The sequence below is a fragment of the Oncorhynchus clarkii genome, chromosome 5, assembly GCF_045791955.1.
Source record: "Oncorhynchus clarkii lewisi isolate Uvic-CL-2024 chromosome 5, UVic_Ocla_1.0, whole genome shotgun sequence".
In the NCBI taxonomy this organism is placed as follows: domain Eukaryota; kingdom Metazoa; phylum Chordata; class Actinopteri; order Salmoniformes; family Salmonidae; genus Oncorhynchus; species Oncorhynchus clarkii.
Genome location: NC_092151.1, coordinates 61,308,246 through 61,370,616, shown reverse-complemented (window position 1 = coordinate 61,370,616; position 62,371 = coordinate 61,308,246). Strand labels below are relative to the sequence as shown.

Genomic DNA, 62,371 nt, shown 5'->3' with positions numbered 1-62,371 from the left:
GTCATTGAAAATAAGAATGTGTTCTTAACTGACTTGCCTAGCTAAATAAAGGTGTAAAAAATGAAAACTTGAAATCGGCCCTAATTAATCGGCCATTCCGATTAATCGGTCAACCTCTAGCAGAGAGGGTCAGTTAGCTACACACAGGGCTTGAGTTTGAGGCTGGGGCCGACAGATAAACAAAATGAAGTGCCGTGTTAATGAAGAGTTCAGCAGGCGTCAGCTGTGTAGCCGAGTGATCATAGGGTCCAATGAGAAGACCTTTGGGGAGAGGGCCATTCTTCTTACCAAACCACATGATCTTTGTTTTGAAGGTGTTCAGAGCAAGGTTAAGGGTAGAAAAAGCTTGTTGGAGATTAACAAAGCTTTGTTGTAGAGCATTGAACACAAAATTCGGGGAGGGGTCAGCTGAGTATAAGACTGTATCATCTGTGTATAAATGGATGAGAGAGCTTCCTACTGCCTTAGCTATGTTGTTGGAGCTAGGTTTGGGCCAACTATTTTTTGGTTTGTTCAGGTAACACTTGGACCGAAAAGTTGAGTAAACAAAAAAAAAGGCTGTGGAAGCAGTTACTTCTTAATAATTAGTTGAAACAGCTAGATTTTATTTTACAGTGCAGCAGACAGTGGTGCTTGTTTCTCTTCCTCCCCTCTCTCTCTCACTCCCCCCTCCCCCGATTCCCCCCACCCCTCCTTCTCTCTCTGGGCTGGGAAGAGGCTTACTCAGCATGCTGTGATGTGACTGAGTCGTGATGTTTGGGACTGTGACTCCCTCAGAGTCATCCCACCAGCGTCTACGCCTGTGGGTACAGGTTCATCATTAAAATGCTTTGGCCTCACTTGCCTCAACAAGACTAGTGAGCATAATAACAACACCCTGTCTTTAAGAAAATAAGGGGCATCAGGTATATTGAATCACACAACTGTGTTTTAAACAACATTGGCATTTTTGTACAGTGTGCTCCCATACTTTATTGTTTTAATGTGAAGTGTGTTGCGATATTAAATAGGCCTACACTTTAAATAAAGTTTGATTGGATTGGATTTGATACTGAAACAACACATGAATGAATAACAATACATTTTTAGCCTACCATATACTGACTACACTGCAACTTACTGCATCAAATCTACTGATGGGCTTCATTTAAGGGTTTATTGGCAAGTCTGCACACAAACTGACATCTACACGTACCACATGAACAATGGGGGACTTGTATTAATGTATATTGAATGTGTAATAACTGTGTCAAAATCCAATTCCTGGTATAGGATTGCCATTGTTTGATGATTGCCAGGTATATTATCACCTGCAGAACTGGTCATTTGCTTGAAATAACTTTTGTTTATTTGTATTCAGGTGAGTTTGTAACCATGCACTGTGTTTTCCTACACTGGTTGCCAAGAGATTTTTTCTTCTTTGAATGTTTTCTTTCTTGTCGTCAGCGGAAGGTTACACCCCTGAAATCTCTATACTTAATTTACTTTTTGTTAAGGTCGTAAGTCAGTTGAATATGATTTATAAGGACCTTGTCCTGAGAGGGATTAGAGTTCTTACCCTTGTTTAGACTACCGTAGAGGCACTCCCACAGAGACCCCACCAATCCCGTGAAGCGATTTAAACCTTTGTGCAAGCACATTCTTTCCGATAGTGGAGAACGAATCAGGCAGCAGGTCTTGGAAAGGAACTCGCATGTGAGGCGGAATTCCGTGGCTACCTTAAATCACATGCTGACATATCAAGAACCATTACTCTCCACCCATATCCTAGACCTAGAGGGCTAGGACAAGAGGTGCCTCATCTTCCGAATTGTGCTTGTAGTACAAAAGACACCGATGCGCAAACATCACACGGGAATTTTAAGACACTCAAGTGGTAAGCAAGAGGAATAGGCTACAGATTGGTCCTTACTACAGTGAAGACTCACAGATTTGTCTGAGAACTTACTGTCACAGTGGATGCTAACTGGACATACCTGTGTTTCTCAGTTTGGGAAGATTTACATGCCAAATCTGGGGAAACGTGTTTGAAAAACAAAAGCTTTAAAGTTCTCGCCACAATAATTGGTAAGTTCCATTCCGACTTTGGAATCATGTCAAACCTATAGTCATAATTCATAATTTGTATAATGTGGTAAATGATGATTCTATAGTTTTAATAGCTTTGACTCAAAGGGGCAATCTGCAGTTGCTACATTCATTTTTGGACTTGTAAATGAATATGTACACATTGATTCTTGAGGAATACAACTTAGAAATAAATGCCTCATAAGCTCAGTTCAACTGTCCTACCCTATCAGAACCCCAAATAAACACAGTAACTGTAAACAAACACAATATAGCTTCAAAACATGGTTCAAACTATAATTGTGACATGGATGGTCAGTCCTTGCATCCAGAGCTCTGTTTATGAATTTGAGATTGTTTATATTTCTCCAGCCCCGTCAGATTTGTACTGAAACAGGTGCGGGGAACGGCTTTGTTCATGTTTTTTACATCACATTTCACTGTTGTTTTTGCCAACTTTTAAGAGTTTCAAAATTCTACAACTACATGTAGGCTATGCAAGATTCAATTGATGTGTCAACTGATGCTACCTGCCATCTGCAGACAATAACAGGGGTGGTTATCCCTGACCTATAGGATAGCTGATGACAGCACCCATAATGTCAATATAAGCAACACAACCTACCTCTCTTTATAGACATCAAGCGCAGTCTGTGGTATGATATCATTAGGCTACACCGACTCTGTCAGCTGTACCTATACTCAGAGGGTCATTACTGGTAGGCTAGCTTACTTCTATTGTCAAGGGACGGCAGGTAGCCTAGTGGTTAGAGCATTGGCCTAATAACCGAAAGGCTGCAAGATCAAATCCTTGAGCTGACAATGTAAAAAAATATATATATATATTTTTTTTAAATCTGTTGTTCTGCCCCTAAACAAGGCAGTCAACCAACTGTTCCTAGGCTGTCATTGAAAATAAAATATGTTCTTAACTGACTTGCCTAGTTAAATAAATTACAAATTTGTTAAAAACACCTGCAACAATAGGCAATGTGTGCTTCAACATTGACGCCTTCTTGTCTTTCCTAAACACACTTGCCTTTCCTGAAAACAAGATTAAGTTCTTGTGGATTCGATGTTCTAACCAGATTATAGTGCCAAAAACCTGTTACAACAGGTGTGTAGACCGCCTAGGTCCTAGGGGTCAACAGGGTCGGGATTCACCTGTCAAATTCAGCCTCCCAAAGTGCCCACATTGACCACTGGAGGGCGAGCGAGTATCTGGTTTTATTCAGCGCCCTTTGTCGATATTTGCCCTACATAGAATACACATATACATATTTCTCCCTTTACTGTACATAGGTGAATGTACAGTGGTGGCCCAATTAAACACTCTCTCTTGTAGCTCTTATGGCCATGTAGCCCAAGCCAGTGAGATTTTCCAGGAGGAAAAATTGAGAAAGCACTTCTCTGAAGTAACCTGATGTCTGTGATATTTAGCAGTTGACACGCATATCTGTCGCCCAAGTATGGTATGTGAGTTTGTGTTGCAGAAAGAAGGGTATGGGCTTTCAGAGAAGTCCAGTGGATAAACATATGGATAATTTCTAACCAGTTGGCAATGCGCAATTACCTGTAGGCCTACGCACGGAATATCAGGTGGATCTGAGTAACAAACATGGGCTCTTTTTCTTGTAAAACTGATTGTAGGGAATGCATGACGTAGGAGCCGAGCCCTGTTTGTCACAAGTGTCCATATTCTTTCCCGAGGATATCTCAAAGATCTGATGCCGAACCGCACTTCCTGAAGAGAATACCCGGTTTATTGTGTTATTTGCATTCCGCGCGCGATTACCTTCTAATGGATTTGGATTTGGTTAGAAGGAAGGAAATGACGTCAGCACTGTACTATAAATGATGACGATGACAGCCAACATGTGAAACTTGAGATTGCGCAACATTGAATATACATAACATAGTTATAGGATATGGACAATGTGGCAACCTACATGCATTGCTGCCATTGTAGTCTGCATAACCGATAATAAAACATCATCCTACATTTAAAGTCCTACCCACATAAAGCATCTATGTAAGAATATGACATAGTTTGTTTTCATTACAGCAGCCTTTAGTTTAGGATTTGAAATTCCACCACTTATAGGGCTATATGTTGTGATTGTAATATATTATGAATGGCCTAAAATTGCCTGAGTGGGCTGGAACTATCGTATTATTGCGTGACGCTCCAAGGCCTAGCCCCCTTCAAACCGATTGGTTTTTGTGATCAAAATGGTGTGGAAGAGAAAATCTGTCCTCCACGTGGGTGTGAATCTACTTTTGCCATTGGTTTAGATCAACAGCGTCCTAAAGGACTTCTCTTGTGATTGGGTAGAATGTCTGCGGACTGTAGGCGTGTTTTTGTCGTGGTGGAAGTGAGCTACTTTGTGACAATGCTCAGTGTCGATTTTTCATTGGAGCTGCGGTGGGCATGGGTGCGCAGCAGAGAGCTTTAATGTATTAATCTTATGAGGCTTTTGCATTCTGTAGGTCTTGTATTTGGCTTCAAGGCAGTTTTCAGTCCCATTCATTTAAAACAATAAGGACAGAGAGGTATAGCCTATATTGCGCATTTTCTCTCAGAAAGGCAATAGTTCTAGTTGATGGTCCTTGGTATATTCCTGTGATACTAGTATAGCTGCCTGGCATTCATCCACCTCTGTAGCATTTAAAAATCTGGAACATTTGGAGTGGAAGTTGGAACATCTCTTGAGCAAGCCGCATGCACAAGAAAAGCGCAACAAAGTATTTCTCTATTAGACTCGTTCGGGGAATATTCTCATTATATAATCAGAAGAGGGAAAACTGGTTTATTCAGACTCGGTATACAGTGACAGAAAGACACCGGGAGAGAGATTATATTTCTTTCTTTTGAATGCAAGCAGTTTCTCTCTCTGAAAACAAGGGACACTGTGTAAAGGGTCTGCTCTTTCTCTCCAACCCCGCTCCACTCGCCTTGTCTCCCCCCTGACCACAAGCTATCGAATGGACCAACATCCTAGCGCCCGGAGCTGCACCAGCCGCGGGGCTCCGTCTTGCGAGGCCGTCCCGAGTGAACCCTCCATGAATTTGTACATCCATTCCACAACCGGCACACGCTTCGAGCTCTCTCTTCCCCTGGAGGAGACTGTGGAAGGACTGAAGAGAAAGCTTTCTCAGAGACTCAAAGTACCAAAAGAAAGACTCACCCTTCTACATAAAGAAACGTGAGTACATCTATAAACATCAGCATATCCTACGGTCAAATGTTATGTGCATACATGATATAGTAGACTACATTGTACATACATTTGCTCTGTACAAATCATGGATTTCTAATGATGTCTATATTTTGCACTTATTTAAACTGTAACACATTGTGTAGCTCAAGAATGGCATAGGTGTCATATCAGCAGCACTGTATTCAAGCTAAGCAGCTATTGACCATTAAAGCCGGCCAGTGCGGCAAGTATCGAATTGCGCATGGGAGACGCACATTTGTCAGTCAAGGTTTGAAGCAGTATTTATGAGGGAGTCGTGGGGCACATTGCATTGCCTCCTTCAGCGGTCATTATACATACCATACCATTAATGATTAAATATATTATACAAATGATTAACAGCTGAACTAAATGCATACAGTGCGTGTTTACTTTATTTATCCAGCTGCCGTTTGTCTGAACATAGGATTTGGTCTTAAATAAATACACAATTATTTAGAGGCTTTGGGTTTAGAATCGAATTGATGCTATACGTAAGTGGGGTGTACAATTGCATTTATTCCATGGTTGGGGTTATGGGAAGATTAGATGAGGGCGAAGCACAAGGAATCTCTTTAATTCCTTCTCTTTCATGATCTATGGTTACACCCAGCTTTCTACAATCTCCTCTCACACCAGGGAACGCATATGCATTGGTTTATGCTCACGTTTTATTACAAGGAACCCCCCTGGAGAAAATTGGGAGAACACGTATTTGCCATTTTGAATTGAGGAGCACTCGAGAACAATGGGGATAGTTTAACAACGCGTCACAATCTACAATCTATCTGCACTGTAATTATTTATTTATTTTTAAAGCAAACGGAAACTGTAATATTAGCTGGTTTTCAATTGAGTCGAATTTTCGTGCGTTAAATTACAATGGAGGGGAGGGGAGTTGGTATGTTAAAGGTGTCTTTGTACTGTCAAATCAACCAGTCGCATTGTTTTTTGTGTGCTTTTAAATAACACCCGTCCCATGTCTCCCGGTGTAATCGCCTCCAAATCACATCAGGCCTTAAAACCGAGAACATTTTTTAAATCCTCTCTCCAAATACCTGACGTTATGCGCTGCTGACTGCCTTTCTCCAACTGGAGGTGTGACTTTTAGTTCACACTGTACTGTGCTTCTCACAACGCTTCCGCTAGCCTCGCGTTTTTTCCACCTCTTTTTTTTGACATGACGAGGTCCTGAAAATGACCATTCAGAATGACAAATGACATGGCTGTTCAGTAAATAGGCGTAGGCCTAAAAGTGTTCCTAAACGCGTTAGTTGTACAAAAATGCATTGTGCAGAAACAAATGCCATGTTATGTCCAAACATTTCAAATGCAAATGATCACCCTATGGTTACATACCATTTCAATGTGTTGGAAAGTCTTTCCAGTAACTGTCATCAGAGAACACACCTAAACCTGTCTCCAACCGATGATGAGTAGGGCATTGCATGCTCATGGTTCTCCAATAGTGAACATGAATGGACCAAACTATGGAGAGGTCATAACCCTCAACTCTCAGATTTTGTTGTCCTCCAAGAAGTTGTCATAACCTCCTGTCCAGCATCATGAGAGAAAATAGTCCTCTCCTTCAGGCAATGGCAGTGGTGTCAAATATCCACTGTTAACAGTTGTCAAGCCCCACTACTTGAAATTGAAATAGTGTATGACAGCGGATCAATATGCCGGCTCTCCGTCAAGCAGACTTTCATACAGGTTGTTTTTCTAAATACATTTTGAAGACTCACCTAACTGCACAAAGGTTGGCGCTTCTGAAATGTGAATAGAGTCATGTCAGTTAATCAGTTAAAATGCCAGTTTGACTGTAAACTAATATGGTTATTTATTTCTCCCCCTTAGGCGTTTGAGTTCAGGAAAACTCCAGGACCTAGGGATCTCTGATGGGAGCAAGTTAACCCTTGTACCTACAGTTGAAGCAGGCTTAATGGTAAGGATAATTATACACCTCATCTGTGTGTGTTTTGCTAAACGCCCTGGGGGGTTGTTTGGGTTCAAGATAATACATGTTAATAGCATCAGACAGATTAATGTAGGTAATTAAGTCTGTGTTGATCTCCTCTCAGTCATCTTTGAATGCACAAGGCTCAGCCTTTCTCCTTTGTCTACTAAGACTTACCAGTAAATAATGTCGTTCTTCTTCTTCTTTCTTTGAAGTCTCAAGCATCAAGACCAGAACAGTCAGTGATGCAAGCTTTGGAGAGTTTAACAGAAACTCAGGTAAGAACTCTCTCAAATAATGGTATTTAAGCGACCTTCATGAGAAGACCGTTCAGTAGCCCTGCGTTGGAGATCATCTAATGATTTCAGAAGTGCTTTGACATACCGCTGGTTTAACCTAAACGGATAGCCCCTGAAAAGAAGCAGTGTGTTTTAAAGTGCATGAGACCTGTTTGCATGTGAAGCTGGAGCAGTATAGAGAAGACCTCATATATGAGACAGGCTGCTGCTACACCAGACTCTTCCCATGTGTAATCTTAGCCTCTTAAACAAGCAAGCCCAAGCAAACCCCACCCAACATGGGCCTGATTGAGAGTGAAGTCACCCCCCCCCCCCCCCCCCCCCCCCCTCTTTGTGCAAAGCCCTGACTGGCTCTCCCTTCTGGCTCTCCTCTCACCACAGAGACTCAGAGAGATGTTTCCAGGAAGCCAACACAGCTATACACTAAACTCATAAACAGAGATTCAATTGACAGATAGGCATTTCAATCAATATTAGCCTATCGTTCCTGGAAGCATAGAATGCATGCACGAGAACAAAGTGGCCAAGAACTCGATGTACCTCTCTGGAACTGTTGAAATACAGCATGAATATGAGTCACTGGTTTGGTCTGAGTCACTGATATGATCAATACTGAATGTAAAGTGATAAGATCTGATCTCACCTCACCTCCTCAACCTCAGAGAGAGAGAGAGAGACAGCGATGACGTATTGTCTCAGCAGCTGACTGACTCAAGGTGTGCTGTGTCTCTGTGATGCACGTAATAGTTGCAGTAAAAAATATGTCACCAATGTTAGATACGACCTCAATAAAATGGACTAGTTGCACACCTATATTTTGAGGTTTTGTGTGACATTGAAGTAGCAAGTTTTCTCAAGTAACATCAAGATGATAAAGATTGAGAACATAAAGCCTTCCAGCAGGGCTGCTGGTAAAGTCAAAAACTTTAAACACATGTCAAAACCTCAGTGTGGCTTCTCTCCCGCTGATATTTTTACACTGGAAATCCTGGCTTTATTGTGTGTGTGATCTCAGCGCCTAGCCTGCCTGCGCACAGCACAACGGTGACGACAGATGAGTGAGTGCGTTTGTGTGTGTGCGTGGGGGTTGGTTGGGCTGGAAGCCTTTATCATCATGCGTTACGACTTTGCCGGGTGGCCAACACTGACTGTTTCCACTAGGCAAGGCTTTCCCATACTTCAACAGTGCCAACATCAAACAGTCTGTGCCCTGACTTTCCACAGCTCTGTAGTCAAGACCTGTTGCCCTCGCCTCGGCTCTCCTCCTCTCACGGGGCAGGCAGACAGCAGGAAAGGGCATGTACAGTAGTTAGGCCCTACAGTCATTATGAGTCACATTGGTAGGACTTCCTTCTTCATCAAGCCTGCCCCTTGTTTCTCAAGACTTTACTGTAAGAACGTGAGATGGTGGCACTATTCATGTCTCCTGGTGAGTCATTCAATGTGCTCATATGCACAGCCAACAATGAAAGTTTAGTAAAGGAAGAAACCCGTATGAAACAGATTGAATGTGGGTTTTTTTTATCTAGGAGAATTGATTCCCACTTCATAATTCATGAGGCGGAATGGGATGATATAGATTGGGGAGAGATTACAGATACCGGGTAAGATTAGAAAATAGGAACACAAGAGCTTTCCCATTCATTTCCTCCTCCAACTTGGAGGCTATCAAAAATCAATCAATGCACTGAGCTCTTAAATGTGTCTGATAGGTTAACAGATACCCCTACGATTCCAAAAATAGCCATAGGGAGAAGATGTTGTGGCTAGTTGCTGGCTGGTAACATTAGGAAAAGTGGTAGGTTAAACGTCCCCCTATGTCGCACTCTTCCCTCCCCCCAACTATGTGTAGTCTGGTCGGTATTGGAGATCAGGTTTTGTACCAGGAAGTTCAGTGTGTTCATAGAAGCCCAGCTGATAACGGCTTCCAGTATTCTCCTGCTTCATACTGGGATTCAGAGGAGTACTCCACAACCTGCCCAGCCAGGTGGCTTCCAGGGAGAGATCTATTTCGGACTTCCGTAGAGCGAGAGGGAAAGTGTTTCATGGAAAGGGAGGACCTTTTCTCTCTCTCTCTCTCTCTCTCTCTCTCTCTCTCTCTCTCTCTCTCTCTCTCTCTCTCTCTCTCTCTCTCTCTCTCTCTCTCTCTCTCTCTCTCTCTCTCTCTCTCTCTCTCTCTCTCTCTCTCTCTCTCTCTCTCTCTCTCTCTCTCTCTCTCTCTCTCTCTCTCTCTCTCTCTCTCTCTCTCTCTCTAACAACTCGTCTACAGCCCTATCATTTGAATGTGCTGTGGTTTGCAAGTTTTGTTCTCTACCTAATGCCTGCCCACTGGTTCCAGTAGGCTCCTGCTATATTCAGACAGTGACAGAAAAGGCTGGCCTCTATCAAGGGCACTGGCTCTCTTAATTCGTCTTCTTGGCTTTCCCAGGCAAATTTTCTCCTGACATCTAATCTGCATTAAGCCACCACCTCCTGACAGTCCATCAAGACTGGGCTGGTTTTCTCCCTCTGTCTGCCAGAGATAGGTTTAGGTTGAGCCCGAGAGAGTGTCTGTCTGTGCAGCAGGCTGTATTTAAGAGGCTTGCTTCTGTTGATGGAAGAATGAAAGCCCCCTTCGAGCTTGGACTCAGAGCGATGTAGCTACTGGTCTGTTTGTGAGAAATATGGTAGCTATCTAGGGAGAGGAAGAGGGATGCTTACCGTGGTTGAGTATAATCAGCATCGTCAACTGTTACTGCCACTTAACCTAACCATCCCCCATGCACTGCCCTCCCCTTCCCCCACATCTCCCTTTGTTCCACATTTTAACCCAGTCCAGTCCACAAAACCTGCCAAGCTGACCAACCCTCCAATACAAAAACAATGACTGAGAGTCAAGGTTAAGGTCAGGTTAAGTTAGGTTAAGGTCTCCCTGATGACTCTGTTTTCCATGTAGGCTGGAGCCAATTAAGTAAAACAGTGCTATGATGCCGTTTCAAAATCAATGTATAGCCCAGCTGGAAGGATAGAGGGAGGACGGCAGGGAGGAGAAGATTGACATATTTTCGTGGAGTAAGAACACAGCTTGTCTTTGGGGAGGCTGTATGTTGGCCAGGTCCCTGAGGAGTACATTGTTACATTTCTGCTGTACCTTTTCTCTCTTTCGTCCCTCTGTCTCCCAACACCCTCCTCCACCAGCCTCTGCTGGGCTCTGAAAAAGATTCAGCATTGTCATTGTGTCTGAAAACAGATAGATGCTAATAGTGGGATCTAACATTATGTGGAGGATCACCTCTGGGTCACCCCTCTCATCATTTCCACCAGCTCCCCTCCTCCAGGGAGCTTGGTGGGCCAGGCCAGGCAGGGGGGATGTGGGACGGAAAGGCGGGAGCCATAGGTGGCCTTGGTGAGTCACGGCGATTTGTTTTAGGGCGTTGTGGCGTGTTGTGTACAGGTTGTTCTGAGCCACGGAGGGAGGATGTTTGGAAGGACAGGCGTGACTCAAAGATGAGGAGATGAGCAGAGGGAGGGAGGGAGGGGGAGAGGAGAAAAGGTCACCTCTGAGGTAGAGTAGTAGAGAAGTGTTCTGAGTGCTGGTGATGGAGCTCCGATAAGGCCTTGTCTTGTCATAGGGCTATTACTAAATGGTCCGTTCATGCACCTCCACCTTATAGTCAGATTGTCCAAGTTCTTTTCTAGATAAGGTATTCTGTTCATGTGTTAGAAGTACATCATAAACTGTGTGTGTGGTGCGTGTGTGTGTGTACCTGTCTGTGCCTGTGTGCCTAGCACACTGCTCAAAGCAATTGGTCAATATGTGTCTTTTTCCAGACCCCTGCTCTATACCCACCTCATCAAGATGGTAGTTAATCAGCCAGTCAGACACTACTGGAAATCATTGTTCTTTAATTGTATTGAGGATTTGGGAGTGGAAAGAATTGAAAAATTACTGACTTGCCATGTCAATATAAGAGCATCTCCCCATCTATAAAACCGGCCTGCTGTCTCACTGTGTCAAATCAAAGCTTTTGTCTTGCCTTCTCGTAATTGGCTACATAAATAAATAATTTTGGAGCAGAATGTGTAAATCGAATGGTATATTATAAGACTGAAAGACAATAGTGAATAGAGGAACTATTTGTTTCCGTGACCTATAAACCCTAGCTGGTGGAGTGTCATCTCTTTCTGATACAGACGGGCACATACAGGAGGGGTGCCAAGGTGTGTTTGAGAAACGGGGGAGATGGATTTGCAGATATTGTCTTTGTCCTATTGTTTCTGTGTATTTGTGTTTGTGTTTGTATTTGAGAGAGCGTGACAAAGATTGTGTGAGTGCGTGTGTGTCCAGCGAAAATAAAGTCTGTGTGTATTGTGTCGTGACCGTCATTGTTCTTCATCCGCTGGCCTCCTTTGTGCTTCAAGTGCCCCTGCAGCATGATGATCGTGACTGACTGGGCTAGCGTGTGGGAGGCGGTGGAAGCCAGGAATATCACAACAGATAGAAAAATAGCCCAATGTCACATGTAGGTAATTAGCACAACACAACTGTACAGGAGGTGTTGGGTGGGTTTCGTTTTCTCACCACCATTCAAAGGCATCAGGCCTGCGGACTATGTTTTGATCGGCTCATGATGTACATCGGCTGATGTACTCATTCTAAATTCGATGGGTTGAGACCCGTTGGACCTAGTGTAATTGTCATGTTCATTTGCTATGATGGCATCGCATATAGCTCTTGTTTTGTACTCCCTCTGTGTAAATAGTACACACAAACTCTACCGGCTGCCGCATCTCAGCGCTGCCGAATAATAATGAATGGGGATCTACTCCAAATGTTGTTTTATTCATCTACGTTCCTTTCAATGTTGTGTCCTGTTGTAGAGCCAGCATGTGGTTAAGCCTGGCCCTCGTTCTCTCTCCCCCGCCACCCTTATTGCAGAGACTAGTCAGAACGTGTTCATTCAGTTGGAATCAAAGACCTTGTGCATTGGTGTTGCACCATCTTTGATCTCCTAGAGAATGGAGTGTGTATGAGAGAGGGATGCACCCGCGATAGCAGCAGGAGATGTAATACGTCAAGGAGAGCGAATAGACTGGATTGCTTTGCCTTTGTTGCCTTAGAACCTTCAAAGCCATTGTGCTTGGCTGCAAGCAGAGGTAATGTAGAGGGCCAGAGGGTTGGAGGGATGGGGGGGGGGGGTGGAACCAAGAACCTTATCATTATGAACTTTACCATTCTGTCTCTTTTTTTTCACCCAGCTGGGCAAATTCGCTGATAGCCAGCTGGTTCACTGTAACTCATTCACCCTCTTCGCTTTATGTTTTGATGGGTTAGCCATTGATGGGTCCTTTGAAGACGGGGCCTGCTTTTTAGGATTTGTGGCATGATTGATTTTTTTCTCCTCTTTTGAGAATCTTGTTATTGCATCTTTACCCAGCGTCTGTCTGCACAAGGAGCGTATCAATAGTTTCCCAGTGCGATCAAAACATTTGGGTCGATAGGCAGGTTAATAAGCTGGTTTGTGACCTCCTCTTCCCCCCTTCACCTATCTGTTTGATAGGTTGACCAGGAGCTACTCAGCCGTAATGCAGCTGAAGGAGAAGGGCGATTCCTTCGCTTGAACCCTTCCACAGATCCCTGTCCTCTCTGGGCTCTGACGCAAATGCTGCTCAGTTGTTCATGAATGTCAGCTCAGTCCTGTTCCCAGCTCCCTCTCTCTCTCCCTCCCTCCTTTCATCCGTCTCTCCTTCTCTCTCTCAGTATGCTTAGTGTGCAAAGGAAGAACGCCTGCAAATGAGTTCCTTGAACCACAGGGACCCCAATAAATAAAACTGTCAACTGCAGAGTTGGAGAAAAAAAGAGAAAAGGAGGCAGAGTCACACTCTCACTGAATATTTCATCACCATCCACCACCATCTCCTCTCTGACACCCTACCCCCATCCCCCTTCTCTACATCCTCTCTTTCTCCCTCACCCCCCCCCCCCCCCCCATCCATCCTCTCTCCCTCCTCCCCGGTCTCTGCTTATCATATCCTCCTGTCACTGCATAGCAACCGAAGCCTGCTGCTACAGCTACACAAAATGACACCCCAACAACAAAAACAAAATGGCAGACGGAGGTCATGTTGATCTGAACAGAACCAGGTGTCTCTGTATCTTCTTAAACACCCAGTTAACAGATAGGCTGTCATTGACTTATCACGGCACTGTTTACGAAATATACCGTTCAAGACAACGCTTTTGTCAGACGCCTTGTTCTTATGGTTTGTCCTTGCTCTTCGCTTCCACAAGCCACTGTCGCTGAGTCAGGATGATAGGAACAATGAAACGGCCATTCCTGTCTGTCTAAACGTAACTCAGGCTCACTGCCATCCCCCACTACTGGAGTGGCTGTCTTCCTAGGGCTTTGGAATTTGTAAAGACACCAAGGACGAAGGAAGGTGGAGGTTGAAGACTTAAGACTCTGATGGAGGCTCTTTGTCTGCTTAGTTATTTTTTTAGTCCCTGACATCAACCTCACACAGACTTGTCTCGAGAGAGCAGAAAGGCGTGTATGGACAGGGATGTGCCGTAACCACTGAGGTTTTCTAGTTAGTGAAACTCTATCTGAGCTGTTTTTACATTATGGTTTCAACATCCTCTCCTGTAGTATGTACCCCCCCGACTGTAGCTGTTAGTGTTACCTCCTATCTCTTAGGAGACTGACCTATTTCAGGTGTTCCAGTTCACAGCCCGTGGCTCCACCCCCGGCTCCACCCCTGGCTCCACCCCCGGCTCCTATATGCAGCCTGCCCCATTTCTCACCCTGTCCTCCCCTTTCGATCTGACACGGAGGGCAGAATGACTAATCAGACCCAGGCTGAAATTCTGAGCCCAGGGGCTTATTTGGGTTCCTTACTTATTTCTGGAGGGGAAAATAAGGCAGGGACCACAAAGACCTGAGAGTGAGAGGTTTAAAGGGCAGGCTGAGAGTTCTGTAGCTCCTGCCATTTCTTAGGTCGCTTAATGCATTTCTTTATGTGGGCTCGTGGCCTTTTTCATTTTGATCTAATGGGAACATTGTGGTGGGCGGTTGGCGGTGTGTAAGCAGATGGTTAAAGAGGGGAGGTCTCCACACACACGGTGTTACGTGTGTGAAACACAGGCTGGGTCATGGGGTTTAGGTGAGAACTTCAGAATTGGCTTTGAGTCAACCAGTGAGACAATAGGGCCAGGAGTGACACATGTACAGAGGGAGTGACGGAGTGAGGGAGTGAGGGAGTGAGGGATGGAGAAAAACAGAGAGACAGAACAGGAGAGGGGAGTTTTGCGTATCTGACTAATTTGAGGTTTGCCATGCAGAGTTGGGAGCTCGGTATGAACGCATCATCTATCTCATTTTGGTGTGTTTTTTAATAATCCACACTTGTCTTTAAACGGAGATGGAATGCCTCTCTATTCCTCTCTCTCTCTCTCTCTCTCTCTCTCTCTCTCTCTCTCTCTCTCTCTCTCTCTCTCAACACAGCCACACTGATGTGTCATCCCCCCGTACACACTGCCATCTCTTCGCTCTACCCCCCCCCCCCTCCCCCTAATCAAACACAGCTCTGTGACTCCCTCAAGGCCTTTGGCTTTGTGTGTGTGTATGTGTGTTGTTCTCTTTTGTGTGTGTGACAGGGTTTTGCAAACTGCCTAGTCATTCTCCTGACAGCTGTCAGTGAGGGACACAATCAACTACCCCTCCTGCCGTTCGATTCCGCTCTCCTTTCTTCCCTCTCTCTTTTCGCCTGTCCCCCTTGGTTGACTAACAGGTGACCTTTGTGTGAGGAGTTTCCTAGAACCGTCTCACCTCTGTTCCTGTGCTTGCCCTTACTAAGAACAGCACCACAATGGTTCAGTGCTTGTATTTATTTTAGTCGTCATCACCATCATAGTCAGTCACTGTGTTAACATGGCATGTGATTAGGACTTGTGAATAATCTTGGGTTCATATTCCTATGCCAGTTCAATAGTCGTTTTGCTTAATTGTGAGATGCTGAGAGAAAGAGGTGTTGTGTTGGGTGACGTCCCCCCATCCCCTTCGTCCTGCCTCCGCCCCCCTCCCTCGCCCCTCTCTTCCAATGTGTGTCAATACCAACGTGCAAAGGTCACCGTGGCTGCAGAGAGCCGGCGGTCGATAGAAAAATAAATAAGCAAAAGAAAGAGGGGAAAATGATGGAGGGCAGAGCCTGGTGATTCAGAGGGTTAAAAACAGGTCAGCACACACAAGCACACCCCAAAGGCTTATGGGTCTGGAGGGAGCGCTCCCTCTGTTCTCTGTCCTCTGTCTCTCTCTCTCTCTCTCTCTCCCTCCCTCTTTCTCTTAGGAATGCACACAGGGCATTGAAGTTTTTCAGAACCTAAGTGTCACATTGTCCTGATAGCCTCTTGTACTCTTGTTTCTATTTGGGAGAACCTGAGACGTCATTTCCTCAGTGTACTGCGTGGTGAGTGGAGCTCTCTGACCCGTCAATGCTCTCCCTTCACCACCACCATAACCCCCCATGAGTGGCCAGAGCAGTAACAAGGCCCTGGGGTGTGGGAGGGTGAGACACCATGGAGATTGTTGGAGCAGTGTGGGACGAATGTGTCCTCCAGGCCAAGTGGTGACACGTCTCTCTGTGGTGTGTGTCCTGGAGTGAGTGGGTCAGTGCCTCCATGCTTGGCTCCGGGGCCCGTTCTCGGCGCTCCTTAGATGGGCAGCCCTTCCAGATCCGCCGTGGACCCCCGAACAATCGGGTATTATGAGCTGCGGGGCGGGTGGGTCTGACTTCCTCTATCGAAGGTCTGAATTTTCAGGCCCGGGGCCAGACGGAAGGGTGGCCTTTGTATGTCTGGTGAATGGTAACGATGTTCAGACTCTGGATTATAGTGATAGTTGGAACAGGAGTGTGTGGGAGGGTCAGAGTGTGTGTGTTAGGGGGGGGGCATGCGTGTGTGTGTGTGTCTGCGTCCGTCCGTCCGTGTGTGTTTTCCAAAGGCTCCCTTCATCCACCCAGCAAATGTAAATAGCCCAGTGTTTCAGTGTTCAGGGCAGTGATTAATTACAGGATGGGATAGTGTGTTGTATCTGCTTCACCAGCCTCTCTGAGGGGGAATTCAATGCAGCTCAATGTACTGTTATGTCTCTCTGTTCACATATCCATACATGTGCTTTTGTTAAACTCATTAACAAAGCCCCAAGCCTCGAAAAAAATGATAAAGAGCTAACAGACCTTCTCTTTTGTCAGTTGGTGTGCACATGTACCTACCTATATGTGGTATACTGGTATATATTTAGTTAGTATGCATTAATGTACTGTACGTTGCATTAGCATTCGATGTATAATGTTTTTGGTAGGTGACTCAACTCTCTTCTCTTCTTCCTGTCTCCAGGTCAGTGACTTCCTGTCTGGCCGCTCTCCTCTGACCCTGGCGCTGCGAGTGGGTGATCACATGATGTTCGTTCAGCTGCAGTTGGCAGCCCAGCAGTCTGGAGGGCAGCAGTTACAGCACAGGCATCTCATTGCCCGTGGGGGCGCAGAGGGCACCATGGGACAGTCCACAGGAGCATCTGGAGGGTCCACCAGCGGGCATCACCCCCGCGTCCCCACCCCGCACCACCACCACCCTCACCCCCATCCACATCCCCACCCCCAATCCCACTCCCATCCTCACCCCCACCTGTCCCGGCCCCATCCAGTGCCACCGCCCTCCACCAGCTCAGCAGCCTTCCCCCCTGCCCCCTCACACCAGCCCTCTCCTCCCATGTACCCCTCCTCCTCTTCCCTCTCTTCAAGTCACTGCAACACCCCTCCTGCTCCTCGTCCCTCCCAGCTGCCCGGCAGTATGTTTAGTCACTCCCACCAGCCCTTCCCAGGCCGACCCAGCCCCAGCTCTGGCTCCGTCCCTCAAAGCACCCCCACTGCAGTCCCCTGCCCTGAGGTAAGACCCTTACCTACCAATCAACCTACCACTGCTTTCTTAATGCTGTATTACTCACAGCGTACCACGGTTACACAAAGGAGGGCCAGAACACAGCAGGAAAGATGAAAGGATGAAAGATAGAGACTGAAGGAAGAGAGAGGAGTTAATGAGTTAGTCTGCGTAGGTTGTTGTCTTGTTGATCATCAGCCCCCTCGCTGGTAAGCAGGCCTCTCTCACTGCAGCCTGGAGCTAGGCTATCTATCTGTCTTTTAATGGCAGCCTGGATCTAGGTTATCTATCTGTCTGTTAACGGCAGCCTTGAGCTATGCTATCTATCTGTCTTTTAATGGCAGCCTGGAGCTAGGCTATCTATCTGTCTTTTAATGGCAGCCTGGATCTAGGCTATCTATCTGTCTGTTAATGGCAGCCTGGATCTAGGCTATCTATCTGTCTTTTAATAGCAGCCTGGAGCTAGGCTATCTATCTGTCTGTTAATGGCAGCCTGGAGCTAGGCTATCTATCTGTCTTTTAATGGCAGCCTGGAGCTAGGCTATCTATCTGTCTGTTAATGGCAGCCTGGAGCTAGGCTATCTGTCTGTTAATGGCAGCCTGGAGCTAGGCTATCCATCTGTCTGTTAATGGCAGCCTGGAGCTAGGCTATCCATCTGTCTGTTAATGGCAGCCTGGAGCTAGGCTATCTATCTGTCTGTTAATGGCAGCCTGGAGCTAGGCTATCTATCTGTCTGTTAACGGCAGCCTTGAGCTAGGCTATCTATCTGTCTGTTAATGGCAGCCTGGAGCTAGGCTATCCATCTGTCTGTTAATGGCAGCCTGGAGCTAGGCTATCCATCTGTCTGTTAATGGCAGCCTGGAGCTAGGCTATCTATCTGTCTGTTAATGGCAGCCTGGAGCGAGGCTATCTATCTGTCTGTTAACGGCAGCCTTGAGCGAGGCTATCTATCTGTCTGTTAATGGCAGCCTGGAGCGAGGCTATCTATCTGTCTGTTAATAGCAGCCTGGAGCTAGGCTATCTATCTGTCTGTTAATAGCAGCCTGGAGCTAGGCTAACTATCTGTCTGTTAATAGCAGCCTGGGGCTAGGCTATCTATCTGTCTTTTAATGGCAGCCTGGAGCTAGGCTATCTATCTGTCTGTTAATAGCAGCCTGGGGCTAGGCTATCTATCTGTCTGTTAATGGCAGCCTGGGGCTAGGCTATCCATCTGTCTGTTAATGGCAGCCTGGAGCTAGGCTATCCATCTGTCTGTTAATGGCAGCCTGGGGCTAGGCTATCTATCTGTCTGTTAATGGCAGTTGATTTCCACCAACTTGTTTTTTTTTTCTTTTTTCGCCCAAATTCAACTCTGTGAGTTTTCAGAAACAAAACCAGATGTGGGTTAGTGTAGTTTAGTTTGAGAGGCCACATAGAACAGTGAATAAAGGAAACAATCATTTTTCTTCTTCACTCTGAAACGTCTCCCTTCCTCTCCCTCTTAGCTCTTCCTCCTCCTCCTCCTCCTGTGGGTTAGACTTTCACTTTCACAGTTTTACTTTCACAGTTCACAGAGCAGAGAAAGGGCAAATACAAGATCAGGGATGGGGTCTGATGTCAGGGACAGTAACAGGAGCTCTCAGGACACAGCTCAGGTTTATTCAGCGCATAATGTGTCCCTATACGTGGACCAACATGGTTAATATTAGGGTCCATGTCACGACATGGCTGTCACGACATGGCTGTTACGACATGGCTGTCACGACATGGCTGTCACGACATGGCTGTCACGACATGGCTGTCACGACATGGCTGTTACGAGTTTCACGTCACTGCCTCATCATCTCAATAAGATAAACTGTGATAAACTTTTCTATTTCAGTAGCATGTTTTATATGACCCGTATTACATACATACATCTTATGGTCATAATTGAACTAATCACAATTGTTGTCGAGTGGATTTATATTTATTACCACTTACTGAAGGCAAAGTGTTGGTGTGTTGAAGGTTTGTCTCTAGTGTTTGACTGTCTCCTCTCCTCCACAGGCGAACTGCAGTGCTAAGAGCCCCAGTAACGGCACCAGCGCTTCAGCACGCTCCTCCTCCTCTTCCTCCCGCAAACCAGGTGCCATTATCGAAAGCTTCGTCAACCACGCTCCTGGGGTCTTCTCAGGGACTTTTTCAGGTGAGTGAGGCCTAATAGCATTACACTAAGACTAAGGCACTAACTCTCAGACTATGGCTTAGCACTCTCAGTGGCGCAGATTACTACTGTGTCTTACTGGGCTTGGTCTGGGGATGTGACATGTGGTTAGACTGGAGCTAAGTGGCGTTGTAACACTCTCTCTCTCTCTGTCTCTCTCTCTTTCTCTCTCTCTCTCTCTCTCTCTCTCTCTCTCTCCCCTCCCTCCTTCCCTCCCTTAGGCACTTTGCATCCTAACTGTCAGGATGGCACCGGGCGGCCCAGGCGAGACATCGGCACCATCCTGCAGATCCTCAACGACCTCCTGAGTGCCACGCGCCACTACCAGGGCGTGCCCCCCTCCCTCACCCAGCTCCGCTACCAGACGCAGTGTGGCTCGCCCTCGCCTGCCTCCCCATCGCCTTCACCCCCTCCCTCACCCCCAGCCACCACCCCTGGCATTGCCGGCATCTCTGCCAAAGCTACCTCGGTGCCTGCCAGCAGCCCCATCTCACCCCCCCTCCACCCGCTGGTGCAGTGTCAGAGCCAGATCCGCATGTGCAAGCCCCCTGGTGAGTAGTGATATCCACTCACTCACTCACTCACTCACGCACACACACACACACACACACACACACACACACACACACACACACACACACACACACACACACACACACACACACACACACACACACACACACACACACAGTGAAGGCCCTTCACTGTATTTGAGCCCCCGTGCAGCAGAGCAACAGATGTTGCTGCAGTTGTTGTGGATGAGAGTGATTGAAACGACTGTCGTCAAGAGCTTGAATTTAGATGAGCCGCTGGTCTATTGTAAAGAAGAGGATTCATCAGCAACTTTGTTTCTGCCGTTGTGTTTCTATAAAATACTGTTTAACAAATACTGTTTGGGGCGGCAGGTAGCCTAGTGGTTAGAGCGTTGGGCCAGTAACCGAAAGGTTCTTAGATTGAATCCCCGAGCTGACAAGGTATAAATCTGTCGTTCTGCCCCTGAACAAGGCAGTTAACCCACAGTTCCCTGGTAGGCCGCCATTGTAAATAAGAATTTGTTCGTAACTGACTTGCCCAGCTAAATAAAGGTAAAAAATAAAAAAAATACTTATTATCCCCACATTTGTTGCCGCACTCGAAAAGACAATATCCTTGCTCAAAAGGAAAGAGAAAGAAAGGGAATACAGAGGTTGGCAGAGAGGTTCTTGTGGGGGTTGGAAGGGTGGAGGAGAGGAGTATGAGGGGGAGGAGAGGGAGAATTTGGGCCCTCCATGCAGCTCTGCTCTAGCCTTATTCCATAAGGCTCAGATTGTCAGGCAGCAGCAGCAGCAGCAGCAGAAGTAGACCTGTCTTTGTCTTTGTCTCTGTGCTGAGGGGATAGGTTTACCCCTCGGAGGGCTGGACTAGGGATTACTGCCCATCCACACAGAGGCTAGGACAGATCCTCACCACAGATAACATTCACAGGCGTGTGTCAGGTAGTCGTTGTGCGGAAACACATTGTCCCCACTCTGCTTTTTTAAACCTTGCCAGAGGAAATTGAACTTTTCTTCCATGAGCTGCTCTTGTTGCATCTCTGAATGGCCCTGATTAAAGTTTTATGTGGCCTCTTTGTTTGAAATAAAAACATGAATTCCATTGTCCATGGTAGACGAAGGCTGATATCAGCACATGTATTGAAACTTGGCATTGCGATAGAATGGAGCACTTCATCGAAGCATGGACCAAAAGTTCACCCAACGTCCAGGGGACTGCAGTATCCAGTGAGCCCTTTTAAAATAAGTTCTGCACAGTTGAAATAATAAGAGCTTATTTTCTTAACCCAGGAAGCCCCTTTCCCTCGTTCCTCCCATTCCTCCACTCAGCCGTCATCCCCTGCTTTAATTCTCTCTTTCTTTGTCCCATTCTCCCCCCGTCTCTCCCGTCAATGGACCGTCCCACTGCTTCCTCCGTCGCTGTCCAAAACTAGCCTCATCTGTAAAAGCCATCTCTCTCTGGTCTCTTCCAAGCCTGCTCACCATCAATGGTCGCCTGTGTCCACTCAGACTTTAAATAGATAGATTTATACAGAAATGTGAGCTCTGAAAGAATGTGCATTGTGTTTGGAACGCAGCGGGAGGATGAAAAAACAACATACACACTAAGCCTCCATTCATAACATTGTTTTTATATCCGGCCGTCTGCTAACTGCCCACAGATTCATTTGTGCCGTCACAGGAAAAACAGACAGGCAAAATAAATGCCTTTCGAGTCAGACCGGCAACCGGCCGAACTTCCTTACCAATTAATGAGTTGGGGCTTTTCTGTATGGACGGAAGCTGTCTGTCTGGTTGGCTGGCTGTGTGACTGTGGAATGCTTGGCGAGGAACATTATAGAAGGCAGGTGACTAAGTGTTCCGGTAAAACCCTGAGACGACGTTCTTATCAGCCGACACCTGGTGAAAGACTTGACAGCTTAACTCTTCGCAGAAACCCGCTTCCATTGGCCTACAGGAATAACCTATGCTTACTGCTTAGTGCCTTCCCAGTCTGCTGTCTGTGTTACATTACCTCAGGTTGAGACAGCCTCATAAAAATGTCACATAGCGCTGCTATCTCCGGAGAGCCTTTACCCTTTCCACTGCAAGTTCATGTGGAGAGAGGGGAGGAGAAGGTAGGAGGCGGCGGTGAAGAAAGAGCTTCGAGCCATCGGAGATAGCAGGACAAGTCAGCCTAGTGAGCTAGCTAGATTAGTTTGGTTTTGGTTGTGATGTGGCAGCGTGGCTGGTTGTGGTGGTGGTGGTGACTGCTGAGTGCAGAGCTTTGTTAGGCCCAGGGGCCAATGCTTTTTGTCTGAGGGCAGGGCTTAAGAAGGGGGTGTTAGGCTAATTGTTAGCTGAATTCCTTTGCTCAGTGGGACCCCCCCCCCCCCCCCCTTCCCCAGGGAACCAGGCTGCGCCATTGTAGGGCTGAGCGAGTGAGAAGTAGAGAAGGAAAGAGAAATTGTGAGGAAAAGAGGGAGTGAGAGAGCTCTCCATGCTTTAGGATTAGACCTAGCTTTAAGACCCACTCCCACTGCAGCTGCTTGGTTCAACAGAGAGGACAAAAATGAACAAAATGAGTCCCGAAAGAAGGAAAGGAGGGGTAGATATCCTCTCCTCCCCCTCCTGTCTCTTCCTCCCACCAATCTACTCAGTATCTGTCAGGTCAGGTTAGTCTAGTTCAGGCTCTGGCTGCGGGAGGCAGGGTGGAGCGGTGTATGCACACAGAGAGAGAGAGAGAGAGCGAGAGAGAGAGAGAGAGAGAGAGAGAGAGAGAGAGAGAGAGAGAGAGAGAGAGAGAGAGAGAGAGAGAGAAGCTGGATTGGGTGGGAATGGTTAAATTCCTCTCCCAGCTCGTTTAATCCAGCCCAGAGCGAATTACCTTTGCGGTGGGTGCATTCTACTGGAAGACTAATTTCTGTTAAAATGTTAACGCTCTGCCTCACGTTAGAGTTGTCAACATGGCTAATTCTGAACACCTAACTCTGTTCTAATGTGGCAGCCCTTCATATGGTCCTCCCCTTCTCTTTAACCTCTGTCTCAGTCCTCACTTCGTCTCTGGACTATGTCTCTTCTCCTCATTTCTGACCTGTGTGTGTCAGATTCAGTCTGACAGGTGTCCTGATCCCTCACCCTGCTCTCCCTGTCTGTCGTGCTTCAGCGTGGTTGACCCACCAAGGCTAGGACACCAAGGCTAGGACACCAGGCTAGGACACCAGGCTAGGACACCAGGCTAGGACACCAGGCTAGGACACCAGGCTAGGACACCAGGCTAGGACACTAGGCTAGGACACTAGGCTAGGACACTAGGCTAGGACACTAGGCTAGGACACCAGGCCAGGACAGCAGGCCACTGTACATAATTTATCACCCGCCTGTCAGCAAGCATGTAAGCAGCCACCCGGCGGCCAATGACACACACACTGCTGAGCAGCAGTAACCGAGCCATCTAACCCCCAGCCTATCTGTCTCGACCTATAGCAACGACAGCCAACCAACCGCGTCAGGTGCCCTTTCATTGTCGAATGACAAGAGATAGCGGGGGGGGGGGGGGGGAAGAAATGTAAATTGCGTCTAAAAGTCATTTAAGACCTCATTCCCCTGCAGGGTTGTCGATGCCCTTTCAACGCCTGTCAAAACGGGAATGTTCGTTCGCTCCCTTTGACTGGTCTGACTCCTTCAGTTTGGCCCCTTCTTTTCCATTGGGTTGCCTTTCTACCTCTCCTCTCTCTCTGTCTTCTTCCCTGGGCTCCAGATGGTTAGGATGGATGGCAGGACAAAGGCAGGGCTGTGTGCTGTCTATGTTTCCCAGGCCTGTGTTTACCCTCTGGGCTGTTCTCTGCTCTGCTGCTGGCCCAGGGCCCAGGCCAACCAGGAATGACATGTGGCTGTGTTGGATGATGGGCCTGTAGCTGCAGTGATTTATGGATGCCACAGGGATTAGGAGAGTAGTGGAGCACGGGGAAACTGCAAGGCCTCAGGGGGTTGGCTCTGTGTCATGCTTTACTCAGAGAAGTAGGCCTGTATGAACACAGTGTTTTTTTCAGTGTTACGTAAAATTACGTTTGATTGACTCTGGAATAGGTGGGGCTCCATTCCACTGCATACAAATGGAGGACAAGTATCAAGCCCCCTTCAGCTACTGCCGATTTCGGTGGGATGTACTGGAAGACCTTAAAAAGCACGGTTTTCCTGTAATTAAACCCAGGTTGTTTTCACTGTAGTTTGAGCCCTCACCCACTCCGCCTGATCCCCTGATGCTCAGAAAACACAGCTCTCCTTCTGTGAGATCACAAGAATTATCAAGGCAAACAAACAAACAACAACAAACAACAACACTTGGACAACTGTTAATGAAGCGGAATCTTTAAGGGATCAATAGAGGAGAAGCTCCTTTAATCTCTTCTGCATCCTTCCTACGCAGCCCTCCTCCTTCTCTGCCGCCCTCGTTCCCTCCCTCTTTGGCCAGGCTCTAGAATGTAATTGATTATTCATAGATCAGCCTCTTTATCTCTCCCCCTCTCGTCTCTCTGCCTTGCAACATGGTGGTCAGTAGCTACTATGTCCAGCTGAAATACTATCCCACCCCCAACCTGCATGCAGTACTGTATGTAAAATAGCTTGTGTGATAGTGGGGTGTTTACAGTCATTTTCTGGCACAGTGGAGGGTGAGGGGTAGGGGGAGCCTCTCCGGTTGTTTTTCTGCTGGGTGGAGTTCAGGGATTCCACATGGGTTTTTGGAATAATCTCCATATGCTCACCCTATACACACACGCTAACAACCTCACACCCCTCCCTCTGGTTTCTTGGGGTTGGTCCACACAGGGTGAGATGAGAAGACAGGAGAAGGTGCAGAGAGAGAGAGCGAGAGGGGGGTGGGGGAGGTAGAGAGAGAGGGATGGATGGTAAAGGGAGGAGTGTGGGGCCAGGTGTACGTGGTTCTCATTGGTCTGCCCTGAGCAGCTGCACAGCAGGGGGGGAGTTGGAGAGGGTTTTGTCCTCATGGCTCAGTCAGCTACGGCTCTGTGTCTATGGTTTACTCCTGTCAATGCCTTTAGTCTCTGTAGGCTTTAACTGGGCCTGTGAAAGCCCTGAGTGTCTACTGAGGACACATACACACAGCTCCGCTCCAGGGGAGGACGGGTACAGACAATACAGTGCTGATGGAGGAGCAGCACAGGGTGCAGGAGGGTTGCGTGACCAGAGAGGGAGAGAGAGTACATGGAAAGAGGGAGGGTGGAAGAAAGAGAGGGAGGGAGAAAGAGAGGGAGGGAGGGACTGCCCTCTGTTGTGTATTCCTTGTTCTCTCTGCCCCTGACCTGTCCCTTACCTAATATTTGCTTCTGGTGATTCCCAAGAAAATATGTGCTGTTACTTCCTTCTTTCTCTGTGCATAGTGCGTCAGAGAGCAGTGTTAGGTCACAGAGAAACAGGAAGGAAGATGTGATTCTCCCTGCTGGTGTGTTTGTCCTTGTTTCCTTCCTCCCATCCACCTCTATCTTTCTATCAATTCAACTCAATTCAATTTCAATTCAATTCAAGGTCTTTATTGGCATGGGCATATGTTAACATTGCCAAAGCAAGTGAAGTAGATAATAAACAAAAGTGAAATAAACAATAAAATTAACAGTAAACATTACACTCACAAAAGTTCCAAAAGATTAAAGACATTTCAAACGTCATATTATGTCTACATACAGTGTTGTAACGATGTGCAAATAGTTAAAGTACAAAAGGGAAAATAAACATAAACAGGGGTTGTATTTACAATGGTGTTTGTTCTTCACTGGTTGCCCTTTTCTCGTGGCAACAGGTCACAAATCTTGCTGCTGTGATGGCACACTGGAATTTCACCCAGTAGATATGGGAGTTTATCAATATTGGGTTTGTTTTAGATTTTTTTGTGGATCTGTGTAATCTGAGGGAAATATGTGTCTCTAATATGGTCATACATTTGGCAGGAGGTTAGGAAGTGCAGCTCAGTTTCCACCTCATTTTGTGGGCAGTGTGCACATAGCCTGTCTTCTCTTGAGAGCCAGATCTGCCTACGGCAGTCTTTCTCAATAGCAAGGCTATGCTCACTGACTCTGTACATAGTCAAGTTTGGGTCAGTCACAGTGGTCTGGTCTCCTTCCAGTTCTACTGCTCACGTCAGCTCCAGCATCTATACAAGCAGGCCGGTGTGCACGTGTGCGTGTGTGTGTATGCTCTAATAATGGTGGTGTTGTGTGGTTAATGACTAGCCAAACACACACACACACACACACACACACACATAGGTTAGGTCCTGCCTCAAAAACATTCCCAGGGGTCCAGCCAAGCCAAAGGCCGGACGAATGGCTGCACCGGGAATGCATTCAGGACCCCACACCACACTGCCCAGCGCGAGTGTCTGTGTGTTAACGTGTGGGTGAGACTGGGTTAAAGTCAGTGCGTGCGGCAGCCAAACTCACATATTCTTGACATTTAAAAGCAGGGAAAATGGCTGTAGTCTTTACACAGTATTAAAGTGTTGAGACAGAGAGGTTGTGTGTCTGATGACTTGTAAAGAACCTCCGGAGTTTGTGTAACTGCATGGGCACATTGTAGGGCATGCGGGTCTGACTGTGTTTGTGTGTGTGTGTGTGTATTTGTTTGTGTGTGTGTCCTATAATGAGGCCATGCCCCAGGCTCCAGTCCTTCCTCATTCAGTCGGGCTTGAGCTGTGTGACCCCCGCCTGACCAGCTTTTAGGTGCAGGAGACAACCCCACGCTTGTTTGAGACAACCCCACGCTTGTCTGTGGCTTTAGACTAGAGAGAGAGGGAGAGAGATGTAGAGCGAGCGAGAGAGAGGCAGAGAGAGATACATAAAGGGCAGCGGAAGGAGAGAGAAATCCCCTTTCTCTCATAGAAAGAGAGAGAGCGAACATAGAGGGGTTTCTTTCCTGTGTAAGAGACGACAGGAGGGGAGAGGAGGGGGGCGCGCAGGGGGAACAAAGCCCCTGGCAGAATGTATAGCCGTTGCATGCAGGCAGCTGAACAATGCCCCTAATGCACAAGAACCCCCTTGTTACCCTTATGCACTAGGCAGGAGATATAGTCCTATGGTATACGACACTCTTATCTAGTGTGGAAAACATTGAATAACATGTGCTGAATAGCCCAGTCCTTGTTCTGTTTAATGCAGTTAGTTAGTATGCACTGCCAGGACTAGTGAATATTTATAGCCAGAGAATCACTCTGCTCAATCCGATAAGCAAATGAAGGGAAGAGGTAAATTAAGCCCACACAGAGTCTGGAATTCATTCCGATGGGGGAAGAGGAGGAGGAGGAGGAGGAGGAGGGAAGGAACAATCGATTTGAAAAAAACGTCCACCTACCCCATTCCCTTCCCCATCACCCGTAGGGCGAAATTCCACAGCCCGCGCCCCTCCCCTCCACCCCACCTAGCCCTCTCTGGGGACACTGGCCCATGGAGGGGAGGGGGGGGGGGGGGTAGAGGGGTAGGGGGAGGCAGTGGGGGGTCGAGGGGGATGCTGGGTCAATGAGCTGGAAGCAGGAAACTGCAGTCATAAAGAAGGAGTAGAGGGGGGAAAAGAAAAAATCCCAGTCTCTCTTCGCTTACCATTTCCATTCGCTTGCATTTTCTATTGAAAGCCAATAGCAGTGTCCTCGGCTGGAGATGGATGGCTGCACTGGAGCTAAAGTTTAATCAATAGGTCTTTTTCATTTGCCATCGATCCATGTTTAAAGCTACTGCTTCTGCTGCGGCTGCCGTGTGTGTTTGTGTGTCAGTGTGTACGTGCTTGTGTGTTTGGTGTGCGAGGTGTGTAAGTGTGTGTGCCTCAGTGTGGCCGAGGGTGTCCTTGCATGTGTGCACATGCGTTTTGTGTGTTTGTCCGTGTGTGTGTGTGTGTGTGTGTGTGTGTGTGTGTGTGTGTATGTTTTCGAGAAAGAGGGAGAGATGGGCTGTGCTTTGGGTTATTGGCATTCTAGACCATTATTTAATTATTTCATTCTGAGACAGATACTAATGGAGCTAGCTAATTGATTGTGGTTGCCGTCCCTTCCTCTCCAGCTCCTGAATGTATTTCTAAATTAAATGAAGGCTGAGTTGGGTGGTGTGGGCAGGCATTCACAATGGAACCGAAGGCCTTTCCCTAGAGATCAGCCTCTGCTATAGGCACATCAACAGCCAGAAATGCACTTAGTCGCACAGCTCTGACAAAGACACTCATTTGGGATGCCAGCCGTAGTTATGTGACTGCATATGATAGGAAGAAATTAGAGTGTACGTGCAGTAGTGAGTGTGTGTTCTCTCAGTGATTGTGCAATCTCAGGGAGACTGTCCCAGTTCTCCCAAACAGTGATAAGGGTTTGAGAAGAAGGACACATGGCTAATATTTCACAGTGGGGCATTTCATTACACACCCCAGACACGAACAAAAGTGTGCGTGTGCGTGTGCGTGTGTGTGTGCGTGTGCGTGTGTGTGTGCATGTGTGTGTGTGTGTGTGTGTGTGTGTCTGTGTCTGTGTCTGTGTGTGTGTCTCAGAGTCTACAGAATGATCACAGCAGCATGTCTGTTTCTCTCTCTCTGTCTGCACCCCAGCATCATTACCAAACCAGCCTATGTTTTTTTGTCCTCTTCCTGGCCTTAGACAACACTGAACACACACTGAATGCACACTGAACGCACACTGAACACAACACTCTGTTCCCTCAAAAATACACTCTCCTCTAAGAACCTACATATGTTTTATTCATTTTTTATTTGTTGAACTGTGCTCTGTTGAACTGTGCTCTGTTGAACTGTGCTCTGTTGGACTGTGCTCTGTTGGACTGTGCTCTGTTGGACTGTGCTCTGTACGTCTTGCAAAGCAGGGTGTATCAAAAGGTCATGGAAAAATCTGACTGTTTGAAAAATGCTTGACCTTCTGTTTTCCTCTCCTCCCTCCAGGTGACCGTGTGCGTCAGACAGAGAACCGTGCGACACGCTGCAAGGTGGAGCGTCTACAGCTCCTGATGCAGCAGAAGCGCCTGCGCCGGAAGGCGAGGCGGGACTCCAGAGCGCCCTACCACTGGCTGCCCAACCGCAAGGCGGGACGCAGCAACAGCAACAGCAGCACGTCCAGCGAGGGATCCATGGACCTCGACTTCGATGACTCGGTGTGGAAGCCCGACGTCAAGGCCGACATGAAGACTGAGTTCGTCATGGCTTAATGACAAAGACGAGGATGCTGATTGGCTGGATAATGAAGAGGCAGCAGAGGACTCGGGTTAAGGAAGTTGGGGATGGTTTCAGAGGTATGGAAAACAAGCTGGAGCCGAGTGTGGAGCATGAAAAACAGAGAGAGGGAAGAAACCTAGTCATCCTCTTCTCTCGCTGGGACAACGAACTATCACACCAAAAGGCTCCCTGTTGTCTTTCATCTTATCATGTCCTCAACAGCCTCCTACCATTAGAAATAGACAACAAAAACAACAAAAGATTTTTGACGTTTGGACTGGGAACGGATATGTATGGACTTACAAGACTACGTTATGCATACGGACTGCAAAAATATGTACTTCCTATGAGGAACAACTAAAACTGAACTGAGCATAGCAGACTTGGATGGGGGTGGTGGTGTTTTGGTCTTTTTGTTCTGTTTTTCTGTTTTAGTTTTACAAGGAGAACTCTGGAGAGAGATTCACACTGGACTTCTGAGCAGGATTGTCGGTGGCTGGGGCCGTGGTGTAACTACACACAGGACAAACAGACAGACAGACAACCCCTGGCCCCAGAGCCATCCCTGGACTACTCTAATGGGCATTCCAGGTCTCCACTTCACCGACCAGAGTCGACTTTTTACCTATTGGGTTATCTTTTTATTTCCATTTTGAAACATAATATTATTTTATTTTTTCTAAACAAATATGTAGCATTGTTCAAAAAGCATTCAGGTTTTCATAAACAATTTTAAAAGTAGTCGTTGATTTGCACATTTTTCATGATTTTGGAACAGCAGGTCAGAGTGTGCAGGAACTGGGATATGAGGAGCAATGACTCATTGGAAATGGGGTTTTGACTAAAGTTTTGACTATTACATAAACAGCAACCTCAGTAACATACAGTAGGGTATTAATAGGAATGAATTAATGAATAAAATAAATAAATATTAATGGAGTGCTTCAGAAGATTTTAAAATCATGATTAAAAAATGTATATGGAAACAAATCTATTTTTATTTCACTTTGTATCTGCTGTTTTCAAAAAACAGTAGCCAAGTATGGCTTGGGTCAAGCCATTCATTAAATTGATAGCTAACAAACATATTTATTCAATCATTCATCAGCTCATTCACTCATTAGGGTCATATAGCCACAAACAAATAATGGATCAAAATCCCATTGAACCCAACTACAAGCCTATTTCAAATATAGGTGGGGATCTCACATTTGTATGATATTTAGCAGGGGTTTATAAGCGTGTGCGTATGGGTGTTTGTGTGTGACAGTGAAGATGGCTGATTCACCCCTCTCGTCACTCAAACAATGGAGGTTCAGTACAGAGAATACTCTCCGTTTCTCGCCATTCAGACGCTCTAGATATCTTTCCCATGTATTCCTTTTTGAACCAACATCCCACTTTAACCAAGGCGTCTGTTAGAAAATGTTGATTATGTCAAGCTACTTTCTAGTAATGGAAAAGAGAGGTGGAAGAAAGCTAAGAAATCCCAAGCAGGGAACCTGTCTCCAGTTTCATCAACCAGTGCCTCCACCAATGGATTCCCTCACATATCAGATTAGGCCATTTACAGACTTACTAAGAGATTTGCTGCTACATGGGACTTTGATAGACGGGGGAAAAGTGACTTTTCTTTGCATGCAAAAAGTGTGAATTATCCTGACTTTTTTATTGTTGGAAGAAAAAATATATACATGAAACTGGTGCTTTGGAGAATTTGTGGAGAAATAATGCTTAGCCGCTTTTGTTGATTAGGTTATTGTTTCCATAGAACAGCAACACTGTCCTGCTCCAAGTATTCTCAAAGCAAACCAACGCAGATGAAGTAAGAATGGACTCATATCTTGCTCATTTTGAACTGAACATTCCCTGGACAGTGATGATCATGAGCAAAGAGCAATTGACTTTTCTCCCTAAACGCTGGTTCAACCAACACCGTTCTCCTCAACATGGAGACAAGGACCCAGGCAGCAACCAGCCCTTAGTCCTCTCAGCCTAACTCAATAACATAGTGTTCAACAAGGTGCATGTTTGGGACTAACTAACAGGGGAAACCATTGGACCAGAGTACGCATCGTCACAGAACCCCAACTTCTATGTAAAACACAATGTCTGACCCTACCCTACCTTGATTGCACTCACAGAGTTTTCAGTGGGAGATTACCTGTTTGGTAAACCTTGTCTTTTTGTCAGTGGCCTTACCTTTCACTAAACGAGACACGAGGGGACTGGGGGACACGGTGGGGACGTGTGTTTGTTTCTTTATCTGTGTTTTGTGAAGACGCCATTGTCACTGAGGATTCGGGCATCTCTTGTTTGTGCTTTTAGCAGGTGGAGTCTCTATTATGTCAAGGCTTCTGTGCCTTAAAACGTTGCCCTTGCAGTGTGGGTCAGATATAAGATGAACAAATTATTTCCATTGATGAATTCATGAATTAATATAAAAGGCTGTAACCACATGGGAGCTGTAGTTTTTAGGGGTAAGCACGTTGAGTGAATTAATATCGATGTGTTTGTAATCTGTGTTTGTTCCTCAATCGGTCTTCCCATTTTCTCTCCATTGTGTTGCTATGTTTGTCTGTCTTCTTTGTCTGAACACCCCGCTCTGTCCTGCCCACCAACATTGACAAAACAAAGTACCTGAGGTGGAAGATTTGACTGCAGTGTGCTACTATGGCAACAAAGTGCCCTGACTCTGACTGGACAGGTGTCTTCTGAGGACGTGAGACCACATGACATGCACTTCCTGTCTCCTTGGACAAGACATTTCAAAGGACAATTCACCCCCCCCCCCTAAATTGAATTAGATTTTTGATATATGTATGAACTATACTCTGTGTGTGCCTCACTTATGTGTGAAAAAAAAACAAAAAAAAAACATAAAATGATGACATGGGATGAGATGATTGGACAAAAGAGGGGGTGGGGAGGGCATTTACAAAACAGTTTGTAGGTGGAGTTCTGATCACATCATTTAAGTTGCCTGTTCTTTCTTGTAGCCAACCATTGAAAAATAATAACAGGAGTCAAGAATACCATTTACAATGTTCTAGCTATAGACCGGTGTAGCACATGTGTGACTGTATTAATTTATGAAACCAAAATGGTAACTGTGAATTCTGTATTTCTTTGTGCATTTTTTTAAGTGGGAGAAGGTGGTTGGGACGTAGAAACGACTAATGCCTATGTCCTATTTTGTTTTTGGTGAAATATAACGGAAATCATGTTTCCCCTAAAAAACTAAAAAATGTCTACATATATTTTTTTCTTAAGCAATACATTTCAGTGTGACTTGTGATAGAACATTTTTCTTTTTTAGGTAATAAATAAAAAACAAAACGAGTACGCCCAATGGTCTGTGTCAGTGTTGTTCAAATCCCTATTGAAGAATATTGACTTTTGAGTATTGAGTGAAATGTACCGAATAAGAGTTGGGTTTCATATGAAAGTCTGTTTCATAAGGTAATCAGATAGGAGTGACATTAGGAAAAAGAAGAAGAGCTAGGAAGTACATTGATAAAGTATTACTTTACCCATCATATACAATGGCAAAGATTTGAGCTAGTATACCAGCTGGCTCACTCTGCCACCGGGGAGAATGATAGAAGAGAGCAAGAAAAGGCAGATGAGATCTCCCACTTATCCCCAGCCGGGCGGAGGATGAGAGGAAGTCGAGAAAAGAGAACGAAGTGACAGATTGGAGAGAGAGATGGTAGTGCAGAGCAGTTGGTAAGCAAGTAGTTCATGTGAAATGAGCTAGCTCTCTAATTCCTGCAGTTAGAGTGTCAGGTTCTGAAGCACACACTCAGATTGGAGAAGGAATGCTGCTCAGAACAGAACAGAACAGAACAGCATGTCTTGGATATGAGGAAATGCCTGAAAGACTTGCACTTGAAAGGACCAAGCTACTGTATGTCAAGGCATTGCTGCTCAGAATGTGTCAAGCTAATGCTGCATCACGTTCCCTGGATGGATGTTATTTACAGGGGAAAGCAGCAAAGCTGTGGGTGGAAAAGCTGTTTTGAAAGTGGTGTGTTGCTATAGTGATCTTGTAACGAGGTCTGCTAAATAAAGGAAGAGAATAATTTAGAGCTACTAAAGTTTGTGGATTACAGATGTAGGATCTTAATTTGATCCAGTTTGCTACGGCAGGGAAATAATTCTGCAGCAACAGTAAATGTGAATTATTGTGTGGATTATAATTCATGGACATTTTTCTCGGGGTGATAATTTTTTTCTAAGGGAAATGTAATTTTGAAATGTCAAATTTATTTGCAAAGGGTGATCAAATTAAGATCCTACATCTGTACATAAAAGAAGATAAGGGTGATATTTAGGAGGAAGAAGCAATTTGTTTCATTTTAGCATTAAGTGGTAAAGTGCTGTATTTTCCTAGGAAGTTCTGAGTCTTTTAACAATCACTAATGATCCACTTCGACCAAATATGTGGTCTTTCCTTTCGTAGTATTTAGGCCTTGGATGATCCACACACTTTTATCTCTGACGTGGTATCAGAACGTGGTGCTTTTGTTATCCGATTAGAATGCAATAAATACCATCTGTGCCAACCTCCAACCAGCAGATGTATAGCCTTGTTTAGACCTTGGCTATGGAAGATAGCTATGGAGTAGGACTGTAGAGGTGAAACTCCTCACCCCTTTCTTTCCCTGTGATGATAGATGCAGCTAATCAAACACTCCCACTCGCTGCCCTTCTCTACACAAGCATATACACAGCCTACAGCAGGAAATAAATGCTTGACATGCCACTTTAATAAGGAATCCCACACAAAGGCAGAATATCGATGAAACTAAAGATTAGCCATTGATCAAACTCTGCCATTCGATTTAGGAATCAGTTCCCAGAACTAAACTCTCGATGGACCCTTTTAGCTGAGAGCAGGGATAGAGTTTAGAAGATATTGTGAGGGAAACCTCTATCATATTCATGGAAGTAACTATTCCGATGATAGATATGCGAGTCCATTTGGGGAAGAAATATAAGGAGACACATTATTGAACCCTGGGTTACCCTGGAGTTATTGATTTGGTTACTCCTCAGAAAACAATAGAATGTACGGACGACATTGTAATCCAGCAGAGTAGAATTGGAAAGATCAAACCCCTAGCAGACAGACAGACATCCCTTGGTGCAGGTGTGTAAGAAATGAGGTTTGCCTGTTACAATAACTGTCATAACTGTCTGTTCTGGCTTTTGATCTGATAGAAGAAACCTATACAAAAACACAGCTGAGAAAAAAAAGATGTTGACATACATTTGCTGAAAATATTGCAAACCCAATTGCACCCCCTGCACCTTTTGTGTCTTTGTTGTTTGTGTATTCACCTTGCCACTGTAGCTGTCTATTACCCTGCTGTGTGAACCGAGAGCAGAGCGAGAGCAGAGAGAGAGAGCAGAGAGAGAGAGAGAACTATTATGGTCACACACTGGGTGCACAGTAATATTACAACCATGGGTTGACGAATTTCCCAGAAGAGGCCCTCTTTTTCTACTCTGACTTGATAAACTTCTCTGCCTCCACACTGTGAGTGATGACGGCAGGCCTGGTGTCACTATCTGTGAGCGCGTGATTGTGAGTGTGTTTGCGTGTGAGTGTGTGAGTTTCTACTCTAGAGTGAAACTGAGCAGGAGGGAAGAGATAGAAAGACCGTCTGTGTTCACTGAGACCACAACTGCCACCACAAACTGAAAATCCTGTGGTTCTGGGATACAAGAGGCTCTGTTCTTGGGTTTTCACATGTTGTCTCATTTCAGTCGCCTCAGCTGTATCCCCGACATGTGACAGAGAAGTGCGCACCAACGGAAAAACCTTGACATCTCACTAAACAACTATGCCCTTTTGTTGTTCAAGTGTGAAATGATAGGACATTAGGTTACATCCTCTACATAATGTTGAGGACTTTCTGGTTGCGAAACCAGGCTTTCTTTGAGATGGTTGGATACATTTGAATAATAACTCAAATCATTTGATTCAACTCAACTGTTTACGAAGTCTTCCTTTGTGTCCGATGGTTACACAACTCTGTGAATATCGCGTTGCATAAGAATCATGTCCACGATCAGAAAACAACCTCTTGTGATCACAAAGTCCTGGCTGAAATCAGAGTCTGGGTAATGGACTGAACACATTGAAAGAGCGCTCTCCTGGACACAAACAAACATTCGAGCGGGAACTAATATCCCCCCAGGCTCTTGCGTGTAGCTGTAGTTCTCATGACTTCTGTCAGATGCTGCTGGGACTCTGTTTCCTTTTGTCCAGTTCTTGTTTGTCCCCTGCCCACTTAAAAGAGAAGAATGTTTGAAATATTACCTGGTGGATATTAATGCAGCCGTGAGCTGAGGGGAGCTTTGATATCTGTTCAGGCTCTCTTCCTGCACTCGTCCGTGATGCGCTGCACAGAACATCACATGGAGAGTGAGTGAAACTGCGGCAGCTGCGGCAGCTGACCATTCACATCAACGAAGATTGACCCCTCAGAGCTGACCTTAACGCATGCCCTCCTGACCAGTGGGAAGAGACACAGGGGTCATGGTTAGAGTAGACCTAGTGTAAACAGGATGTTGACTAACACAACCACGTACTGGCCGCTAGTCAACTGTCAACTGTCCATGGTTGGTTAGAAAGATAAAGGAAAGCTCAAACATTTCTGAGAAGGACCGGATTGAGCCATTGTCACTTTTAAAAATTGCATAGGAGCAATATACTGTGGGGGCCTTTTGTTAATTATGCATTGTTCAAAAGTACCACAAAGTGAAGGTGAGCTTCTTTTGATAATTTGGGTTAACATTTAGGTTTGACATTCTGGTCTTTGCGAGTACATCCAAGTCCCCACCTGCTAAAGACTTTGTGGTCGCTCACAGCAGAATTAGCTAGTGGCCTCTGCTGTGGCTGTCATGTGCTCAACACTATGTCTTTTGAGGCGTTTCTTTCTCTTCTTCTTTCTAGTAAAGAGCAGGGCTTCGCGTACTGTTGCTCCGGTGACCTTTAGCAGCTGTGGTGAGAAAGATGGCAAGTTGAGCTGAGCTTGTTTCACCTCGACTGGCCCTGCTCCCAACCGCCCTCCTCTCTGCTCTGCTCGCCCGGCTGCTACCACCTCTCGCCTACAAAGCCACAGCCAGTCACAGGGTGCCTTTACAAATTAATAATCAGTGTCAAGCTGGCTGCTCGCCTGTTGCTCATCCTCCCATTTACTGGCTGTGACACGGGCCCTAACCTGACCTACACACTAGCCCTCAACACTCCCACCACAGCGTGTTCAGTGTTGAACCTGAACCTCCGTTTGAACACTCAGGCTCCGTGACTATTTATGAAGCTGTCTAACTTAATGGTGATGTGTACTGCTGCTCCGAGCTGACCAGGACTGCTGTACAAACCACCTGATTAATAGTGTGCTGCTCTTCTACAAGGGCAGAGTGAGGCAGGCAGCGTTTTGGTTGCCTTCCAACAGGTGCTATAGGGCAGCCAGAGTCCAGTACTTTAGGCTGGCCTCGTTCGCATTTTTCTTTCCCAGAAAGCACCCCCCTCTTCCTCACCCCCATCATCAGTAAATGTGGCACTAGGAGTTATGGAATGGCATTACAGTGGGGAGAAACAGCTGAGGTCATTGATACAGAGTGCAGCATGGGGCTGGATGTAAGGGAACTGGCATGACTCCAACTCCACACTGCAGCCGAGGCTGAGGCTGAGGGAGGGTGGTCCTTCTGTCTGCCCCTCCCTCTCTGACGCCAGGGCAGGGATTCTGCAAACCAACCCAAAATACGTGGGATAATCGGCATAACAAAATAGCATACAGCTGCAAGAATAGAATATCACAGCTTCTGCATTCTTAGATGCAACATTGATTCTTTACCAGGGTGTCTGCCTCAAGGTAGTCTCTCAACAGAGCTCTCTGCTGTGTATACACTGCTGTCACATTCTCAAGGCTCGCCTCAGTGGAAAATATGATAAACCCCCACATAGTCAAATCTCTGCACCCAGCTCAAAGGTCTCGTTTTAGGCGTTGGAGTACGAGAGAGAGAGGCAGAGAGATAGAGGGGGAGATAGAGAGAGGCAGAAAGAGAGAGGCAGAGAGAGTCAGAGAGAGATAGAGAGGCAGAGAGAAAGGGAGGCAGAGAGAGAGAGAGGCAGAGAGAGAGAGAGGCAGAGAGAGAGAGAGGCAGAGAGAGAGAGAGGCAGAGAGAGAGAGAGAGAGAGGCAGAGAGAGAGAGAGAGAGAGAGAGGCCTGTGTTAATGACATAACAGTTGCCTACTCAGCAGTATTATGTTACCAGAGGAAGAGGAGGTGGCTGGGAAGACATATGGCTGTACGTACTAGTCGAGTTGACGCAGATCTCTGGTGAACGTCACAGACAGGCACAGGGAATCTCACACCATTTAAAACACACACGTACAACATGGTTTATCATTTGCAACCAGTGTTTACGTATTTAATGGTAACGTCAAAGAGCACTTTCAATCACACCAGAGAGCAGATTTTGACCAAGATATACCACTTTTTGGTTTTGCATCTACAATTTCATGGTCTTTTGAAATAACATGTCTAAACATCTGCATTCCAGTAGAAAATGCCTGTTTTAAGTATAGGGATAATTGTAGTAGTTGTATTGCACATGGGTGTTGATGGGAATGTCAGATGAGGTTTGGGAATGGACAGAGTCGTGTGTGTATGTGTGTGTGTGTGTGTGTGTGTGTGTGTGTGTGTGTGTGTGTGTGTGTGTGTGTGTGTGTGTGTGTGTGTGTGTGTGTGTGTGTGTGTGTGTGTGTGTGTGTGTGTGTGTGTCTGTGTGTGTATGTGTGTGTGTGTGTGTGTGTGTGTGTGTGTGTGTGTGTGTACACAAGATGCTGCCTCTGGTAATTGCAGTATTAGGTTCAATGGCATAGATGAAGAAGAGCGACTATGTACTGTCTTGATTTAGGGAGGTCGAGAATCCACTGCATTGTTGTTGTACTTTATATGATCATTTGAGAGTAGCTTTGTGGATTCGGAATGAAAAAACACTTGAATGGCTATTTAGAAGAAAAAACAATCCTGGTTGCAAATTGTATTTCCAAGACTTGGAAGATGCGACAAGATAAGTTGTATAATTTAAAGGTTTTTGTTTTTAAATAGTTTTTAATTCCCGTAGGAAGGCAAATGTGTATGTATATACCATTAGCGGTGTGTGGGTAAAATCACTGGGGAAGTGAAGACAGGAAAAAAAGTCATATTACAACCTGTGTGTTGTGATAATTGTGTTGTTTGATCTATAACCTGTTAGTTCATATTCCTTGACACTGTGATATATAGGCCTAAGGCAGAGACAATAAGAAGACACAGTGGCAGAATAAATTCAACCACACCTTTGTTTCATCACAAAACCGGAGAGCAACATCTGTCCTGTGGAGTCCACAAAGCATATTGCATGTAACAATCAGTTACATGACCTTCATTTTCAGACTACTAAACAACTATTGATTTAGAACACCGGAGAGTTACCACAAGTTGCAAAGAAAACAGGAGCTGCCTCCACTATTCCAACAACATTTCAACATCATCTGATCACCTCATGCTTAGTCCAACACTGGGGCAACTAAAAGATACCAATAACTATTTAGTCCAATCAACGTAAGCTCAATATAATGTGGCTGTCCATGGTTCTGATTTGTGTGTGTGTGTGTGTGTGTGTGTGTGTGTGTGTGTGTGTGTGTGTGTGTGTGTGTGTGTGTGTGTGTGTGTGTGTGTGTGTGTGTGTGTGTGTGTGTGTTTGTGTATGGGGGGGTTACGTGCAGGCGTGTGTGTGTGTAAGTAGAAAAAACATGTTGACTCACCCTACTTGTAGGGAAATGCCAATGCCATCCTCCTCTCTTTCATTTTCCCGAAACAGTCTATGACTCTGTCATACAGTACACACTTTTATTTTTTGTTGTCCTAGGCAACCTGGCTAAAATGCTTGCTCACTAGCCTAACTTCATGGGCATCGATTCTCCAGCTATTAAACATTAGCCTTCTACATCTAGCTACATATTGAGCTTCCATCCTCTCAGGACAGAGGAACAATGTATGAATTTATGGTTGGATCAGATTCATCGTTATAATCATTGGCCAGTATGGACAATTAAGTAAGTCCAAATCCCTATCCCCACCCTTTAAGGGAATGGACAATTTGAGCTAGCTAGCCACCGGAAGACAACAACACAAAGAGATGCAACAATCCAATTTTTTTTCTGTCAGTGAAGTTTGGCTTTTGATGTGATGTGATTGGTGTGAAGACAAATCCAAACGGGCTTCCCTTGACACTTTTTTTTGGTGTGCCAGGACCATTCACAGTTGAGCTCACTCAATTCTGATGGACTTTTTTTTATCAAGGGAGGCCAAATGCTCACGGGCTTTCCTTGCATTCAATGCTACAAGTGTCAGTAATATCATACTCTTTTTGACCAGACAGGATCAGACAGATGGGCTACACATATCGAGACATTGGGACGCTGTTTTGCTCGGATGCTTTCCCCGGTGAGATACATTCAGCTTCTTGCAAATTGAAGGAAAATTATGAAACAAAGAGAGACGAAAGATACGTTATTTAATTTTTTTTTATTTCTTGGTACATGTTTTGGGGGAAGCCTGTGGCACCCATGAATACACACCACTGGTATGTATGTATGTATGTATGTATGTATGTATGTATGTATGTATGTATGTGTCACGCCCTGACCGTAGATTGCTTTGCATGTTTCTATTTTTTGTTTGGTCAGGGTGTGATGTGGGTGGGTATTCTATGTTGTATGTCTAGGTGTTGTGTTTCATTGTTTAGGCCTGGTATGGTTCCCAATCAGAGGCAGCTGGTTATCGTTGTCTCTGATTGAGAACCATATTTAGGCAGCCTGTTTTCCCACTATGGGTGTGGGTAGTTGTTTTCTGTTGTGTGTCTGCACCAGCCAGAACTGTTTCGGTCGTTCGCGTTGTTATTTTTGTGATTTCAGTGTTCATTAAATAAATATGGACACATACCACGCTGCACCTTGGTCCTCTCCTTCCAACAGCCGTTACAGAACTACCCACCAAAAAAGGACCAAGCAGCGTGGTAACCAGGAGCAGCGTGGACTCATAGACATGGGAGGACATTCTGGACGGGAAGGGTTCCTACACATGGGAGGAGATCCTGGCTGGAAGGGATCGCCTCCCATGGGAACAGGTGGAGGCAGCCAGGAGAGCGGAGGCAGCAGGTAAAGGGAGCCAGCGCTTTGAGGGAACATGGCTGGCAAGGAAGCCTGAGAGGCAGCCCCAAAAATGTATTGTAGGGGGCACACGGGGAGTGTGGCTAAGTCAGGTAGGAGACCTGAGCCAACTCCCCGTGCTTACCGTGGAGAGAGGTTGACCGGGCAGGCAACGTGTTATCCCGGGAGGCGCATGGTGTCCCCAGTGCGCAGGCATAGCCCGGTGCGCTACATCGCAGCTCCTCGTATCGCCGGGCTAGAGTGGGCATCGAGCCAGGAGTAATGAAGCCGTCTCCTCGGCCCGGGTTACATGGCACCAGCCCTACGCACGGTGTCCCCGGTTCGCCAGCACAGCCCAGTGCGGTCTGTTCCACCCTGCTGCACTTGCCGGGCTACAGGGAGTATCCAGCCAGGACAGGTTGTGCAGGCTCTGTGCTCGAGACCTCCAGTGCGCCTCCACGGTCCGGTCTATTCGGTGCCTTCTCCAGCAACCAGGCCTCCTGTGGCAGCCCCACGCACCAGGCTGTCTCTCCGTCTCCTCCCTCCAGGTGCTCCTGCCTGTCCAGCGCTTCCAGAGCCGCCCTCCTGTCCGGAGCTGCCAGTGCCGCCCTCCTGTCCGGAGCTGCCAGTGCCGCCCTCCTGTCTGGAGCTGCCAGTGCCGCCCTCCTGTCCGGAGCTGCCAGTGCCGCCCTCCTGTCCGGAGCTGCCAGTGCCGCCCTCCTGTCCGGAGCTGCCAGTGCCGCCCTCCTGTCCGGAGCTGCCAGAGCCGCCCGTCCTGCCAGAGCCGCCCGTCAGTCAGGAGCTGCCAGAGTCGCCCTTCACTCCGGTGCTGCCAGAGTTTCCCGTCTATTCGGGGCCCGCTGAAAGAGTCCCCAGTCCGGAGTAGGCGGTGAGGGTCGCCGCTCCAAAGGCGCCACCTAAGTGGGCCCAGACTAAGGTGGAGTGGGGTCCATGTCCCGCGCCAGATCCGCCACCGCGAACAGATGCCCACCCAGACCCTCCCCTATGGGTTTAGGTTTTGCGGCCGGAGTCCGCACCTTTGAGGGGGGGGGGGGGGGGGGGGGGGGGGGGGGGGTACTGTCACGCCCTGACCGTAGATTGCTTTGTATGTTTCTATTTTTCGTTTTGGTCATGGTGTGATGTGGGTGGGTATTCTATGTTATATGTTTAGATGTTGTGTTTCTATGTTTAGGCCTGGTATGGTTCCCAATCAGAGGCAGCTGGTTATCGTTGTCTCTGATTGAGAACCATATTTAGGCAGCCTGTTTTCCCACTATGGGTGTGGGTAGTTGTTTTCTGTTGTGTGTCTGCACCAGCCAGAACTGTTTCGGTCGTTCTCTTTGTTATTTTTGTGATTTCAGTGTTCATTAAATAAATATGGACAACATACCACGCTGCACCTTGGTCCTCTCCTTCCAACAGCCGTTACAGTATGTGGATATCCATGACTACATGTACGTATGTACTGCATGTGCACATATAACTATTATATATATATTTTTTGTTTCTGGCTACAGCAAATACAGTGTACTATAAGTCCTTGTGGGCTGTGCATCCTGAAGATTCTTGATACCATAATAATAAACTCAAATAATTCACGTTCACCAGGAAGACAGACAGGCTTACAATGACCACAGATATGTCATTGACCACGTTGATATAATTTAAGGAAAGCCCTGAGCTCATTGTTCATAAAACCCCTCATATTGTATTGTAAACACATCTTAGTATCTCCTCTGGAGTGCACGCACAAAAAACGTATGAACACAGGAAGCCCTACTCTGGCAGGAAGTGGGGCGTGCTGCCATGGTAACAAACTGAAACCATAAGCAGCGAGGAAGGCTCGCCTTTCTCGTTCGCTTGACGTCATTTCTAGTACAGAGAGACTAAGAGGGAGCAGCTGCGGGAGACATAAAACAAACAAAGACTCTGAGGAACTTTTGAATGCTTACAGAAAACGATGAGAGCGCTGCCAAATGTTTTGACAGCTTTGTCCTTTAAGAAAATGGCTCTCTTGGCAAAGGCCATATGTTCACTATGTACTGTACGCAAATCAAGGACCGTGTTTAAATAGTGCAGTCTAAATAATGACAGCCATTACTTAAGTGTAACAAATAGAAATATGTTCTTGTGTAAACACCACAATAGGAGAGAAATAATAACAATGCATTGTGATTTTCTGATGCCATCATTTCAATGTATTATTCAAGTAACCTCAGAACCTTGTTACCCTGTTTGGACTTTGTCTTGTGATCTGTATTGAAAACACATATCCAGTCAGCCATTATCAAAATAGCTTTGTTTGCAATTGTGTCAGTGACGCTGGATTTAAGTCAGTGACATTATTCACATAGCCTACTTCCCATCTCATTTTATATAGCAGAAACAACTCTGTTGTATTCATTTGCATCATATGCTGTATGTACTGAGGAAAGTAAGTAATTGAGCTGTCTCAGAGACGTGCTGATCTCGGATCAGGTCCCCCTGTCCATATAATGTTATTCATTATGATCTAAAAGGCTGAACTGATTCTATATCAGCACTCCTACCCTAACTATGTGAATAAATGCCCAAAACTGCCTCAGTAGAATCACTTGTAGTGAATGCATATTCTTTTGGTACCTTAAGTGTTGTCTGTGTAACACAAATCATTCCCAAAAAAAACAATATCTGTACAACGCCATTGGAGCAGATGTATGCTGTATGACCCTGAGTGGTTGAGCTTCCTCTGAGGGTGATGCTCCCTCTTGTCTCTGCTCCCCTCGCCCTGACCTCTCTCCCCACCGGCTCATTAAACCGCAGCACTCGCACCAACGCACCAAAAATCCCTCACTAATTATGGCTTCACTGATGGTAATTAGGCCCGGGCTAATGCTGATGGGGCTACTGGTCTATTAGCATGGAGGCTTGGAGGTGGGGCTCAGACTATATCCATAAAGGAGGCCCTACTTAGAATGGGAGTTAGGCGAAGGTTGGGCGGTGGCGTTGGTGGAGGGAGGGGGTAGAGTGGGGGAGCTGATAGTGCTTTGGGCACGTGGTGGAGGTGGGGGTTGCAGAGGGGGATTGCGCAGGGGGTCTGGGGTGCGGAGGAGGAGGAGTGGGATGGGGGGAAGACTTAACCCTGAGCCACCCACACTGAGCCTTCTCTGAAATGCCACATAAATCTGTAGCCTTGGTGGGGAGAGAGGGGGGGTAGCATCTCAGCTTGGGTTACTAACACACACACAAACACACACACAAACACACACACACACACACACACACACACACGCACGCACGCACGCACGCACGCACACACACACACACACACACACACACACACACACACACACACACACTTACAGTGTGTACACACACCCTGCCCCTCACCCACTCACCACCTGCACGTCTGCTTGTTTGCCCCCTATAATCATCCAGACAGACTTGTTCTCCACCCCACCCCACCCCGCCCTGCCTTCTCTCATTCCCTCCCTCCCTCCCTTCCCTCACTCCCTCTTTCTCCTCAAACAGCCAGTTGAAAGACGGGTGACAGGTGTTGGGGCAGCCTGGGTTTCACTCCTCTCAGAACGTGTCTTACACTCATTAGGCCCCCACTGAGGAACCAGATACTCTGGGATTCCACCAGGAAGTGATGCAAGTCAATAGTTCCAGAGTGTTACAATGACTGACCAATGAGTGTCAGTTATGATGATCCAACCAAGAAGTTAAATCCACTCAGAAGACCAATCCTCAGAAAACATCTGTGGATGCTGTTCAGCATGGTCATGTTTCCGAGCTGGAACTGCCAAATTGGACTGTAATCAGAACTAGTCCACGTCATCAGGTTACACAGGACCACTTATCTTCAAAGGGCCAGCGGTTCTACAACACTGACGTTATTAAGGCCTTTTAATGCACAACAGTCATCATGACTTATCGTAGGAATCCTGACATAATGATTTCTATGAGTAATATCTGTATTCCATTTCGTTCTATCATAGCTGAGGTATGCTCTGGGAATTGGATGACAATAGACGAAGCGTTTCCCCCAGTGACACATCTACTAACCCGTCAAATAAATACCTCTCGTGTGATCCAATTGTCCATGGTGGGATCAGTCAGGACCCCCAGTGAGCTGTGCCTCCAACAATATGGAGCGTCTTAGAGGAGGGATAGGTACCCCCGCTGATCAATGGAGATTGTGTGGTGGGGCAGGTGCAGAATGGGAAGAGGTCCTCTGGATCGGGCAGATAGTTGTGACAGATGAGGTGCCAGGCCCCATGCACGTGGCATTGTGGACCCAGGGGTCTCCTGGGAATAGGTGTGTATTGGCAGCCTCTGCAGAGAGGCTTTTTGTTACATCGATCCACAAATGTCAATTAGATGGACTCAAATAAATGTACCCTCCCCTGGCCATGTAAATGATACCAACACATTGGCCTTGTCACAAGAGCTGTGTTGCTGGGTGGAATTGACCGAGAGCTTTTTGCCATAGATTGTTCTTCAGCTTGACCCCATTGAAGGCTGTCAGATACACAGATGTCCTCGCTTATTGCGTCGACAGACGCCGGTTCTGTAAAAACAAACATAGTAATCTGAAAATAGAAAAACTAAACCGGACAATTTTTTATTAATTTTTTTACCTTTATTTAACTAGGCAAGTCAGTTAAGAACAAATTCTTATTTTCAATGATGGCCTAGGAACAGGCCGTTAACCCAGCTCGGGGGTTTGAACTTGCAACCTTCCGGTTCCTAGTCCAACGCTATAACCACTAGGCTACCCTGCCACCCCGTAAATAACCTGCTAAGGAGTGTCTTTGTTCCTGGTATGGAGACTGTTAATTCTCAGTATGATTAGCTTACTGTAGACAATTCTGCACTCATTTCTGGTAAACAACTTTCAGCAGGGCTTTAACAGTGTGACCTGTCATAGTGTGACTGTGTGACCAGTGTGACCTGTCATAGTGGTAGTGGAAATAGGATGAGGTGAAATCTTGACGTGAACGTGAACGTTCAGTATGTGACCTTTTATTTGGTTGAGGAATAGAGAACTGCATGTTACAGTGAATGTATGTTATGTTGCATCAGGTAGATATCACACTAGGAGAGACTAAAAAGGATCCAAACAGCCTTTGTGTTCTCTTTACATGAAAGAGATTGTTACACAGAGCAAAGCCACACATATCTTTCTAAGGAGAGAAGCTTTGTTCAAACACATATTTAGAACGGACAAACATATGAACAACATGTAAAGGGTTGGACCCATGTTTCATGAGCTGAAATAAAAGATCCCAGAAATGTTCCTTAGGCACAGCAAGCGTATTTCTCTCAAATGTTGTGCACAAATGTGTTTACATCCCTGTTAGTGAACATTTCTTCTTTGTCAAGATAATCCATCCATCTGACAGGTGTGGCACATCTAGAAGCTGATTAATCAGCATGCTCATTACACAGGAGCACCTTGTGCTGGGGACAATACAATTTCACTCTAAAATGTGCAGTTTCGTCACACAACGCAATGCCAAAGATGTCTAAAAGTTTGAGGGAGCGTGCAATTGGCATGCTGACTGCAGGAATGTCCACCAGAGCTGGTGCCAGAGAATTGAATGTTAATTTCTCTACCATAAGCTGCCTCCAACGTCGTTTTAGCGAATTTGACAGTATGTCCAACAGGCCTCACAACCAGAGACCACGTGTAAGGTGTTGTGTGGGCGAGCGGTTTGCTGATGTCAATGTTGTGAACAGAGTGCCTCATGGTGGCGGTATGGGCAGGCATAAGCTACGGACAATGAACACAATTGCATTTTCAGAGATACCATGACAAGATCCTGAGGCCCATTGCCGTGCCATTCATCCGCCGCCATCTCCTCATGTTTCAGCATGATAATGCAAGGTCCCATGTCACAAGGATCTTTAAACAATTACTGGAATCTGAAAATGTCCCAGTTCTTCCATGCATGCATTCTCACCAGACATGTTGAGGATGTTTGGGATCCTCTGGATCAACGCGTACGACCACGTGTTCCAGTTCCCTCCAATATCCAGCAACTTCAGACATTGAAGTGGTGTGAGACAACATTCCACAGGCCACAATCAACAGCCTGATCAACTCTATGTGAAGGAGATGTGTCAAGCTGCATGAGGCAAAAGGTGGTCACATTAGATACTGACTAGTGTTCTGATCCACGACCCTACGTTTATTTTAAGGTATCTGTGACCAACAGATGCATATCTGAATTCCCAGTCATGTGAAATCCATAGATTAGGGCCTAATGAATTTATTTCATTTGACTGATTTCCTTACACGAACTGTAAGTCAGTAAAATCTTTGAAATTGTCGCACGTTGCGTTTATATTTTTGTTCAGTGTAGTTGGGTAAGGTGGAAAAACAACTAACCGTTTCATTTCTATTGATATATGTGGAATTACTGCTTTATGTACAGTGCATATAAAGATGCCATGCCAGAGTCTGAAGAGGCTGAGGTACTGTTTGAAAAGCACAAGATGACCCCGTCAGCTATTTCCAGTAGACATGGGGGTAAAACAAACACACACGAAAACACACACAAACACACGCACGTACGCACAAGCACACACACATACTTGCGCACACACACACACACACTTGCGCACACAAACAACTTTACAGAGACTGTCAAATTGACCACGTCCAAACAAGAACACTATTATGGAGATTAATTTTGAGGTGAAAACCTTTTAAGGTAATGATAGGGGAATCTGGCTGACCCCCTGGCTTCATGTGATCAACTGATACCACATTCCCCCATCCCTGCTATATCCCCATCCTCTGCCCACCCAAACCCCTCTCTGCAACCCCCACCTCTCATCTCCCCCTCAGAGCAGACATACCCCCCCCCCAAACCCCCCCAGACCCCCCAGTCTCCATCCCTCACCCCTCCCCCATGCTGATCATTAGTATTTACTGTGCACTCGCCCACAGATCGCAGCCAGCCGCCCTCTGGGTCGATCCAGGTCGAATTCAATTAGTAAGATATTATGTATTGATCTGTGTGCGTTGGCCCCCATGCAGGACGGACGATCCTTGACCCGCCAGTGTGACTGCCCCTGATCATCACAGAAGGGTCTCTGTCTGAGCTCCAGATCAGTGGTGTTCCTTCTGCTACACTATTAAGGTACAGCTGTTGTTGATGACAAGTAGAGGGACAGACAGGGTACTAACCAAGACCCAGTTATTGGTGTTAACCTTGTCTGTCTGACAGAATAGAACTTGTGTGTGGATTCATATTGTTGTGTTTGAACAGGCAGGATCTTGAACATAGTGAGTGGTATGGATTGGATCTCTTGCTTGTCAGAAACCGATGAATAGGCGTATTTTAATGTCCATTTTCTGTCAATATGTCTGAAATGCCCACCGGTGACTTCTGGTAGCAGATTTCCTAGTTTCAAGATTTAATGTCACGTGCACAAGTACAGTGACATGCCTTTCTTAATAACAATGTAATACTACAAATAACATAAGGAAGAACAAAAACACACAAGAAATAAAAATAAGAAATGAGAAACACGAGAACGTTAGAAGCTACATACAAGGCCAGTGCCATTACCATATTTACCCTAATAACAGTCCTATTCACTGGTCATACAGTAAGGCAGATGATATTTGATTTAATGCAGAAATGACTGACCTTTCCTTGTGTATCCAATCTTGTGTTTTGTCGGCTCAGTTTATTTGTGTGTTTTGTCTTTGGGGTGGGAGATAGCCAGACCTCCCTACATTGACATTCCCATTTAAGTATCCCAGTATGCCATTTAGCCAGGCAGCAGGTCCTAAATCTGTGTAATCAATATTTCTCCCTGAGGCACTCCATCACACTCGCAAGTAAATAATTAAAATGAGATAAGCCCCTTTGCAATATAAAATGTGGAAACATTTCTCATTGGGAGTTGGACATGCTATTTACAGTCCAACCATTCATCCTTTAGCCCTCCAGGAACTGGACAAAAGGTTCCATAAATTTGCAGGTTAAATCAATGATCGGTTGACACGATAAATTGAGATTTGAAAAGCTTTCATGACTTTCCTATTACATTAACATCAAATATTTAGGGGCACCAAATCACTTCACCATTAGCAGATCTGCGGTTTTACAACGTTGTCAAAACAAATGCTGCTACCCCCGGATGTGAATGCAATTCAGACTCCCAATTCTCCTGAAACGCACATTTTGAACTCGAGAAATGATTTTGAATTATAAACGTATGAACAGAGGTCTCACATGGATGGCTTAGATAAGAAAAAAATAAGGTCACCATCTAAGTGAAGACAGTGCGCTGTGCGGAGGTAAGCAAAGACTGTGACATTTCCCAAACTAGGCTAATCCCCCAGAACATTCACAAAGGGCACCATGGTTGCACACCATTGCATCATGGTGATATGTTCACCACCTTTCTCTCATAGTCGTGTTGCTCTTCACGTACAGATGTAGAATCTTAATTTGAGCCAGTTTACTACAGCAGGAAAACAATCCTGCAGCAACAGGAACTGGGAATAATTATGTGGATTATAATTAATAGGCATTCTTGTAGGGGTTGATACATTTTTCCCAAGTGGAAATGAATAACTTCAGAAGCCTTTTTAAACCTCAAATACACTTCACGTTTGAAATGTTCTGCAGCAGGGTGATCAATTTAAGATCCTACATCTGTATCTGCCGTTGTTTTTCAATGCTGTTCATTTTTCAAAGACTTGACACGAATCACAACAAAGGGCCCACAAATAATAACCCTGAACCGGAGGAAATATAATAAAACTGATTTCTCTTTGTTGTGTTGTCTTTGTTGTGATTGAAAGTTTCATATGGTGGTATCAGAACAAACGTAGGGCTTAATTCAATGAAACTTGCATTATAATATCGACACCATATATATTTTCCCAAGTAGGCCCAGATGTAGTTTGCAAACAGCATTTACATTTCTGTGATTTGATTGGATTTCAATACAACAGAAGGTTTAAATCACCATATCTGCCCTCATTGGCAGGCAGACACACTGACTTCCTTTGTCATGCCGAAAGGCCAGGGGACGGGGATCCCTCTGTGGAAACTATTGTGAAATTTCCATGCTGGTGTGTGGTGATGGCAGGGGTGGGATTCCCTCTGTTTACCCTCCACGGCCTGTCTTTGCAGGGAACCATGAGACTCCTCTTCGCCCCTCAACAGGAAACAGGAAACACCGCCTGCCAAACACTCCCATGACTTCTGACTAACTACCGCCCAAACATCCAACTCTCAGCTCCTCAGAACCATGATGATTCAGTAGTTTGTGAGGGGAAATACATAGAAGTAGGTATTAGGTAATATTAGGTGGGCTAATGTGAAATTAATACGATTCGTAGCATGGCCATTTTTAGGTCCTTATTTCGCAGGTCAACAATTTAACCTTTTACTGCAGTGGGCTAAATCAGGGTCACACAGAGTGTTTCTTGGTAGTAATTAACAGATCTACTTTGAAACAAAAGTATACACCTCACACACAGTCTCTATGGGGGTGCCACAGGGTTCAATTCTCTGGCCGACTCTCTTCTCTGTATACATCAATGATGTCTCTCTCGCTGCTGGTGATTCTTTGATCCACCTCTACGCAGACGAAAACCATTCTGTATACCTCTGGCCCTTCGTTGGACACTGTGTTAACTAACCTCCAGATGAGCTTCCATGCCATACAACTCTCCTTCTGTGGCCTCCAACTGCTCTTAAATGCAAGTAAAACTAAATGCATGCTCTTCAACCGATCACTGCCCGCACCTGCCCGCACCTGCCCGCACCTGCCCGCCCGTCCAGCATCACTACTCTGGACGGTTCTGACTTAGAATATGTGGACAACTACAAATACCTGCGTGTCTGGTTAGACTGTAAACTCTCCTTCCAGACTCACATTAAACATTCCAATCCAAAACTAAATCTAGATTCGGCTTCCTATTTCACAACAAAGCATCCTTCACTCATGCTGCCAAACATACCCTCTTAAAACTGACCATCCTATGGATAGAAAATAAAACATAGAAAAACAACATAGAATGCCCACCCCAACTCATGCCCCGACCAAACCAAAATAGAGACATAAAAAAGGAACTAAGGTCAGGGCGTGACACCATGGCCTATTTATTGCCTTTACCTCTCTTATCCTACCTCATTTGCACATGCTGTATATAGACTTTTTCTTTTCTTTTGTTCTACTGTATTATTGACTGTATGTTTGTTTTACTCCATGTGTAACTCTGTGTTGTTGTATGTGTCGAACTGCTTTGCTTTACCTTGGCCAGGTCGCAGATGCAAATGAGAACTTGTTCTCAACTTGTTTTCAACCTGGTTAAATAAAGGTGAAATATATATATATATATTTTAAATGGGCTTTAAAAAAGAAGACACCTGTACCATCTCAAATACTGAGTTGAAATGTATTCAATTTTGAATTTCCATTCCAGTATGACTCTTTATACACATCACAGAAGACTGAAATATAACAAAACAGTTTGACATAGAATCACCAGATTTTAGGCAGATTTTTAAAAAATCATGTTTATTAATTATGAAATTATAAAAAATATTTAAAATATTCCACCCGTGATGCCACTAGTCATTTGACTGCAGGAAAGGGCTACCCAGGAATTTATTTTAGTTGACTCTCCCATCTCCTCTTCTGGAAGCATGAGAAAGCAGAACAAACCCCTTGAACTGTTGACTAGTGTGAGCTGGCTGCTGGACGGACATTTGGCTGGTGGCTGAGTGGACTCTGAGATCCACTTCCTTCCTTCCTTCCTTCTTGTTGGTGTCTGTCTGTGTCTAGTGTCACAGGGCTGAGCATGAGGCACACCCACCACACACGGCAGAGTCTGGACTGCATCAAACACAGACCAGAGCTAACAGCCGGCCGGAAGACAAGCAGAAACAATAGGGCAGTGTTTAGAGAAGTGTCTGACGGTCTGGCTGACCACTGTGACCCTGTCTACCATCACCTCACAGAGGCCTCACGCCGCTGAGCTAGATGGATGGGATTCTAAGATTATTTAAGCTGTTAAGTTCTATCTGGTTTATTTCAGTATGCCAGGGTCTTCTGTTGTACTTAGTTTGAACTTGAGAGAATGAATTAAATAAGAGATACACTGTTTAGAAAGTGCTTGATAAGGAACAAGGTTCTGATACCAAGTTACAGCAAATCATATAGATCAACACATGATGTAATATAAGATTTTAGCAGATTCTCTTATCCAGAGGAATAAGGGTTAAGTGCCTTGATCAAGAGCACATTGACAGATTTTTCACCTAGTCAGCTGGGGGATTCAAACCAGCAACCTTTCAGATTTTTTTCTTTTTTTTCTTAACCGCTATGCTACCTACCTGCCACCCAGGATAACAGCACAATCAATACATCAATCAATCAATACATCTTATCTTTGGCTATTTGCCAAAGATAAGAATACTCCTACATTCATGTTTAAAAGGTACTGTGCACAGTCTCACACGCTAAGAAAGCACAACAGCGAAGAGAGGTTTCTTTCTTGTGGTTTCCCCCTCCAGCATGGTGACATTTTCCAAACTGGTTGTTGACTTAATGAATCATGAACATTGAGGAACGACAGTCAGTCAGGTAAGTAGCTAGTGGTGTCGACTGGCTCCACTTTTCCTCCATCCATCTCACTCATGCCCCCTGTTGAGAGAATACAGCCAGTGAGTGACACTACACGACATGGGCCCTTCCCCATCCCTTCTCCCCTCCCCTGTCCCCTATTCACAGTCAGTCAGCCCACACCTTTCACCCCGCATCAGTCTGGAGCTATTGATCCTCTCTGGCTGATCCAGGGCCCTGTCCATCTGCCCAGAGACTGTGGCCATGGTAAAATCCAAAGAGGGAGGGAGGGAAGAAGGGAGTGAAGGAGGGAGGGAGAGAGAGAGAGAGAGAGAGAGGCCAGTCTGGACTGGACAGCTGGCCCTGATAACTAATCTGCCTCTCCCTGGCTTTTTGTAAAACATGAACTGGTCAACCTGATAGCATTCATTAATAAATGAAAAATGTCTCCTATTTCTCCTCCAACACTGAGCTCCCCTGTTCCATTGGGGTTTACTTACACAGTCACAATGGCTGTTCAGGAGCCCACAGGGGTAGTCTTACACAGAAGAGCAGCACAGACCTCTGGATAAGAGGCACTTGAACACCATACACGTCTGGACCATTGAGAATAAGGTCAGATAGTGACAATGCCATTGATCATACCTCCTCTAAATGTACTGTGGATATGAGACGTGGTGATCTGTCATGCTTGTTGGGGAACGACTCAGTCTCTTTATCGTTCTGCATTATTTTCTTTGAATAGCTATAGAAGTGGTGTGGAATTTGGAACCATAGCTATACCTCAATAGCCCAAATGAACCCTTCCACCCCTCCCCACCCTGCTATTCTCTTATCCCGGGGACACCTGCAGTAGGAGAGGCAGGGGTGGGGGCATGAGTGGGGAGGTGGTGGAAAGAGAGAGGCTGTATTGTGTGGTCCCAGAGGCTGTCTGTGGGTCTGGTGTATGGCGAGGCAGCTGCAGCAGGGGTCTTGGCTGAGGTAAGCTTGGCAGGCTGGCCAGGCAGAGAAGAGCAAGCATGTGAGAAATGTGATGATTATCTGGAAGAAAACACAGAGAGCGTCTGTTCCTCCACCCTGCCTGGGCAAGAGGCAAGAGGCTGGCTCCCATAGCAGGTGTGCAGGGCAGGGAGGAGCCAACGAACAGGGGAGGAGAGAAAAAAGAGGAGAGAAAGGAAGGGTAGACAGGGAATGGATAGATAGGGGCCTGGTGGCTGCAGGCTACAGGTAGTGGACCGGGTGGAGTGGTGGAGGGCGGATGGAGGGGTGGAGGGCTGGTGGAGGCCGGGTGGAGGGGTGGAGGCCGGGTGGAGGGGTGGAGGCCGGGTGAAGGGGTGGAGGGCGGGTGGAGGGGAGAGGCATGCAGGCCTGCTGGCAACTGTCCTATACTCATTAACCCTTTCCTATACAGCTCAGTAAGGAAATCTGACACACACAGATTGTGTGCCTCTGAGCATGACTTCATATTGTTAGACATTAGATTGCTAAACAACAGCATATCAGAGAGTTTGTGGATGGCTGAATGGATTAATGGGAAGCCATGTGGTAACCTGATCTGGCTGACATTACACTGGCCCTCATCAGGACTCCCGCCATGTCACCTGTTTCCTCCACACACACACAGAAACACACGCACACGCATGCATACACACATGATTGTTTTACTATCCTTGTGGGGACCAAAAAATGTATTTCCATTCAAAATCCTATTTTCCATAACCTTAACCCCAACCCTTAACCTAACCCTAATCTTAACCCTAAACCCAAAACCTAACCCTAACCCTAATTGTAACCGTGACCTTAAACCTAATAATTTTCTTTGTGGGACTGGCTAAATGTCACCACTTGTCCAGATTTTCACACACACCTCAACCTCTCTTTCTCTCTATATATATATCTCTCTCAATATATATATCTCTGTCTCTCTTTCTGTGGTCCTCTGTAGGAAGAGCTATATAATGGAGATCGGAATTATTGACACCTTTGATAAAGATGAGCAAAAAATACTGTATAAAATAAATAATTCAAATACTGAGCTACATTGTATGCCAAACCATATTTGACTTGCTCAGAGAAAGTAATCCCTTTTTTCCCTCACAAAGTTTGGGTCAAAATTGCTCACCAATCAGACCCGTTTTCAATACCTTTCAATACCTCACCTTGCAAGGATAATGGCACTGATAATTTTTCTGAAATGTTTTATGAGTTGGAGAACATTGGGAGGGATCTCAGACCATTCCTCCATATAGACTCCTTTCCAGATCCTTGATGTCCATCGTCTGGTCTTATGGACGGCCCTCTTCAATTCAAGCCACAGGTTTTCAATGGGTTTCAAGTCTGGAGACTGAGATGGCCATTGCAAAATGTTGATTTTGTGGTTTGTTAACCATTTCTTTGTGGATTTTTTTTGTGCTTGGGGTTGTTGTCTTGCTGGAAGATCCACTTGTGGCCAATCCTCAGCCTCCTGGCAGAGGCAACCAGGTTTTTGGCTAAAATGTCCTGGTACTGGGTGAAGTGCTGTTGACCGTAACAAGGGCCCCAGGACCAGTGGAAGAAAAATTGCCCCATAACATCAAAGATACACCACCATATTTTACAGGTATGGGGTTCTCTTGTGCTTATGCATTCTCATTTTGACACCAAATCCACCACTGGTGTGCGTGGCCCAAGAGCTCTATTTTCATGTCACCCAACAAATGTAAACTCCTGGAGTTTACTAAAAAGCATTGGCACTTGGATTGGAACCGGTGCTTTGGTTAGAGGACATGAAAATAGAGCTCGTTGGCCATGCACACCAGTGGTGAGTTTGTCATCGTAATGATAACTTTGACAAAGCCTCATTAATTCCTCACACAGCTGAGTTTAAGAGGAACCTGGGACAACATGTCACTCCAGCCTAAGCTCTCACTCACACTCACACTCACACTAACACACACACACACACACACACACACACACACACACACACACACACACACACACACACACACACACACACACACACACACACACACACACACACACACACACACACACACACACACACACACACACAGCCAATGCTGCTTTCCCATGCTATAGAGACGTTGAACCACTGGTCACTTCCCATTTCACACTGTGTATTTAAATACTGTATCCCCGACGTAGCTCATCATCATATTTCTACTACTGTACATGTATTTTAGTTACACTGTTTATACACACTGCATAATTATTTACACACTGGATTCTTGACATAGCTCACTGTAATATACTGTATCTGCTGCTGTACATATCATTCTTAGCTGTTATTGTGCAAATTCAGAAAGTATTCAGACCCCTTGACTTTTTACACATTTTGTTATGTTATAGCCTTGTTCTAAAATGGATTAAATCGATTTTTCCCTCATCAATCTACACACAATACCCCATAATAACAAAGCCAACTTTTTTTGTTGAAATACTTGCTCATTTATAAAAGAAATAAACTGAAATATCACACTTAATAAAATACACACAATACCCCATAATGACAAAGCAAAAACAGTTTTTAAAAAACATTTTTGCTAATTTATAAAAAATAAATTAACTGAAATATCACATTTACTCAATACTTTGTTGAAGCACCTTGGGCAGCAATTACAGCCTTGAGTCTTCTTGGGTATTACTGAGCAGTCGCACATAAGCCTGAGATCACCATGTGCAATACCAAGCGTCGACTGGAGTGGTGTAAAGCTCGCCGCCATTGGACCTTGTTGTAGCAGCCAAGGAGGGATCAACTCAATATTAATGCCCATGACTTTGGAATGAGATGTTCGAAGAGCAGGTGTCCACATACTTTTGGTCATGTAGTGTATATACACCGGATGAATTTACACAAGATATACTAAGAATGATATGTACAGCAGTAGATATATTAGAGTGAGAATCCAGGATATAAATACAGATGCAGTGTGTATAAGCAGTGTGACTAAAATGCAATGTACTGAGGTAGAAATATTATGATGAGTTATGTCAAATGTATAAAAACCCCACAACAAAATTGATAGAATTGCAGGAATTTAGCTTCTGAACTAGAGTCCGGAATATAAATATGCACTGAGTATACCAATCATTAGGAACACCTTCCTAATATTGAGTTGCATCCTCCCCCTCTTGCCCTCAGAACAGCCTCAATTCGTCCGGGCATGGACTCTACAATGCTGGCCCATGACTCCAATGCTTCCCACAGTTGTGTCAAGATGGCTGGATGTTCTTTGGGTGGTGGACCCCACACTGGAAACTGTTGGGTGTGAAAAACCCAGCAGCGTTGCAGTTCTTGACACAAACTGGTGTGCATGAACAGAACCACACATTTTTTTCATTATGTTCCACTGTTCCAACCAGTAAAATAAAGTTCTGAACCAGTATCGTTCCTGTCTGTTCCTTTTCAAACCTGTGAAATCAATCAGTGCGGATAGAGCATTCAAGCTCATTGTTTACATAAGTGATGGATAGACAAGTGTAGCCTATGGCGCAAGATGTGACTGAAATGCAAGGGGTGGTGAGAGAGCGAGAGAATTGAGAAGCAGGCTTGAATCGCTGGGCATCTTGTCATGACATGCACATGCATCTGAATTAGGTCCACAGAATTATACCTAGGAGGAGCGGCTTCTATGAAGGAACTTTGAATTTCCTTTGAGCTAGCAATCTAACAAGCTTTAGCTAACTACCTAACAAGCTTGAGCTACCTTGTGTGTGCAGAGCTGCACCAGAATTAAAAACATATCTTACCTTTCTGTAGTTAATAAATCCAACGTGAAACATGATAACTAGGCCTATAGTACCCTTAGCTAGCATTCTAAAAGTGAATCTATTCTTCTCTAGCTAATCAAAAATATCTCTCCCTATCTTCTCACGCTTCTAATGTCAGTACAGTAGCCTATGTTTCAGAGGGGGGAGGGCCAGATAGCCTGGACACACACACACACCCACTAGCAAAGATGTTTAGCTTGCAGGCAGACCGTGTGCCTTGTTAAAAGTTCATTTGTGGAATTTATTTCCTTCTTGATGCATTTGAGCAATTCAGTTGTGCAGTTACAATGTAGAGGTTGTATACAGAAGATAGCCCTATTTGGTACAAGACCAAGTTCATATTATGGCAAGAACAGCTCAAATATGCAAAGAGTAATGAAAGTCCATCATCACTTTAAGACATGAAGGTCAGTCAATTCGGAAAATGTTAAGAATTTGAACGTCTCTTCAAGTGCAAGAACCGTCAAGTGCTATGATGAAATTGGCTCTCACGAGGACCACCACAGGAAAGGAAGACCCAGAGTTACCTCTGTTGCAGAGGATAAGTTCATTAGAGTTACCAACCTCAGAAATTACAGACCAAATAAATGCTTCACAGTTCAAGTAGCAGACACATCTCAACATCAACAGTTCAGAGGAGACTGCTTGAATCAGGCCTTCATGGTCGAATTGCTGCAAATAAACCACTACTAAAGGACACCAATAATAAGAAGAGATTTGCTTGGGCCAAGAAACACAAGCAATGGACATTAGACCGGTGGAAATCTGTCCTGTGAGACACAGAGTAGGTGAACGGATGATCTTGGCATGTGTAGTTCCCCCGTGATGCATGGAGGAGGAGGTGTGACAGTGTGGGGGTGTTTTGCAGGTGACACTGTCTGTGATGTATTTAGAATTCAAGGCACAGCATTCTGCAGCGATACACCATCCCATCTGGTTTGCGCTAGGTGGGACTATCATTTGGTTTTCAACAGGACAATGACCCAACACACCTCCAGGCTGAGTAAGGGCTATAACTGGTTTGAGGTCTTGTCACTGTTGAGGCCAGGTCATCTGATGCAACATGCCATCAAAGGAGGCATGTGATGGCATGTTGCATCAGATGACCTGGCCTCCACAGTCACCTGACCTCAAACCAGTTATAGCCCTTGCATCAGATGACCTGGCCTCCACAGTCACCTGACCTCAAACCAGTTATAGCCCTTACTCAGCCTGGAGGTGTGTTGGGTCATTGTCCTGTTGAAAAACAAATGATAGTCCCACCTAGCGCAAACCAGATGGGATGGTGTATCGCTGCAGAATGCTGTGCCTTGAATTCTAAATACATCACAGACAGTGTCACCTGCAAAACATCCCCACACTGTCACACCTCCTCCTCCAGACCAAGAAAGAGAGTGATGGTATGTTGCATCAGATGACCTGGCCTCCACAGTCACCTGACCTCAAACCAGTTGAGATGGTTTGGGATGAGTTGGACCACAGAGTGAAGGAAAAGCAGCCAACAAGTGCTCAGCATATATGGGAACTGATTCAAGACTGTTGGAAAATTATTCAAGGTGAAGCTGGTTGAGAGAAAATAATGAAACAACCTTGAATGAGTAGGTGTGTGCAAACTTTTGACTGGTACTATATATAAACTGTGCAAAACAGTATGTTAACATTATTAAAGTGACCAGTGTTCAATGACTATGTACATAGGGCAGCAGTCTCTAAGGTGAAGGGTAGAGTTCCGGGTGGTAACCGGCTAGTTAAATTGTCTTAGGTTCAGTCTGATGGCCTGGAGATAGAAGCTGTTTGTCAATGGTTGTCTATTTTTTTCCCAAGAAGAATAATGACAGAAAAATACTACATTTATATTTTTGCTGAAATCTTAACAACTTAGTGAAGCTGTAGGCTACAAGCTGTCACAAAAATAATGACAATGGAAAATAATAAGTCCGTTTTTTGCGGTGACATGGCAGAAGAGACTGCAGTGTAGGCAGCGGTCTATTTACATGTACAGGAACAGGACAGGCCTACAACACCTCAGTGAGTGTTTCTGCTGAATGACTTCTGGTAAAAGAGAAAAGCCGTGGGTGTACGAGATCTCTCTCTCTCTCACGAAGGGAAGTGGTGGATTACGGTCTCGTTTTTGCCCTCTGTCTTGAGAAATGGCCAAACGCTACTTTCATTTTGAGCTGAAAGGAACGCTCGCAAGCAATTACACTGAGTCACATGCTTCAGATGCATGGTTCTTTCCAGCACAACTGTGGTGTGGTCCTCAGCGGCTGGCGGATAAAGCAAGAATGATAAATAAAGAGTCACACCCCTGCTCCACTGCCAGGCACACATAGAACACAGCCACACTGCCCTCTGAAAGGCTCCCATGTGTTTATGCAGCCCTTGTCCTTGCATTTATCAATCTCGGCCTATAATGAATACGCTCCACTGGAGTGAATGGGTTCGCTAATAAACCTCCGAATGTTCCTGGGCTAGCATAGCCAAGGAGGCCCCTTTGTAATGCTCATATTGTTCTCTGTTGTTTTCTCTGTTCGCTCCATTGAAATCCAGATCAATGTCAAAAGACAATGGATGACTTGTAGAATCAAATGAACAAACACTCATTTAATTAGAGGAGAAACGTCATTAATCCTGTTGGGTGTGTGTGTTTGTGTGTGTGTGTGTGTGTGTGTGTCATTTGTGTGTCGCCTAACATCTGGCTTTATTTCAGGTTTCATAGTGTTAAGATGTATTTCTTCTCTCTGACAGGCCGAGTCTATTTTCCTGGGCGAGTGTGACGCTTTCAGGCTGCCCATAGAAGCACAATTAAGATTCCATCAGGATAAAGGTAATGGTAAATTATTTACGTTAACGAGGGGCTCAGCTCACCTAAACATGCCAACACAAAGCCTCTGCTGAAAGCCGGGAACTGGAGCTTCTGTAAATGTAAGCACTTCTAATGAATGTGCTTGGCAGCCATACACACTTACTTTGGTATGTCCCATGTAGTATAAAATACTATGTGTTCTCAAAACGAGATAGAAAGTCCTTGATTGATTTCACATGCTTTTGACTCTCATCTGCCTTATGCAATACTCTTTGACGTAGTCACGTTGCATGGGGTCATTGTGAATAAATGATGACTAGGAGATTTGTTTGACAGCTCCCTAAACAAACTTGACTCAAAATTACATTTCGATAACATTCCTAAATTCATAACACCCCTTCAATTAGGTTTGTTTGGAGTTTATGCATGCAAAAATGTGTGTGCTTCCTCAAATTTATTGTGCAGTCTGTCTCCTTTGTTTGAGAAGGCATGAATGTTTGTTGGCAACGCTCAGTTACTGGCCAAGTTAAATTTTCTGAGATTTGAAAAGGGGAACTGGGTGAGGAGCAAACTGTACATTACCAAAACCTCACAGTGTCACGCCCTGGCCATAGAGAGGCTTTTTATTCTCTATTTTGGTTAGGCCAGGGTGTGACTAGGGTGGGCGTTCTATGTTATTTTTTCTATGTTTTTGTTCTATGTTTTGTATTTCTGGTTTTGGCCTGGTATGTTTCCCAATCAGAGGAAGCTGTCAATCGTTTTCTCTGATTGAGAACCATTCTTAGGCAGCCTGTTTTACCACTATGGGTTGTGGGTAGTTATTTTCTGTTTAGTGTGTTTTGCACCTGACGGAGCTGGTTCGGTTGTTTCTTTTGTTCCTTGTTGTATTTAGTGTTCAGTTTATTAAAATAATGGTTAACACTTACCACGCTGCATCTTGGTCCTCACCTTCTTCCACCAACGGTCGTTGCACACAGACCGAATCTGACAGTTCAATCATTTCCATAAGTAATCTGAAAATACTTATGATCATTCTGTGACCATGCAATAATGTTTACCTTATGTTGCAGATCTGATCAAGGTTTACATTTGTCCAAAGTGACTTACTGAGTTGAAACTCTAACATTAATTTGGAATCGGAGTAACATCGTATAGCGTATTGTATAGCATATACAATGCAATTGCTCCATGGGTGCTTGAAATGTGAACCATTTTGCATCGCATTGACTTGCTTGTAGCTCTTGAACTGCCCCCTTCTCTCTTACCCTGTATATCTCTATGATGTGGTGGCTGCCTGCCTGCTGGCAGTGGCGGCTGGGCTGCTCGGAGGAAGCTGTGACCTTGGTTGGTTTGATGGTATCAATCAAGCAGAATGGGCTGTGGATTTCAGCCCTGTCACAGTGTGTGGGCGGGGAAGGATGCAGGTTGACGTACACTGTACTTCTCAATTTTTCATGAATAATCCTTTGTTCCCGTCAGGTGGGAAGGCGGGGTAGAGTGCCGTGACTCCAGGTTGCTGAGAAACCAGAGTGTCTCTGACCCCTTGTCGTTATGGGCTGCTAACTAAGGGGTGTTGCCCGCCACAACTGGAGGCGTTGGACCAAAATTTGCATATTCATTAGCCTCCCTTTTGACCGATAAAGACAGAAGTGAAATGCCAAAGTGCTCAGCAGACAGCCGAGGAGGAGACACACAATTAGAGGAAGTGATTCTTGTTGTAGTCATCCTCCATGTTTCCTTCCCCTCCCTTGCACTCTCTGTCTCTCTGTCCATTTCCTGTGTCCTACTTCCCACTCCCCCACTCCCTCTCCTCTCTGCTCCTCTCTCAACCCTGTCTTTGTTGGTCTCCACTCACAAGTGTTTGGCTGTGTACGCTGCCGAGCACAAATAGTAGTAATGTAGGTTGGGGTTAGTCAGATCATCATTGTTCTCCTGATTCGTCATAGACCCACTGTTAGCCTACACATCCAACAGCAGACAGTTTGAGAGGCTCCTCTTTAGAGAGAGGAAAGCTAAAGTGAGCTTCTCCCAGCAGTTGGTAGGCCACAGCTTTAAAGTAGTACAGTATAGGGCAGGCCATAGTTGGCTGCCCTATATTGCAGGATGCCTCTGTAGTGACCTCTCCCAGGGCACCCCCCCTGCCCTTTCCTCTCACACACACACATGAATTTGTGTGATGCGCTGCATTTTCTCTGTGGTGAGTGTGTGTTTAGGGCTAAACCTGCCCCGGGGGCAAATTCTCTCAGTCAGTTCAGCTAAGAACTCTGGGCTCCAGGCCAGGAGAGGCTTCTCGGTCTGAGGTAGAGTGAGCCACAAAGGTGGAGGGGTCCAGAACACTGCACTATATGGAACAAGGCAAGTTGTGTATGTTCAATAGATTAGAGTAATTTTTGTTATTTCCTGATATGAGAGACAGTGAATAAGAGAGAGAGAGAGCGAGAAGGAGAGATGAACCATGAACAAAAATGTATGTCTTACAATTATGTCAAACATTTCAGAGCTTGTAATTACACTCTTCAATAAGCTAACAGGGTCACTCACAAATGTAATTCCCCTATTCAAGTCCTTCCCACACACTTTTCATTGACATGTACCATGCCACATG

At 45.6% G+C, this 62,371-nt stretch overlaps 1 protein-coding gene across 3 annotated transcripts; it reads left to right on the top strand.

The window, feature by feature from the left end:
• The first annotated feature begins 1,699 nt into the window (after positions 1–1,699).
• Positions 1,700–32,731, top strand: LOC139409149 (midnolin). Of its 3 annotated transcripts, XM_071153915.1 has the most exons (9): positions 1,700–1,876; positions 1,990–2,067; positions 5,046–5,273; positions 7,164–7,251; positions 7,479–7,541; positions 16,936–17,484; positions 19,505–19,643; positions 19,883–20,212; positions 29,117–32,731. In XM_071153915.1, the coding sequence occupies exons 3-9, from the start codon at positions 5,053–5,055 to the stop codon at positions 29,377–29,379; spliced, it is 1,653 nt and encodes a 550-aa protein (XP_071010016.1). In that variant the 5' UTR covers positions 1,700–1,876; positions 1,990–2,067; positions 5,046–5,052; the 3' UTR covers positions 29,380–32,731. The 3 variants fall into 3 exon arrangements, with proteins under 3 accessions (XP_071010016.1, XP_071010015.1, XP_071010014.1); XM_071153914.1 differs by having other exon boundaries at positions 1,809–2,067; XM_071153913.1 differs by lacking the exons at positions 1,700–1,876; positions 1,990–2,067 and having other exon boundaries at positions 4,467–5,273.
• The last annotated feature ends 29,640 nt before the right edge of the window (positions 32,732–62,371 follow it).

Bases quoted from the DNA above. Each gene is read 5' to 3' on its own strand.
- LOC139409149 (XM_071153915.1), top strand. From the start codon at position 5,053: ATGGACCAACATCCTAGCGCCCGGAGCTGCACCAGCCGCGGGGCTCCG. The intron at 7,252-7,478 runs GTAAGGATAATT...CTTTCTTTGAAG, and splicing joins CAGTTGAAGCAGGCTTAATG to TCTCAAGCATCAAGACCAGA. The intron at 20,213-29,116 runs GTGAGTAGTGAT...TCCTCCCTCCAG, and splicing joins CCGCATGTGCAAGCCCCCTG to GTGACCGTGTGCGTCAGACA.